The sequence below is a fragment of the Cervus elaphus genome, chromosome 7 (assembly GCF_910594005.1).
Source record: "Cervus elaphus chromosome 7, mCerEla1.1, whole genome shotgun sequence".
NCBI classification, from domain to species: domain Eukaryota; kingdom Metazoa; phylum Chordata; class Mammalia; order Artiodactyla; family Cervidae; genus Cervus; species Cervus elaphus.
In genome coordinates this window covers 35,430,280-35,502,368 of record NC_057821.1, presented here as the reverse complement: position 1 = coordinate 35,502,368, position 72,089 = coordinate 35,430,280, and the positions used below count along the sequence as shown (strand labels likewise).

At 39.4% G+C, this 72,089-nt stretch overlaps 1 protein-coding gene, 2 non-coding genes and 1 pseudogene across 3 annotated transcripts; 2 read left to right on the top strand and 2 right to left on the bottom strand.

Annotated features, from left to right (window-relative positions):
* Window positions 1–8,573: 8,573 nt before the first annotated feature.
* On the top strand, window positions 8,574–19,517 carry LOC122697833 (placental prolactin-related protein 3-like). The gene is made up of 5 exons (XM_043908829.1): window positions 8,574–8,628; window positions 14,302–14,483; window positions 16,646–16,753; window positions 18,518–18,697; window positions 19,326–19,517. Exons 1-5 carry the CDS (start codon window positions 8,574–8,576, stop codon window positions 19,515–19,517), a joined length of 717 nt encoding a protein of 238 aa, XP_043764764.1.
* LOC122697862 lies at window positions 12,061–12,169 on the bottom strand. Its single transcript, XR_006342195.1, has one exon. It is a non-coding gene; the product is annotated as a U6 spliceosomal RNA (small nuclear RNA).
* An 18,112-nt stretch (window positions 19,518–37,629) lies between the features above and the next one.
* Window positions 37,630–50,314, top strand: LOC122697832 (annotated as a pseudogene).
* On the bottom strand, window positions 42,756–42,857 carry LOC122697869. The gene has a single exon (XR_006342201.1). It is a non-coding gene; the product is annotated as a U6 spliceosomal RNA (small nuclear RNA).
* Window positions 50,315–72,089: the final 21,775 nt, after the last annotated feature.

The window sequence follows — 72,089 nt, the reverse complement described above, 5'->3', positions numbered from 1 at the left end:
CACGATGGAGCAACTACACACAGCAAACTTCTCAAGTTGACATAGCGACATTTAGAAACAGTTTCTCTCACTAGTGTGCTTAACTACAACTCCTGATTTTCAATGGAAGATCAAAGATAAAAGTAATATTTCATAACAGTCAAGTAATTATTTCTATCAATGATTTGTTCTTAAAGGTAAGCTAGAGAAATACATTGTGAGATAGAACGGATAATGAGAAGTATAAGAGATCCAAACAGGGAAGTTGCTAAACCAATAGATAATTTTCTTTTAGGAAAGAAGAACAAACCTCAGTTTGGAATCATGTTTTATACAAAGATTTGCATAATCTTTGGAAATGTAAAGGATTTTCTACTCTAATTTTCCTTTTCCAGTTGAGAAAACCAAGCCTTAGGGAAGTGAATATATTTTTTCCAAGTCAAAGAGCAGTTATACTAGGAATCTGATGACAGCCCGGTGACAGGCCTTAGGGTCCAGTTGCTTCATCTTTAGGCTGACAGGCTGGAGATTGGGGTACCAGTAATGATGCCGTCTTCAGGTTGAATTGCTTTTATTTTGAGAAACTTACTTCTCTGCTCTTAAAGCCCTCAACTGATCACATACAATCCACAATCGATAGGTTTAAATGTTAATTACCTCTGAGAAAATATGTTCCCAGGTGAGCATGTCAAAGAGCTACAATTTTTATTTGTTTATTTATTTTTTATTTTTTCCATTTATTTTTATTATTTGGAGGCTAATTACTTTACAATATTGTAGTGGTTTTTGCCATACATTGACATGAATCAGCCAAAAAAGCTACAATTTTAAAGAAATGTGCAGTTCTATGGAATATGTTACCATGTGCCACTTTATTTGGAACTGATTATCTATGCTACCTGTTCCACATTCATGACCTTGGGAGGGATAAACAAGATTGACATTTTTTTTCCCATTTAATCATGTCCAGTGTTTTAGTGCATGGAGTCTGCTGTTAAAAAATACCAGAGGCTGGGTGGTTTATAAACCACGTTATTTATCACTGTTCTGGAGGCTAGAACATCAAGATGAGGGTGCCAGCATGACTGAGTGAGTGAGGGCCTCTTTCAGGATATATCCCTAAATAGAAGGGATGAGCAAGTATTTCAGGCCTCTTTCACAAGAGCCCTGATCCCATTCATGTGGGCTCTGCCCTCATGACCTAATCATTTTCCAATGGTCCCACCTCCTATAATCATCACTTTGGGGATTAGGTTTTCAACATATGAATTTTGTAAGAACACAAGCATTTAGACCATGGCACCCAACGAGGAGACTGACTTGTCTAAGGTAACCCAGTGCCTCATGTGTACTGAATGCTCTGTGGTGCTGATAGGAAGCCAAGGACTAAGGAAGTTGAATAAGGACCAGCAGCCCCAGGTGGAGGGTCTGAGATGGCAAACTCCTTGATGGACTTCACAATGATATGTGAGTGTCTCCAGTGTCTTCCTTGGTTATCAGTCATTGAGGAATCTCCCCCTCCTATACATGTTCCTATTTGAAATATGAGTTAATTACTGAGTTCCTAGAGAAAGTACCATTTGACCAACATGATAATATGATGACTATGCATATGAAGAAAAGGGCCTTTGACAGATACAAATTTCAGAGTGGAAAGTCCTGAAGACTTTATTCACTTCAGATAGCGATTACAAGTTTGGGGATCTCCCAAGACCTTTCTTGGGTTCCATAATCAGCTAGGAGTCTAAGAGCTCACTGAAAGCTGTTATAGATGTGGTTATGGTTTATTTCAGGTCTTTGATTTATTTTTAATTCATTTTTTATTTTTAGTGAAGTATAATTGATTTACAATGCTATAACTTGTGTATATATATACATATATCACTCTTGTTTAGATTGTTTTCTCCTGGAGCGACAGGTTCCAAAAAGGAAAAAGAGTATGTCTAGGTTGTATATTGTCACCCTGCTTATTTAACTTATATACAGAGTACATCATGAGAAATGCTGGGCTGGATGAAGCACAAGATGGAATCAAGATTGTCGGGAGAAATATCAATAACCTCAGATATGCAGATGACATCACCATTATGGCAGAAAGTGAAGAAGAACTAAAGAGCCTCTTGATGAAAGTGAAACAGGAGAGCAAAAAACTTGGCTTAAAGCTCAACATTCAGAAAAGAAGGATCATGGCATCCCGTCCCATCACTTCGTGGCAAGTAGATGGAGAAACTGAACAGTGGCTGACTTTATTTTTTGGGTCAAAATCACTGCAGATGGTGATTGCAGGCATGACATTAAAAGATGCTTACTTATTGGAAGGAAAGTTATGAACAACTTAGACAGCATATTAAGAAGCAGAGACATTACTTTGTCAACAAAGATCCGTTTAGTCAAGGCTATGTTTTTTACAGTAGTCATGTGTGGATATGACAGTTGGCCTATAAAGAAAGCTGAGCTCGAAGAACTGATGCTTTTGAACTGTGGTGTTGGACTGTTGGACTGCAAGGAGATGCAACCAGTCCGTCCTAAAGGAGATCAGTCCTGGGTGTTCATTGGAAGGGCTGATGTTGAAGCTGAAACTCCAATATTTTGGCCACCTGATGAGAAGAGCTGACTCATTTGAACAGACCCTGATGTTGGGAAAGATTGAAGGCAGGAGAAGAAAGGGATGACAGAGGGTGAAATGGTTAGGTGGCATCACCGACTCAATGGACATGAGTTTGGGCAGACTCTGGGAGTTGGTGATGGACAGGGAGGCCTGGCGTGCTGCGGTTCATGGGGTCGCAAAGAGTCAGACTCGACTGAGCAACTGAACTGAATTGAACGCAAGTAGGTGTTTACAGACAGTTGAGTAGAGTTTCCTATTCTATAGAGTAAGTTCTTATTAGTTATCTATCTTATATATATTAGTGTGTACATGTCAATCCCAATGTCACAATTCATCCCTCCCTTCTTCCCCCTGGAACCATAAGATAATTTTCTACATTGTGACTCTCTTCCTATTTGTAAATAAGTTCATTTGTATCATTTTTTAATATTCCACGTATCAGTGATATCATATGCATTTGTCTTTCTCTGTCTGACTTACTTCACTTGGTATGACAATATCAAGGTCCATCCATATTGCTTCTGATAGCATTATTTTGTTCCTTCTTATGGCTGAGTAACATTACATTCTATATCTGCACTACATCTTCTTTGCCCATTTCTCTGTTGATGGACATTTAGGTTGCTTCCATGTTCTGGCTATTGTAAACGGTGATGCAATGAACACCGCTATGCTTAGTAACTTAATCATGCCCGACACTTTGCGACCCCATGGATTATAGCCTGCCAGGCACCTCTGTCCATGGGGGTAGTCCCGGTGGACAATAATAGGCAGGAAGATTGGAGTGGATTGCCATCCCCTCCTCCAGGGGATCTTCCCCACCCAGGAATTGAACCCAGGTCTCCCGCACTGCAGGCAGATTCTTTACTATCTGAGCCACCAGGGAAGCCCTGATGAAGCAAGGAACACTGAGGTGCATGTATGTTTACAACGTATGATTCTCTCTTGGTATACATCCAGGGGAATGCAGCTTTTTAAAAGATACAGATAAAAAACTGCCCAGGAAATGGCATATAGGACAGAGTCAACGGAAATTTGAAACATGGAACTTTGGTTTCTTCTTCCCAGGGTGTCATGGGCAGCTTTGTGTTTCCATCACCTATATGCCAGCAGTGAGCACTTGCAGTGACGGGAGCTCACTCCAGGATCCGTGTCCAGAGTTTTACTGGGGCTCCATTGCCAAGGAATGACTGAGGGTCCATATAGCTGATCTCAGGCTCAAACCTCTCTAGAGGTGCAGCTGATATTGCATGACTAAAACCCTCTTCATGATTCACATCATTCTTGTGGCCCAAAGTTTCTACTCTACATCACACTGTTGACATCTTATCAGGCTGGCCCAAGACCCTCACATAAACAATAGCATTTTTCTCAGTGTCAGCCTTTGACACTTTTAATCACTCTTTATCAGATGAATCAACCTAAGGGTTTAGAGAGGAGCTCCCGGGAAACAAGGGCAAAGCCCAGAGTTCCTTTTGGATGAGGATGAATCCTTCACTATACGGCCCAGTGGCTGGTTTTGCTTGACAAGGCTCCCTTGTTGTAACTTCACAATAAGAAAATGTGAAGTGACAAACATTGGTCAAGCATTTATCTTCTTCTCATCTTTCTCTGAAAAAAAATTTTTTTTTGCATTATCTTCATTAATTCTTATGCAACACCAGGAGGTAGACACTAGTTTGAATGGCATTACGGAGAGAAGTGAAATAAGGCTTGCCTAAAGGTTCAGGGCTAGTGATGGTAGAGTGGGAGTATGTAAAAGGGCTACATGACTCCAAGGTTCATACTTAAGCCACTTGTTTGAAACATACCAATAATTCTTTTCTAAGCCTTTTTATTTTTTTGGTTGCGTTGCTGATGGGATATTTTTTAGCAATTGATTTTTTTGGTTGCGAGGCTGAACGTCTATTTGTCCACTGATAACTACTTAATTATAAATCCTTTTGCTTAAGTGATATTTAAGCATCAAAAAAGTCTCCATTTTGCCTTTCTCAGTAGACACTTCAAAGTTTGTTTTTTTTTTTCCTATGTAGACACCAACATATATAAATCAAATGTCATGCATAGTGACTAGCAAGCAGTATTGTTTGAGACAGAATTGGCAAATAAAACTGTAAGATATTTAAAGTATATAACATGAGAATTTGATAGATGTATATATTATTTTTTAAATTTACTTTTAATTTCTTTAAAATGTGTTGTACAATGATGTGAGTCAGCCATAAGTGTGCATATACCCCCTCCCTCTTGAGTCCCCCACTTGCACCCGTCCCACTTCTCCAGGTGGTCACGCAGCACGGGGTGAGCTTCCTGTGTCATACAGCATCTTTCCACCAGCTATCTGTTAACATTTTACAGATGGTAATGTACTGTGTTTCAATGCGACATTCTCAACTCAACTTACCCTCTCCTCCCATGTTGTGTCCACAAACATGTTCTCTGTCTGTGTCTCTCTTCCTGCCCTGAAATAGGTTAACCAGTGCCATTTTCCTGGATTCCATATATACATTAACATACAATATTTAGTTTTCTCTTTGTGACTTACTTCACTCTACATAACAGGCTGTAGATTCATCCACCTCAGCTCAAGTGACCCAAATTCGCTTCTATTCCCATGTATAGATGTACCACAACTTTATCCATTCCTCTCTCAATGCACATCTAGATTGCTTCCATGTCCTGGCTATAGTAAACACTATTGCAATGAATTTTGGGGTACACGTGTCTGTTTGAATTATGATTTTCTCAGGGTGTATGCCCAATAGTAGAATTTCTAAATCATATGGTAGTTTTGTTAGGACTTCCCTGATGGCTCAGCAGCTAAAGAATCTACCTGCAATGCAGGAGACACAGGAGATGGTTCAATCCCTGGTTCAGGAAGTGTCTCTGGAGGAGAAAATGGCAACCCACTACAGTATACTTGCCATTTCCACCTACCCCTCTGCCATAGTGCTGACCCTCATTTACACATATATTAGAAAAGACTTTCCCTTTCTATTAACTTAAGTACCATAGCTATCATCTGACATGTTTACCTTTTATTTTTTGAAGGAACACAGGTAAGTTCCACTCTCTTAGACAGCACCAATTATACAACACAATTTTATCAGTTATTGTCATCATGCTACACATTAGATCCTCAGACCTTATAATTTTTGTATGTTAAAATGTATAACTTTTTACAAACCCGTTCCTATTTCCTCCACTCTAAAGCCCTGGTAATCACTTTCCTTCGCCATTTTAATTTCCACGTTTTTTTTTTGTTGTTGTTGTTGTTTTTTAAGATTTATTCCTATTGAGATCATACAGTATCTGTCTTTCTCTAACTTATTTCACTTAGCATAAGGCCCTCCAATTTCATCCATGCTACCACATATGGAAGAATTTCTTTCTTTTTTAATGGCTAAATAAAATTCATAGATATATAAATAAACATCACATTGTTTTAATCTCTTCACCTTCTGAGAGATACTTAGATTGTTCCTATAATACATTGTTTCTAGGCTACTGTGATGGAGAAGGAAATGGCAACCCACTCCAGTACTCTTGCCTGGAAAATACATGGACGGAGGAGCCTGGTAGGCTGAAGTTCATGGGGTCATTAAAAGTCGGACATGACATCACTTCACTTTTCACTTTCATGCATCAGAGAAGGAAATGGCAATCCACTCTAGTGTTCTTGCCTGAAGAATCCCAGGGACTGGGGAGCTTTGTGGTCTGCCGTCTATGGGGTTGCACAGAGTCGGACACGACTGAAGCGACTTAGCAAGAGCAGCAGGCTACTGTCAATATTGATGCAGTGATTATGGGAGTACACATTTCTCTTTGAGATAATTATTTCATTTCCTTTGAATATATATTCAGAAATGAATATATATCCAGAAGTGTGAAATTTCATGAGAAACTTCCTGAAGGTATTCCATGGGAGTTGCACCAATATACATTCCTACCAATAACCATTAAGATATCCATTTTCTACACATCCTCATCACACTTATTTCTTACATTTTGGTAAAAGCCATTTAAACAGGAGTGAGATGGTATGTGTTATACTTTTGATTTGCACTTCCCTGATAGTGATGTTGAGCATCTTGTCATATACTTCTTGGGCATTTCGTATGTCTTATTTGGGGGGAAAATTGTCTATTCTCTAAAAAATAGCATGCATTTTGTATACTGTATTTGAATATATAAAACTCAGGTACATACCCATACACCAAAAGAAATTATAGAAATAAGAATAATTCCATTTATAACTGCATCAAAAAATTAAAATACTTAGAAATAAATTTAAGCAAGGTGTTGAAAGATCTATGTATGAAAATATCCAAGACACTCATGAAAGAAATGTTTAAAAGACACAAAAGAAAACATGTTTCATATTTATTGACTGGCACGAAAACAGACACATGGATCAACAGGGCAGAACGACAAAGCCAGAAAGAAACACACATCCATATATTGTTGGTTAGCTTATGACAAAGGAGCGAAGAATATCCAGTGGGGAAAGGAAAAGCTTTTCAAAAATGGCACTGGGCAAACTGGATAGTGCTATGAAAAATTGAAGCTGTGCCCCTGTCTTTTAGCATACACAGAAATCAACTGAAAAGGGATTAAAAAGATGATCATAAGACTTGAAGAGATTAAACTGCTAGAAGAAAACATTGAGGTAATCTTCTTGCCATCAACTTTTGCAATGAGTTTTTGGGTTTCACACTAAAAGAAAAGCAACAACTGCAGAAACAAACATGTGGGCCCACAACAAACTCCAAAGATAGGAACATCAACAAAATCAAATGGCAATGTACACATTGACAGAAAATATTTCCAAACCATATATTTCATAGGGCTTAATATCCAAAAATACATGAGACATACAACTCGAGGGCAAAAACACCAAATAATCCAAATTTTTAATGGAGCATAAGAAAAGTAAGAGTTTCAATAAATCTGAAGATTAGACTGTAGATGAGAGACACAAGGTTTTCCTGCTAGAACAACAAAAGCCTGTGCCTTCCTAACATTACTTTCTTCATCTCCACTCACTTGTTTGACAATTATAGTTCACACTGTACTTTCTTCAGTCAATAGAAATCACCCCACAGTGAGTTATAATATGTACTAAGAACAGACTCACAGGGGGAAAAACAACAAAACAAAACTAATATTTGCATACTTACTAATGAGGCATATCAAACGGAAGGTAAATTCCAGAGTTTACCCCTCTATTGTTTTCTATATTTCAATCAAAATTGAGCCACCTAGTAAGGATATTGAGTTAAGAGACCCCACTAATTTATCGATAGGAAATCGGTTTCACATGGGAGCATTAATGGATTAAAATTTGGGGGTAATTTATTACTAGTGTTGAAACTGGAGTCCTTTTGATTCTCTACTGCATCGGGTTAATAATTTATTATAAATATTAATACCAACATAGGGACACAGAGTACTAAAGTTATAGTGAATTCAGAAAGACATAGAATATAGTAGGCAAGAAGTGAAAGTATGGGAAGTCAGCAATGGTGGTAAAGTAAAGGGCAGTATTGCCTTGAGAGGAAGGAAGGTTCTCAAGGTTTCTTGAAATACCAAGAACGAGCCAGATGTGAAGAATTAGCTTAATTTGTAAACCAGAAACTCTACCAGAAGAAATTTAAGTTCATAAAAATATTATGATTCTAAAACCCACAATTTAGACAGAGAATAGGGTAGGGTAGGGCATATAGACATTCAAAACTCCCCATTGCTTAGTGCATCAGGCACTCAAGGACCACCCTCACTGATGTCTTTCTCTATTGCTCAACCTACAGGTACCACCATGCAGAAAGAGATAGCTCTACCCCACAGGCAATTGAACCCTACTTTTATGGCCTCGTGGCTTTCCTTAAGAGGCATTCGATGCAGCAGATTTCCTCCATCCCATCCCATCCGGCTGACTCCCCACAGTAAACAGGAGTCCTTACCCTGGGATCATTCTGCAGTCCCCATGGCTCCAGCTCCCAGCTTCCGTGGACACCAGTGGATTTACAACCCTGTCCTAGGTATGAAAGGCAGCAGCATGGCTTGTCTATGTGGTTCTCACTCCATTCAGACGGTCACAGGTTAGTTCGTTCACTCCCCAACAGCGTCAAATGACTCCCCAATTCCAGTGGACGGCCATAGAGACAAGGATCTCTTCCCTGCACTTCAGCTCCCTCAGCCCCAGGTGCAGGTTGGTCCCACGTGCTCTCCTCCTTCTTGTCCCTTCTTTCCTTTCTCCAACCGAGTTCTGTGTGGATCTGGATATTCCTTCTCAGTAGTCATGGAGTCCTGCCAGTATTCACCTGGTCTTCTGTGAGAACTGCTGTGTCTTTAGATGTTCTTGATGCATCGGTGGAGAGAGGTGTACCCCACTTCCAACTACCCCTCCGCCATCTTGTCTACCCCCATTTGTGTATGTATTAGAAATGAGTTTCCCTTTCTATTAAGTAACATTGCCATCACCACACCTGTTTAACTTTTGCTTCTTGAGGAGAACACCGGTAAGTTCCACTCTCTTCACTTGAGTCGATCATTCTGTCGTGTGCGACTGTTTGTGACCCCATGGACTGTGGCACACCAGGTTTCCCTGTCCATTTGAGACACCCAGAGCTTACTCAAACTCATGTCCGTTGAGTTGGTATGCCAGTCAATGATGTCCACTCTCTCAGAGATTATTTTTTTGAGATTCCTTATAATTGAGATCATATTGTGTTATTCTTTCTCTGACTTAGTTCATGTAATGTAATTCCCTCCAGCTTCTTCCATGTTGCAATAATTGGAAGGATTTCTTTCTTTCACTAATGGCTATATAATATTTACCTATATATGTCACATCACATTGTTTTAATCCATTCACCTGGTGAAAGATACCTAGGTTGTTCCTATACCAAGGCTACTGTGAATAATGCTGCAATGAACATGGGAATACAGATCTCTCGAGACAATGATTTCATTTCCTTTGACTATATATCCAGAAGGGGGATAATGGATCACATAACAGGTCTCTTTTAAATTTCTTGAGGAACCTCCACTGTATTTTTCCATGGAAGTTGTACCGCTATACATCCCTAGCGACAGTGCATAAGCACTCCTTTTTCTCCACATCCTCAAGATTTGTCATTTGTTACATTTTTGGTACTAGCCATTCAAATAGGTATGAGCTGATATCTTTGTACTTTTGATCTGCATTACCTTTGATTATTAGTGATGCTGAGCATCTTGTCACATACCTCTTGACCATCTATATGTCTTATTTGTGGGGAAATGTCTATTCTTTAAAGATGTAGCATACATTAAGTTTACTATATTCCAATATACAAAACTTTGTTGTCTACCTATATATCCACAAGGAACTATCAGAAATTTGAATAAAGAAAACAAGCCCATTTCTATTGCATCACAAAAAGAAAACACTTAGAAATAAACTTAAGCAAGGTGTTAAAAGATTTTACAGAAAACCTTTAAGACATTGATCTGGTGAAGGAATTGGCAAGTCACTCCAGTATTCTTGCCTAGAAAATCCCATGGACGGAGGAGGCTAGTGTCCATGGTCACAAAGAGTCACAAAGATCACAAAGAGTCGGGCATGACTGCGCAACTTCCCTTCCCTAAGACACTGGTAAGAGTAATTTAAAAAGAGCTAAAGATATGTAAAATTAGGTTGTCTATTCAATGTGTTTCTTGAAGTAGGATTTGTATTACTATAAACTTCCCTCTTAGAACTGCTCTTGTTGCATAATATAGGTTTTAGATCATCATGTTTTCATTGTTCTCTGTTTCTAGGAATGTTTTGATTTCCCTTATTTCTTTGGTAATCTGTTTATTATTTAGAAATGTGCTGCTGAATCTCCTTGTGTTTTTGTTCTTTAAAGTTGTTTTTTTTCCTGTAATCTATATCTAGTCTCCTAGTGTTGTGGTCAGAGAAAATGCTTGATATAATTTCAATTTCCTTAAATTTACTGTGGTTTGATTTGCACCCAAGAAGAGGAAAATGTTGCATGTGCACTTGAGAAGAAAGTGTACTCTGCATTTGGATGGAATGTGGTGAAAATATCAATTAGGTCTGCTTGCTCTAATATTTCCTTTTAGGCTTATGTTCCTTATTAATTTTCTGTTTTATTGATCTGCCCATTGGTACAGGTGCGGTGTTAACATGCCCTACCTTTATTGTGTTATTGGCGAGGGTGGGCTGACTTGGGAGAATGGCATTGAAAGATGTATATTATCACATGTGACACAAATCGCCAGTCCAGGTTCGATGAATGATCCAGGGTGCTCGGGGCTGGTGCACTGGGATGATCCAGAAGTATGGGATGGGGAGAGAGGTGGGAAGACGTTTCAGGATCAGGAACACATGTATACCCATGGCAGATTCCTATCAATGTATGGCAAAATCAAAACAATATTGTAAAGTAATTAGCCTCCAATTAAAATTAACAAAATAAAATAAAATAGTAATACCAACATAGAAACGCATAGCACTCAAGTTACAGTAGATTGAGAAAGAGAAAACTTATGAGGCAGGAAGTGAAACAACAGAAAATTAGCAATAGTATCAAATGAAGGGGCAGTATTGAAAAGAAGCGGCAGAAAGAAAGCATAGTTCTGTAATTTTTTGGAGACACGCGAAAAAGCCAGATGGGAGCCAACCAGCTTAAGCTGTATTCTAGAAACCTCACCAGAAGGAAAATGAAGTTCATAAAAATATGCTGATGCTCAACGCCAAAATCAAGACAGTAAGTGAATAGGGTAAGGTATATGTAGATACTGAGAACTACTCAGATTTAGACATGGAAGTAAATACACTAATGAGCATCAGAAAAATGAAAGCACAAAAGGGTCTAAAAAGTACATCGTAAAGAGACTTGGTAGTCTGATCAAAAGAATAAGAGAATCAAATTAAAAAACCAAAATAGAAAGACTTGTGCACATGATAGAACCAGAGAATGCTCAGGAGAGAACGTTTCGGACCTAGTGGACCAGCGCACAGAAGCCTCCAGCATCAGGAACAGAAACCCTGGGCAGGACTCATGACTGTGTGCTCTGGGAACGGCCTCAGTTTCAGAGTTTGGGCGCTATACCGCCTAAAGGCGAACGCAGACAAGGACTATAGCTTGCTGTGACGCTGAGTCACAGACAATAGTGTTTGTTAGCTTACTTTTCTCATTCAACTATAGAGTTAATGAATCACTAACCAATGATAATTGACACCATCAGCTTGCAGTCAGATCCCCTTTAGTCATAGAATGGACATCTGAACCTGTTATATGATCCCCAGTAACAGTTTTAATCATTAAATTTATTGATGTTTAATTGAAGGTTAATTGCTTTAAAATACTATACTGCTTTCGGCCAAACATCAGCATGAATCAAACATAGTTTTACCTATGTCCCATCTCTCTTGAACCTCCTTCCCACCTTCCTTCCCATCGCACCCCTTGAAGCTGTTAGAGAAAAATATGGAAGGCTTGACAAATTTGTGTGTCATCCTTGGGCAGGGGCCATGCTAATCTTCTCAGTATTATTCCAATTTTTTAACATATGTGCTACCAAAGCAAACACATAAATAACACTTTAACAGAAAAAAAATCATATAGTTAGTCATCTATCAACAAATGATCAATTACATTAGGAATTAGGGTATTCTATTTACTGCCACTTATAAAATTGAACTGTATAAGGTCCAAAGTTCCATGTAGGAATTAAGCATATATTTATTCATAACATATGTATACATGCACAGAATATATACACACAAATACGTCTATGTTATACAAGCTATTATTCTCCTTGCCTGTCACAATAAGCTCTTTAGTTGATGAGGGAGACAGTCCCAAATTTCTCCAACTTATATGTCTTCTTTTTGAGAACCACTTTGATTTTCATCACCTAAATTTAAATAACCATTTTATTCTTAGATACCATGCCCCTTTAAAGTAACTAAGAGCAGAGAAAACCTAGTAAATGCTGATATCTTATCCTTCATTAAATTACCACTCTTCTGGTAAACTGGAAAAATTATTATGTTCAGATCTCATTGCTGCTTAGTCACTTCAGTTGTGTCCGACTCTGTGCGACCCCATCCCTGAGATTCTCCAGGCACGAACACTGGAGTGGGTTGCCATTTCCTTCAGATCTCATTAGGAGGATAAAATTCCTGTTTTATCAGTTCTCCTTCAGCTCTCATTAGGAGGATAAAATTCCTGTTTTATCAGTTCTCTTGTCAAAACTCAATTCTTGCTAACTTCAGTCTTAAATTCTGCTTACTTACAAAGGATGGACAGGAAAAAAAAATATTAAAATCACACTTGCAAGAATCTATAATTTTATGCTTCCATTGGCTAAAAGTAGGGCCAGGAATAATTTCTGAAATATTGCAATACATCATGGAAGCCTGAAGGTCTAGTTCTCCTATCAAAGAGGAGATGTTTGGAGATGGTTCAAAAACTAAGCCCCATGGGTTGTCAGGATGTGCTCCCAACCAGACAGATGAATTTTCTCGTTAAAACGTCAAAGCCAGGAAAGGCAGACCTTGTTCGCAGAGCCAGTGACGGGGTCCTGGGTGCTGACCAGGTAATATTCTTGGATTACCATCTGGAGATTTACCTGCCATTGTCTCAAAGAAACAAATGCAATGAGAAGATTAAAGATGCATAAAGGTAGAAGAGCTGTCAAGGTGCCTAGAATCAAGGATAGCCAGGAAAACCACACCCCATACTGATAATTGTCAGACTTTAACGGTGAGTGTTTTATAGACAGAGCAGAACAAGTGGATAAAACCAGTGTTCTAGGGTCACACCTGCTTTGCAGTCAAAGACAAAATATTTTTCGCTTTAGGCAGAATCATCACAGCTCCTGATATGGTCCTGGTTACACACACACAGACCGAGAGCCCACAGGCATGTGTGATGTGACATCAGGAAGTGAACAGATGACTGCATTGGTGCCCAGTCACCTCCATCTGCTAATAACGGGACCAGGGAAAATTATTTGCCCTCTCCAAGTCATTGCATCTTCATTAACATAACTTGATGATCATAGTGAAGATGAAGGCTATCTCACCAGGTTACTGTGAAACACAAATTTTAAGATGTTTTAGAGCTTTGGGGAAAGTATCAAAGACATGCATGGGGTTCCGAAGCTGAGTTAGCAGATCCAAGGTACAGTACCTTTTTCTCTTAGTATTCTCTCTGTACTCAATAGTAGTGATCAGTCAGTCATGTGTTTACTCTTACCCCAGCGTGATGGTAAACCACACAGATCAACTGTACACTTCTTGTCATTTCAGTGTCTAAAATTCAAGCACTAGTCAGTGTAGAGTGAAAAAATTACAAACTCCTAGATGGCCTCGCTGCTCAGAGTTGTAGAGTCCCAACATTACTGTTTTAAAAGAATGGCCTACACACTCTGACTCAGAATTAAGTTCCAAATGTTTGCAGAGCACAGAAGTACTTCAGGGAGCAATACACAAATGTAGGGAGTAACCTACTTCTCCAACTATCTATCTGTGCAAATATCATCATCCATCTAAATTCACACAGAAGGCGCTCCTTCTTCCCCAGCCCAGCACTACAGCTCCAATTCCTGCTCAGAGCAACAGGGAAAGAAAAGGCTTCCCTCCACAGGATGGATTTGATAACCTCAGGTGGCTAGATCTAGCCATCTCAGAATGGCTCATGTTTTTATTTTAGCAGGGTCTTGCCTGCTCCTGCTGCTGGTCATGTCAAATCTGCTCCTGTGCCAAGGCAATGTATGCCCATCCTGCGGTCCTGATGTGTTTGGCGTCCCCCTGAAGTTCCTTAGAAAAACGTTTAGCCGTACCTCCAGGCTGTCCCACGACATGCATAACCTTTCCACAATAATGTTCAATGAGTTTGTAAGTACTGTGGTTGTGGTGGTTCAGTTGCTAAGTCGTGTCCGACTCTTGCGACCCCATGGACTGTAGCCCGCCAGGCTCCCAGAAGGGACCTTCGTGTAAGTGACTGGGCCATACCATCCTTTAAACAAGAGAGCTGCACCAGCCAAAGTTCAAATAACACACTCTCTAGGTTAAAGATGCTGACAGCTCATAAGATGTAGAAATCGAAGAAAGGACCATGTTGTGAAATCTGAAAGATTCCTAAGAAGTGCAATAACTTTTTCAATTTCCTTTCATTCATTTTTTTTCTTTAAATTTCAAAAATAAATGATTTTGTATTTGTCAGCTAGGAATGCCATAAAAGAATACAATAGACTCAGTGGAATAAACATGAGAAATTTATTTCATCCTAGTTCTGGGAGCTAGAAGTCCTAGATCAGGGCATCAGAAGGTGAGGCTCTGCTGAGAACTCTTTCTTCCCAGGATGGCTTCTCCTTGCGTCCTCACACAGGGTGGGGAGTGGGGTAGACAGACAGAGGAAAGGACACGCAGACACAAAGACAGAAGAGAAAATTCTCTGGTGTTTTGCTTCATGGAGACACTAAACCTATTGGATGAGTGTTGCACCCTAAGAGCTCATTTAACCTTAAAGGGCTTTGCTGGTGGCTCAGGTGGTAAAAAGACATGGGTTCTATCCCTGGCTCTGTAAGATTCCCTGGAGAAGGGAACAGCAAGCCACTCCAGTATTCTTGCCTGAGAAATCCCATGGACAGAGGAGTCTGGTGGGCTATAGACCATGGCGTGACAAAAAGTCGGAACCCTTTTCAAAACACAGTACTTTAGCAGTTTGGGCTCTAAGACATGAATTTGAAGAACACACATTCAGTCCATAATACTACCTGACATAAAGTAGTTTTAGATGGGACTGGGGAAAAGGAGCATGTTGACTTTCTGGTCCTTTAGTGTCTCTCTGGGTTTTCTTCTCCAGGCTCAGAATAAATAGCCAATAAGTGAGAACTGCTCTGCAGTGAACTGGGTGGTTCGAAGATGTTAAACAAAGCTGAATCCCAGTCACAAAAACGAATACTGGTAGTTTTTTTAATGCTACATATTATTGTTTTAAGATTTGCAGTGAATAGGTTTCGAGCTACAATAGAAGGGGAGTTTACAATTGGAAACAATTATTCTCTTTCTGATGAAGGTATTTGAAAGTTGTATGTTAATTCTTTTAGGTCAATCAAGGAGCACACAGTAGAGCAGACAGCTAATAAAAGGCGATGCTAAAGGTTTCTATTAAATTCATTTAGTTCTTTTTAAACAATAGTTTTGGTTTTATCCTCCATTTTTGACTATCCATTCTTTTCCAACTCTTCCTAGTAATCTTTTTAAATGTTCATAACTTCCGCTAAATATTAGTTTTTCTCTATCAATAGGCTAGCTAGATTTCTCTACTCTTATTATTTTCAGTCCATTGCTTAGTATTTCCTATAACTTTATGCTATATTTTTCTGATGTACAACTTTGTCACCATAAACAACATTGTATTCTGTACCTGGGATGAACACTAAGCTTTTTGGTGAGCGGGTTCAGAGATAAGTCAGAGTCATTACTGTATTACTCCTTATAAGGGAATATATTGGCTCCTACCCACTGTAAACTTGAGATTAAATATAGGTGCATGCATGCATTCTAAGTCACATCTAAGAGTTGGACGCAACCCTACTGACTGTAGCCCAACAGGCTCCTCTGTCCATTGGATTTGCCAGGTGAGAGTCCAGGAGTGTGGTGCTGTACCCTCTTGCAAGGGATGCTCCTCACCTAGGAATCAAACCTGAGTCTTCTTATATCTCCTGCATTGGCAGGAATGTTCTTTACCACTACTGTCACCTGCGAAGCACCAAGTATTGGTACAAAAGTACTACATTTGGTTCAATTACTAAAAAATTTTTTAAAAAAGATAGTGATCAAATACAGAAGGGAAAAGTTTGGACTTAGAAAAGTTAGATGTAAAATCATCTTTATAGAGACAATATATAGAAAACGTAGGAAAAGAATGACTTTCAAATTTTTTGATGCCCCCCGTTAAAAAATTACACAAATAAGAAGCATGTTAATGTTCTGGTAATGGGTTCATCTACTGAATGCCCAACAACCCTAACTAACTGCCTGATCACTTTCAGGATGAAAAGTATTCCCAGAGTAAACCTGAGTATATCAATGCCACCAATGACTGCCACACCAATCCCCTCCATGCTCCTGAAGAAAGAGAAAAAGCCCAACAGATGAACGTGAGTCTTTCACCTGGGTTTTTCACCAGATCAAGTGAGACAGTGTGTAGCTTAACAGGCTTCAGATTATTAGAGGTAATGGAAAGTGTACATGCAGAAAATGGTGGAGGAATTGTAAGCAGTTGAAGAGGCATTATATTATGCAGTTGATGAAACATGAGCAAAATCAAAGGATGACTAAAGAGCTGTAGTAGCAAAACAAACAACAAATTTACAAATTGTCCATGTAGACATGTTTAGTTCAAGCAATGCATTAGACACAGGATTACAGCTGTTATTCTGTACAAAAACAAGAAATGAATGGGAACTTCCAGGTTTAAAACATAAGATTGCAAGATTCATGAATGTGTAAGAAACACACTCCAGGTTTGAGTACTCCCTGTTACTAGTGACTTGTACGTGGGAGTCCTATACTGCACCCCCAAGCCAGTGCAACTGCCTTTCAATGCTCTCCTGATTCTGCTTCTACTTCTCTGACACCTCCTTCATTCGTCATTCTCAATGACTCCTCTGTCACCTTTTTTTTTTTTTTTAGTTTGTAAGTTTCCCCCACAATGGTCTATATAACATTGCTTTGCTTCTCATGGCCACAACAATTGGCTCTGTTCTGAGGACAACACAGTTTATATATCAAGCCTCAATCATTTATGGCAGCTCCAAAATTTCACCGTTATAATCTCTCCTTTCTGATTTCCTGCATTGTCCTTCATCCTAACATTATTTAAAATATTTTGACATGCATCCCGCCTTAAAATTCTATCTTTTCTCTCTACAACTTTCTTAATGATATCAGCATTCTTTTCCTCTGTTAAGCTCATTAATAATGAGGATGATCAAGTAAAGGAAAAGGTCAAAGAGCAGGAGGAGGAGGGATTTTTCAATAAGCTTGAATTTAAAGTTCATTGAGAGTTACTACATGGCCATATATTTTACTAAGCACTTTATGTGCATTACTATATTTAATCCTACTCAGTTCTCTGTTCTTTTCCACTAAAACAGTTCATGGTTGTAAACAAATCAAGCATGTTAACTAGAGATCTTCAGCCCCCAGGATTTTCATGCTGAATTCTAATACTAGTAGTGAACCTGGGGGGAAAACCCTCCATTTTGAATCCCACTGATGCTGTTACTAAAGACAACGCTGTGCCATTTTCTGCCTGGACACGTGTCAGCAAGACAGACTCTTCAGATACCAGCATGGGGGCTGGTGTTGGGATCAACTTAGGAAAGAAAGCCTGTTTAGGAATGTCATGTCTTCTTCATTGTCTCTTTGTTGTAATATCATAAAACAAATTACCAATAGAAAATCAATATGAATGACTCATCTGATTCATTAATATGAAAGAATCACTGAGTGACAATGATGTGGGCATAGGTAGAATGCCTCTTTCCTGGGTCAGGTACTGCAGGCATATACTGACTTGTCATAAAACACTTAGATTTCTCTCACACAAATATAAATCATCAAAGAAGTCACTGAGTGGTTGGTAGAATTTCAGAGGAAAAAGAAAATTCATGTTATAAATTAGAATTCATCCGAAGAATTAATTCCTAAAATAACCCAGATTTTTAATAATTCAGTGAAGTGTGAACTAAGAGCTTACCTTTTATAATTTTGCAACTTTTACTACCTTCCAAAATCTGTGCATACACATAGGAATAACCAAACGTCTTTTCGGTCATCTGCTCTGAGCAAAGATCACATGTTACCCAAACCACTGAATTATGATTATTTTTATGTGACTGTTTCTTATGTTTGCTTAGAATGAAGACCTTACTAAGTGGATACTCATGTTACAATACCTCTGGATTGCTCCTTTGTTTGATCTAGCCTATGAGCTGCAGATTGAGGAAGACCTCACAGATACTATCATATCAAGTGCCTTAGAGAATACTAAAAAATCATACCAACTTCAAGCAATCTTAGAGAGGCGATTCAGACAGGTGAGCATCCTGCAGAGGGCTTTCTTGCTTTGTTCATGAATGAAAGAGTTGACCTCTGTAATGCATAAGGAGTTTTGAAATATTTCATTTTGTAAGAAAAAGATTCATGAACTCTATATGCTAGACTGCTACTACATAAAGCAGGAGCCTAGTCATTCATAGTGATAGATTCTATTGTAAAGGATTCAGAATTTCACTGCAATTATTGACATGTGCAGCCTTTCCTGTATTGCACACGATTCCACCAAAAGCTTGCCTCTTCCTGGGCACAGATGGTTGAAATATTTTCAAGAGTAAGAGAACTAGAGAACAGAAATTCGAAGCTCAGCATTTTCCTCAAAGTATCCCAGGACATCTGCTTGAAGTTCCACTTGTCTTCTTTCTCTGTTCTTCTCAAATCAAAGGATGAGAGTGGGAAGGAAGAAAAGAGAAAGTTAAAACTAAACTTGAGTTATGTTTCTACTTTTTAGATTCCTAATTGTTTTCTCATAGGCTGGCTCCAAAATGCATATCTAGAGAGTTTTATATTCGTATGTCTTCCCCAAATCTTAATTTGAGAATTACAAGGGACAAAGATAAGGAAATTCTAATAAAACGCGTAAGAAATCATTATCTTTTGGGTATTCAGATGATTCTTCCAATCTGGCGGAACTTTTCTGCGGATCGCATGTACTGGTCAGGATACCAATCCCTGTTGTCCAGCGATGAAGATGTACGTCATTCTACACTTTATAACCTGTTCATATGCCGGAGAAGGGATTCACGTAAGGTTGACATGTACAGCAAGATCCTGGCGTGCCGAATCAGCGACGAGTGCTAAATCACATCCATCCCATCCAGCTCTGAGATGTTCCTAATGATCTATACCTTAGCAAGCTTCTTTGAAATTTACAGCTTTTTCATGCATGCTCTGTGAAATGGGTCTCCTCTTAGGAAAATAAACATATTCTCTGTAGAGATGTCAAAATCTAAGAGGGTAGTTTGTTAAAGTTTCTATTTTCATTTAATCAAAAATCTAAAGAAAATCCACCCGTACATTTTAGAGAATGAAGCTCCTTTTAAAATTAGTCACAAATAGCAGAAGCTGGCATTACAAAGACCATTAAGAGATAACGTAAGAATCACAGAAAATTATTCTGGGTCAAGTTATTATTATCAAAGTATTAGACAATTGTTCATGATTCTGGTCATGCTACCAAGAAGACTGAATCCTCAGGATTCTTTATGAAAGCCAGCCACAAACGGTCAGCCCACTGTCACAGTGTTACACCAGACAGGATCACTGCTTCGAACCTTTGTACAAATAGCATGAGGTTTACGGAACTGTCTGAAGATTGTTAGGATGCTGTCTTAGCCCTTCTGCATTGCTATAAAAATACCACAGAATTATAAAACAGTGGAAATGGATTTCTACAGTGGTCATGCGGGGTCCTCTCTGGTCACACACTTCTTACTGTATCCTCACATGGGGGAAGGGCTCAGGAGCTCTGTGTGTCTCTTATACATAAAAGAACTCATCTCATTGAAGTGGCTCCATACTTATAACTCCATCACCTCACAAAGGCACCCTTTATGGATACCATAACCATGGGAATCAGGATTTCATCATGTGAAATTTCTGGGGACACAAAGTTGAGACCATAGGGATACAAACGTGAACCGGTTCCATCCTCCTCCAGTGACTGTCTTCACCCACACTCCACTGCATCCTCATTTCCTGCATCACCTTGCAACCATTCCATACATTCTGTCACTCTGGGTTTCACAAGGCCAGGTCAGTCAAGTGTCAACTCCATCTCATATTCAGCCTATTCAATGTTTCCTCTCCCCTGCTGAGGCCCAGGAGACCTACCAGGAAGCTTCGATGTGTCCATTTCTGCAAGGTTCCTTCTCTCTCCCTCTCGGGATCTTCATTATTTGGGCCATGTTGGAAGAGGGTAGATGGTAACGAGGTGGGAAAGTTCTGACATCACTGGCTTACATGGTGCTCTTGTACCCTTCTCTTGGGCCAGATGGACTGATCTGAAATTCCCCCTGACTGACAAGTGTTTCTCTTGTGGGGGATCCTTGTTATTATCCCGGACTTTCACAAGTTGGGGATCCCCAATGCCATAGTTTCCTTTTTAATCAGGGGAAATGTTCTGGTCCCCACAGCTCACCACCCGCAGTCATCAGCACAGCCTCTCTGTCTCCCTCACTCTGCAAGCACCATCTGGAGAAGATTCAGTAGCCCACAGTCAGCTGCCTACTAGCTGACCCACGGGAAACCCATGTATCATAAACACTCTGAACAATTGAATGCAGAAATACTGGTGTGCATCTGTCCCCACCTGGGGCCTCAGGAAAAATGTCCAACTGGTCATATAGATACCGAGTAGGTCAGAAAGCTGGATTTAAAAACATATATCTGAGAAGTGAGATACCATTCTCTCTTCCTTTTAGAGTAACAATCCTAGGCAGTAATTATTTGGCCTTACAAACATGCCCTAGTAGGTCCCTGAATTATAAAATCCTCCAAATAGACTGAGTCTCTACTGAGACTGGAGCAGTGTGACTGGATTAGGGTTGCTCAGCTTGTTCCATAGCCTCCAGACAACCTGGGATGAGGGCCGATCTCTTGACCGGCTCTCCTAAGAAGTCAGTGATGTTGCTGGGCTGGTTGTGCAGCATCTTTAGGGCTTTATGAGTAATTTCTATTAAACTGAAAGTGGGAAATCAACAGGTAGATGGGAAAGGGAGATAAATAAGAGAGAAGGAAGAGAAAGACAGAAGGATGGAAGAGCAGCAAAAGGAAAGTGAGTCAAGGACTTGGATAGTGAAGGATGAAAAGATGTTAGAACACTGCATTTTTAAGGACCCAAATACATACATACACACACACACACACACACACACACACACACAGACAGACATATATATATATATATAGTAAGAGCAAATATCTCATATTTCTTTTTATTTCCATTTTCTCTTCTCTCCTCTTTTTCCTGAAATTGTCCTTTATATTAGGAGAATTCTTTTGTTGTTACTAAAGGTCATAGTTCTGTAAATGAACAAAGCCTGGCAAATCTTCAGGGCAGAATCCAGCCAAATTATGTTCTTTCAGGCAAAGACACATTTCACTCGCATACAGGAACACTGTCCAGCAAAACCAACCTCTTCCCTCATAGCCAGGGTTATTCTTGCCTGAGTTCTGCCCCTGTGTCTACCTGGGATGAACCAAAACTTCCAGAACATGACAGAATACTCTGCCCCAAAGGAATGTATCAAACCTTCCTTTGGGAGAATATATATGCCAATTTTCATTAGGGAGAATCATATATGCCAATTTGGGTAGTTTGTCTTTATTCTACAAACAATAGGAAACCAAGAACATTTAGTCCAAGAGAGCAGAATGTCCAGAATTAGAAAAGAGAAACTTTAATGTGCATTGAGGAGTTGTGGCTGTTAGGACTCGTAGAGAATAAGAAAGAGACCAGAAAGCGCTGGGAATATTATGACAATAAAAATCAAAGAGGGTTCTGCCAAGTCAAAAGAAACAAAGGATGTCAGAGATAGAGGAAAGGAAATAGAGCTTGACTACATGCAAGGAATGAGGCAGACATATGAGTCAGAAAAGGCATCCATCAATATGGGACGAGTTTAGTCAGTCAGTGAAAAGTAAGAGAGAAGGGAGGAGATAAATTAAGGTTTTATCCAAAAGCAGCTGAGCTCTATTTTCCTGTTATTTCATCAACTTAGTACCAGAAATCACCAAAAAAGTAAGGTTCTGCAGCAAAAGATAGAAATAAATACTATACAGAGCCTCTGCTAGACCCTCTGGAATACCAGAAGCAAAGCACGACTACCCAGTGATAACAAGCAGTAAGTCTCTAGTCACTTTTAACACTTCAGTAAGACATACATTGTAAAGCATAGAGGATGGATGGAAATAAAATGGAAACAACCCATACCTTTATAGCGCCAGCCTGAACAAAACCTAAAACCAAACCAAAATAGAGGTAATGGTCCTGTTAATCATGTGTCCACTTTCTCCAAGAGTTCCTCATTCCTTTTGCCTGAATCCTCCCTTGTTTGCTAACCCTTCATTGCCTTATTCTCAGCAGACTGTCATGTAATTTCTAATTAAATAAATAATTAAACTGTGTTTACTCCTGAAATATATTTGTATGGATGGACTCTTCAAACTGAAAAGGTTTCTAATCCCCTGAAAGTAAAACTCTAATACTGGAAGGACTCCTTCCCAGCCTCTTTCCAAAATGCCCAGTGGGCAGCAGCTGCGAGTGTAGCTACTTAGACATATTCTGCCATAATTATAACCTGTTTGGATAGAGAAGACAGGAGATGGATGAAGCACTGAAAGATGTCGAGAAAGAATTGCATGAACAAGTGGAAAAAATAGCAGAAGCCTTAAACACCGATCTATGCCTGGACACCATATCATGAGTGATGGGAGCCAGGTAGGCCTAATCAGGGATGGATTTTTCAAGAAAGTTCTATGTGAGTTGGCACTGAGAAGTTTGATTCAACTCAACTGTTTCAACATGATTCTTTGATTCTAAGACTCAAAGCCACTTGTCTCATTTAACTGCACTAAGTCAAATCTGGAATATACTTATTGCCTATTCGAACACTGCTAAGAGATCTTGGAAGTTCTCATCGCAAGAAGAAAATTATAACTATATCGAGTGACAGATGTTCACCAGACTTATTGCTGCAATATATATCAAATATTTACACTGTACACCTTAAACCAAAATAACATTATATGTCAAAATTATCTATGTATAATGATACCTGAAACTAAAATAGCATTATTTGTCATTCTGGCATATGTATAATGATCATGTAATCATTATGTTATATACATAGCACATATGCATACCTTCAGTTAAGTTCTGTCACTCAGTCATACCCAACTCTTTGATAACCCATGACCTATAGCACATCAGGCTCCCCTGTCCTCCACCATCTCCTGAAGCTTGCTCATACTCATGTCCGTTGTGTCAGTGATGCCATTCAACCATCTCATCCTCTGCCATCTCCTTCTCCTCCTGCCATTCATTTTTCCCAGCATCAGGGTCTTTTCCAATGAGTCAGTTCTTTGCTTCAGATGGAAAAATATTTGGAGCCTCAGCTTCAGTATCAGTCCTTTCAATGAATATTCAGGGCTGATTTCCTTTAGTATTGACCCATTTGATCTCCTTGCAGTCCAGGGGACTCTCAAGAGTCTTCTCCAACACTGCTGTTCAAAAGTATCAATACCTTGATGCTCAGTTTCCTTATGGTCCAGTTCTCACATCCATCCTGACTACTGGAAAAACCATAGCTTTGACTAGATGGAATTGTATTTATATATATAAACATATATGGACACACACCTATGTAAGGAAAAGTTTTGAAAAGGAATATAATTCTATTTTGGATAAAGAAATCAAATCAACTGGTATATATAGTTTTTTCAAATGTGCATTTTAGCTATCATTGGGTCTAAAGCCTTTTCTTCATACATAGTTTATGTTCATGATGATAAAAGAAACAGAAACGTGTCTTAACCTTGTAACATAAACTGCAAAACACTTTATTTACAATAGCTAATCGAAAACACAAAATTTTGAAACCTATAGGTTTGCCCAGTACTCTGCTATTGGTCATTAACCAATGATCATTGACTTTATTCCTCCTTGACTCAGAAACTCTTATAGGTGCTTAGTTTACATCAATAAACAAAGCAGGCAGACATTTGCCCTCATGAAACAGATAGTCCAGCTGGGGGAAGACAGATAATCTGCCATAAACATGAATCCAGGTACATTATATGGTATGTTAACAGGTGATCTGTACTGTGGGAAAAGAAATAGTAAAGCAGAGGATGAGGTTTAGGGAATGAATGTGAAAAAAGCGAGGTGATTTAAAGAAAAACAACTTAGATCACATTGAGGGGAGCAAACATGCTTTCTTTCATTCAAGATTCCAGATTTCCACTGTCCAGTCAGGTCTCTTGGTCTTCTACCCAACTTCAAAATGTTTCCGTCTCTGAGGCTCTATGCAAGCTCATGCAAACATGGTTGTCCTGAATATTCTGCCTCTCTTCAGTTGAACTGGTTTCATAAACAAATTTTTGGTAAACTGCCCCAAATTAAGTAACATTTTATGTAGCAAATTTTGATAATTTTCTCTTTCCTGAAGAACTAATCACCAATTATTTTCCATTTTACAACACACTCTCAGTGACTTATTATATTATGTAAAAAATTATATATGCAATACTATTCTAATATATTGTGACATTTAAAAAATATGCACAAAATATAACCATTTTTATGGCCACTGGACTAATGGATTCTAATGTACATGCATAATTATACCAGTTGTTTAAATATAATAATAAAGGAATTTCTTTTATGTTTAGCTTCAATCAAAGTTCTCAGAACACCACAAGGGGGTCAAGAATATAATTATATGTGAATACCTCTCTTCATAGTCAAATATAAAATTTTGAGCTCAATTAAGTAATCATCTTTAGTTCTTTTGTTATTCCATCAACTTATCTACTGGTTAGTAATCCAAACTCTACAATAGATATCTTTTTTTCAGGGTTTAACTCTCAAATCATAATAAAAGCAGAGCCACGGGCTTGAAAAAAATGGCCTAGTGATAAAGTTGGGTTAAAGCTCAACATTCAGAAAACTAAAATCACATCATCCAGTCGTATTACCTCATGGCGAATAGATGGGGAAACAGTGGAAACAGTTGCTGAGTTTATTTTTCTGGTCTCCAAATTACTGCAGATGGTAATTGAAGCCAAAAATTAAAAGACGCTTACTCCTTGGAAGGAAAGTTATGACTAACCTAGATAGCATGTTAAAAAGCAGAGACAATACTTTGTGAAAAAAAGGTCTCTGTAGTCAAGGCTATGGTTTTTCCAGTGGTTATGTATGGATATGAGAGTTGGACTATAAAGAAAACTAAGCCCAAAGAATTGATCGTTTTGAACTCTGGTGTTGGAGCAGATTCTTGAGAGTCCCTTGGACTGCAAGGAGATCCAACCAATCCATCCTAAAGGAGATCAGTCCTGGGAACTCTTGTTGAAGCTGAAACTCCAATATTTTGGCAACGTGATGCAAAGAACTGACTCATTTGAAAAGACCCTGATGCTGGAAAAGTTTGAAGGAAGGAGGAGAGGTGGACAACAGAGGATGAGATGGTTGGATGACATCACCGACTCAATGGACATGGGTTTTGGTGGCCTCCGAGAGTTGGTGATGGACAGGGAGGCCTGGTGTGCTGCAGTCATGGGGTCGCAAAGAGTCAGACATGACTGAGCAACTGAACCAAACTGAACTGAAATGGCCTAGAAGAATAAATTAAATATCCTATGGAGATATATATGTATATATACACACACACATATATATATAAATGTGTATATATATATATATATATATATATATACACATTTGTAAAGAAAATTAATGAAAAAATACAGAAGACTTACAGTTCACTGAAACAGAAAGTGTACTCACTCAGAGCTGAATATACATATAATCTAGAAAAAATACTTCCTCAGTTACTGATGACTTCTGAAGAAAGGGATTACATGACATTCATCTCTGGTCTACTGTGGACTCCTTTCCACTTCCCTCCTCAACTTCCCTCCATGAAATCTCCTCCCTAGATTGTAAAACACACTTTGGGCTTCTGGTTCAGACACGATGACCTTGATCTCTTTGTGCCCACTCCTCTCTTTATTTTGAAAATAAGAAGAGACCACCAAAGGGACCTTTTATAGTTGTCAAGAAGAAGGGGAACAGTTTAGGGCCTGACGAGTGGAAGAGAAACAGAGCAACGCGTAACAGAAGACAACCCAGGCCCAGCTTTCCTGACCTCCAACCTAGCATCAGAAGGCAGCCTGAGTGGGGCTGTTCCTCCCAAGGAATAAATGTGAAGGAACACCAGGTTGTGGTTTAGTTGCTAAGTTGTGTCTGATTCATTGTGACCCCATGGACTGTAGCCCACCAGGTTCCTCTGTCCATGGAATTCTCCAGGCAAGAATACAGATTCCCATGTCCTCCTCCAGGGGATCTTCCCATCCCAGGGACTGAAGCCAGGTCTTCACACGGCAAGTGGATTCCTTACTGTCTGAGACACCAGGAAAGCACCAGAAATTTAATAATGGCATGGATATTTGGAAATTAAAAGGATAAAAACATATGTGAATATTAGATAAAGTAAACTTTAGAGCGAAAAAATATCTAAGGACAATGGAATACAAGACATTACATATGGAAGAAAAAGATTCAATCCAGCAGGAACACATATTAGTCCTAAATATATATACATCAAACAATATAATCTCAAACTATTGAAGCAAAATTAGATACATCATATGAATATTCCTATACCCTTTACTGAGATTGAAACTGTGACATGAAACTTTTGAAAAAGAAATCATCAGTCCAAGATAATTTGACTAGAGATTTATAACAAATATTTTAAAAGGTAAGATCAATTTGACATAATCTCTTCAAGAAAAAGAAAGAGTAAGAACCATTTTCAACTAATTAGATGCGGCCAGTATTGCTCTATATCAAACTCACACAAAGGCAGTACAAAAATGAAATTTCAGACTAACGTCTCTGACAAATTTGGAGTTAAAAGTTTTCACTCTCACACATACAAATCAACCAAATGAATTCAACAATGGATAAAAACATCTCTTGATAGTTTCTGGTCCCTGCCTAAATCTGGTCACATTACCTACCTCTTCAAAGGGTTTAAGTGAATCAAGTGTACAGACAGTTCAGTTCAGTTCAGTTCAGTCAATCAGTCGTGTCTGACCCTTTGCGACCCCATGAATCGCAGCACGCCAGGCCTCCTTGTCTTTCACAAAGTCCCGGAGTTTACTCAAACTCACGTTCATCTAGCGGGTGATGCCATCCAGCCATCTCATCCTCTGTCGTCCCCTTCTCCTCCTGCCCCCAACCCCTCCCAGCATCACAGTTAGGGTCCCAGTAAGAATATTATCATACCAGAAATACAGTGACAAATCCTCGAGTCTAGGTCAAATCAGAAACTGACTTCTCTCATTCAAGTTAATCCTACCCAGTCATTTTCAGTGTGTAGCAAAAATCACTGCAACTAGATTCATAAGATAAAGAAAACATATCTACTACATAGAAATGGTGGGTGTGTTTGATATTCTTTATTTGCACCTGAGGAGCCCTCTTGAATATTTTCTATTATGTTATGAACTTTGGAGGCTGAGAAGACCAGACTTTATCCCTCTAGCTCTCCTGGCCTCTGACTTCTACTTGACTTTGGCCAGTGGTGGACAAAAGAAATTGGTGAGTCAGTGGAGAAAGAGATTCGTGGACTGATTCTTTCCACTGACACCTTTCTTGCTGGGAAGTGGCCAGATCTCTCCACTGAAGCCCGGAGTTCTGATCAGAGGCGCTTGCTTTTAGCTGCAGCTATGTACAAGACTCTTTAGAGACTGCAATATGCATTCTCCTCTTTTTCCCGTGGCCCTAAAATTGTTCATGCACCCCTGTTCTTGCATGTCTCAAAGAGGTTTGCTTTTCCTTTTAAGCTTTTCTTAGCTCTGCTACAGCTTCCAAATTCTTAAATCCATCCTGTGTTAGTCGCTCAGACATGTCTGATATTTTGTGATCCCAATGGAATGTAGCTTACAAGGCTTCTCTGTCCAAAAGATTCTTCAGACAAGAACAGTGGAGTGGGTAACCGTTCCCTTCTGAATAGATCTTCCCTTACCCCTGGGAGCAACCCAGGTCTCCCACATTGCAGGCAGATTCTCTATCATCTGCGCCACCAGGGAAGCCAGTGTTCTTTGTTTTCTTATCAGTGTAAACCATCTTGATTTCTGACAATGCAGAGGTGGCTATGGAGCTGCTAGATAAAGATGGTCCCTCAAAGATCTAATGCTAAGCTGTTACAAGAGGAGGGGGACATCTTTTTTCCTGACTCCAAAATCATAAATACAAGAAGGTATCTCAAGTCGTATAAAAATAAGTGCTGAGAAATCAATGATTTAAGAATTAATTTGGTAAAAGTGCACAAACTTTAAGCTGTAAGATGATGAATAAGATCTGAAGATCTAATGTGTAACATGGTGACTATGGATTGTAATGTGTTATTGACATTTGTGGGGTTTCCCAGGTGATGTTAGTGGTAAAGAACCTTCCTGAGAGTGCAGGATGCATAAGAGACGTGGGGTGAATCCCTGGGTCAGGAAGATCCCCTGGAGGAGGGCATGGCAACCCACTCTAGTATTCTTTCTTGGGGAATCCCCATGGACATAGGACCATGGTAGGCTATAATGTCCATGGGATGACAAAGAGTTGGACATGACTGAAGTCACTTAGCACACATGTAAGAGAGGAAAACTTAAAAGTTCTCAGCAAAAAGATCTTTAAGGTAAATATGTGAGGTGATATCAATATATGTGTTAATTAAATCAATGAAGGAATCCATTAATCATGTATACCTATTTAAATTGTCATGTATAATTTAAATATCTTGCCATTTTATCTGGAAATTATATTTTAAAATACTGAAAAAAGAAAAAAAAACAAGAAAGTCGATGCTTTTAAAATATCATTGTAGGTATTTCAGCCATTACTCTTGGTATGTAAAAGGGTTTTCTTTATTCCAGATAATAACCTGTGTGATTTCTGGATATTCAGAAACGGAAGAAACGTTGGAAATTGTCTAGACAATCCTCTTATATTAAGGATTTATAAGTGAATCCAAGAATGATTAAGTCACTTATCTAAACTTATAAACCTCAATGCAAAGGTAGCAATAAGGAACCATGATTCCTAGGTTTAGGGGAATATTTGCCAAATTACCCGGCAAAGGGAAATATCTCCTATGTTCTGCAAAATTTGATTCTTATCTCTTTCACAGAAGTGATCATATTCTGCCTTGTATTCATCGTCCAGTTAGCATAAGTTTTACCAAGTAAAATAAATTTCTTGAAGGTTCAATCCTGGCACGTCTGGTCATCTCACTCTATATTCTCACTCATGGCTAAAACTCTTTATTAATGCCATTTCTTCTCCCTGGAAGACCCTTGCTTTTTTACCTCATGACTTCCCTGACATCTTTCAGATCTCAGTAAAAACCACTCCATAAAGCAGCCTTTCGTGATTCTGAGACAGCTCATGTCTCCTTGTTATGTGGACATATGGCATTCTGTGCTTTTCCCTCTTGACACATGTCCCAATTATGGTGCAACATTTAACTTTGAAATTCACCTCATTTCCATTTTTCTATTAAAACTTAAGTCCAAAAAAAAAAAAATTAAATCCTAATTTACAAAGTCCACATGTGTGATATTCACTACTGTCCATTCTTTGCATCTAGCAGGCCTCCGTTAGGTATTTGTTTAATGAAACACTTTTATTCGTGCAGAATTAAATTCCAAAGAATTTTTGATGCTGCTCTCACAGCATACAGTGAACTAAAATCATTGAGTTCTTTTCTTCCCACCTAAACCTTCATACCCTAAATATTTGGACATAACTACAGAACTAGAACTGTGGGGGCTTCCCTTGTTGCTCAGCTGGAAAATATCTGCCTGCAATGTGGGAGATATGGGTTTGATCCCTGGGTTGGGAAGATTCCCTGGAGAAGGGAAAGGCTACCCACTCCAGTATCCTGGCCTGGAGAATTCCATGAACTGTATAGTCCGTAGGTCACAAGTCGGACATGACTGAGCGACTTTCTTTCAAAGAACTGTGGATGCATTTGCATTTAGTTGTTGCCCTACTAGATGGAAAGCACTCGATGTTTGGTCTTTCATTCCACATACAATAGCCCTCATAGCTTCCTGTTCTATGATAATGTGATAATTGAGTCACTGACTAAAAGGCTGAATAGGACAGAACTAGAGAGAGTGCTCTGAACCTGCCCTTGAGTCTTCTTTTTACCATAGGATTTTTCACTTCACTAGAGGAGCTCACTTTCTTAGTTGTACTCTCTGATTATGACAGATAAAAATACTTTAAAGGGAACCTACAAACAAAATATTCTTACATTGTACAAAAACTCCTAATCCTTCTTCGAAGGTACAAAAGAAATTCACCTCCTTGATGAATTGTTATCTACTTTTCCTAGATGAAGTACCATCATCCTCCTTATGGCTTCCTAATTTCATTCTCACCATTTTTATCTCCCTGACCACACTCTGACTTATATTATAGTTAATTATCTGAACAACACCAATCCCCACTTCTTTATTTCAGTTCCCCTTAGGCTACATGGGTACACCAACTGCTCTGCAGTTACTTTTTATTGAGTATCAAATATGGCAGAAACTGTCCAGCCATTTGTTCTTTCTGAGGTAAATATTAAAATTAAAAAGAAATAGCCAGCCTCTTGTATTTTGAATAAAATGACAACTGGACAAAATCATAACTGCTATTCCAGATAAAAGTTCCCTTTGGTTTATGTCTTTGTTTTAGAGAGGACTTGCATTCTAGATAGTGTTCAGGTAAATAGAGACAGGACTTATATGTTAGCTGGAAAAAAATCCACTGTTGCAGGAAACAAAAGTAGACAAGTCATTCATCTTCTGTATACTTCAAGACCCATTTTATTAGGAGCTGGCAGCTCAGACAGTAAAGTGTCGGCGTACAGTACAGGAGATCTGGGCTCCATCCATGGTCAGGAAGATCCCTGGAAGAGGGCATGTCAAACCACTCCAGTAATCTTGCTTAGAGAATCCCCATGGACAGAGGAGCCTGACTGGCTGCAATCCATGGGGTCGTCAGTCCGTGGGGTCGTAAAGTGTTGGACACGATGGAGAAACTACACACAGCAAATTTCTGAAGTTGACATACTGACATTTAGAAACAGTTCCTCTCACTAGTGTGCTTAACTACAACTCCTGATTTTCAATGGAAGATCAAAGATAAAAGTAATATTCCATAATAGTCAAGTAATTATTTCTATCCATGATTTGTTCTTAAAGCTAAGCTAGAGATATACCTTGTGACATAGAGCAGATAATGAGAAGTATAAGAGAACCAAACAGGGAAGCTGGTCCACCAATCGATAAATTTCCTTTTCGGGATAAAAGAATAAACCCGTTTGGAATCATGTTTTATACAGAGATTTGCATAATCTTTGGAAAGTTAAAGGACTTTCTACTCTAATTTTCCTTTTCCAGTTGAGAAAACCAAGCCCTAGGGAAGTGAAGATAGGTTTTCCAAGTCAAAGAGTAGTTATGTTAGGATTCAGATGAGAGCCCGGTGACAGGCCTTAGGGTCCAATTGCTTCATCTTTAGGCTGACAGACTGGAGATTGGGATACCAGTAATGGTGCCGTCTTCAGGCCGAATTGCTTTTATTTTGAGAAAATTCTTTCTTTGCTCTTAGGCCCTCAACTGATCACACAAAATCCACAATATATAGGTTTAAATATTAATTACCTCTAAGAAAATATGTTCCCAGGTGAGCAGGTCAAAAAACTACAATTTGAAAGAAATTTGCAATTCTATGGCATATGTTACCATGTGTCACATTATTTGGAATTGAACAGCTATGCTGCCTGTTCCAGATTCATGACCTTGGAAGGGAAATCAAGATTGACAACTTTTTTTTTTTTCCCCCATTTAATCATGTCCAGTGTTTTAGTGCATGCAGGCTGCTGTTACAAAATGCCAGGGGCTGGGTGGTTTATAAACCATGTTATTTATCACTGTTCTGGAGGCTAGGACTCCAAGATTAGGGTGCCAACATGGTTGAGTGAGTGAGGGCCTCTTCCAGGATATATCCCTAAATAGAAGGGATGAGCAAGTATTTCAGGCCTCTTTCACAAGAGCCCTAATACCATTCATGTGGGCTTTGTCCTCATGGCCTCACCATTTTCCAATGGTCCCACCTACTAAAATCATCACTTTGGGGATTAGGTTTTCAACATATGAATTTTGGAAGAACACAAGCATTTAGACCATGGCACCCAACGAGGAGACTGACTTGTCTAAGGTAACCCAGTGCCTCATGTGTACTGAATGCTCTGTGGTGCTGATAGGAAGCCAAGGACTAAGGAAGTTGAATAAGGACCAGCAGCCCCAGGTGGAGGGTCTGAGATGGCAAACTCCTTGATGGACTTCACAACAATATACGAGTATCTCCAGCGTCTTCCTTGATTATCAGTCATTGAGCAATCCCCGCTCCTATACATGTTTCTATTTGAAATATGAATTAACTACTGAGTTCTTAGACAAAATACCAGTTGACTAACATGAAAATATCACGTCTATGCATATGAAGAAAAGGGCCTTTGACAGATACAAATTTCAGAGTGGAAAGTCCTCAAGACTTTATCCACTTTAGATAGCAATTACAAGTTTGGGGATCTCCCAAGAACATTCTTGGGTTCCATAATAAGCTAGGACTCTAAAAGCCCACTGAAAGCTGTTATAGAAGTGGTTATGTTTTATTCCAGATCTTTGATTTATTTTTAATTCATTTTTTTTTTATTTTTAGGGACATATAATTGATTTACAGTGTTATAAATATCAGTTTTTGTTGAACAGTGAATAACTTGTATATATATATATGTATATCCACTCTTGTTTACTTGTTTAGATTGTTTTCTCTTGGAGCAATACACAGGTTCCAAAAAGGAAAAGGAGTATGTCAAGTTTGTATATGGTCGCCCTGCTTAATTAGCTTATATACAGAGTACATCATGAGAAACGCTGGGCTGGATGAAGCACAATCTGGATCAAAATTGCTGGGAGAAATATTAAAACCTCAGATATGCAGACAACACCACCCTTATGGCAGAAAGTGAAGAAGAACTAAAGAGCCTGTTGATGAAAGTGAAAGAAGAGAGCAAAAAACTTGGCTTAAAGCTCAACACTCAGAAATCTAAGGTCGTGGCATCCCATCCCATCACTTCATGGCAAGTAGATGGGGAAAATGGACAGTGGCTGACTTTATTGGTTTGGGCTCCAAAATCACTGCAGATGGTGATTGCAGCCATGAAATTAAAGACGCTTACTCCTTGGAAGGAAAGTTATGACCAAACTAGACAGCATAGTAAGAAGCAGAAGCATTACTTTGTCAACAAAGATCCGTCTAGTCAAGGCTATGTTTTTTCCAGTAGTCATGTGTGGTGTGACAGTTGGACTATAAAGAAAGGTGAGCGCCGAAGAATTGATGCTTTTGGACTGTGGCATTGGACCAGACTCTTGACTCCCTTGGACTGCAAGGAGATGCAACCAGTCCATCCTAAAGGAGATCAGTTTGGGTGTTCATTGGAAGGACTGATGTTGAAGCTGAAACTCCAATATTTTGGCCACCGTATTCGAAGAGCTGACTCATTTGAAAAGACCCTGATGTTGCGAAAGATTGAAGGCAGGAGAAGGGGATGACAGAGGGTGAAATGGTTAGGTGGCATCACCAACTCAATGGACATGAATTTGGATAGACTCGGGGATTTGGTGATGGACGGGGAAGCCTGGCGAGCTGCGGTTCATGGGGTCAAAAATAGTCAGACACGACTGAGTGACTGAATTGAACTGAACTCAAATAGGTCATCAGAGAGTTGAGTAGAATTTCTTCTTCTATACAATCGGTCCTTAGTAGTTATCTATCTTATATATATTAGTGTGTACACGTCAATCCCAGTGTCACAATTCATCCGTCCCTTCTACCCCCTGGAACCATAAGATAATTTTCTACGTTGTGACTCTTGTCCTGTTTGTAAATAAGTTCATGTGTACTATTTTTTGATATTCCATATATCTGTGATATCATATGATTTTGTCTTTCCCTGTCTGATGTACTTCGCTTGGTATGACAACATCCAGGTCCATCCACATTGCTTCTGATAGCATTATTTTGTTCCTTCTTATGGGTGAGTAAGATTACATTTTGTATCTGCACTACATCTTCTTTGCCCATTTCTCTGTTGATGGACATTTAGGTTACTTCCACATTGTAAACGGCTATTGTAAACGGTGCTGCAATGAACACTGCTATGCTTAGTTGCTTAATCCTGCCTGACTCTGCGACCACATGGATTGTAGCCTGCCAGGCACCTCTGTCCATGGGGGTAGACCCCGTGGATAATAATAAGCAAGAAGATTGGAGTGGATTGCCATTCCCTCCTCCAGGAGATCTTCCCAATGCAGGGATCGAACCCAGGTCTCCCGCACTGCAGGAGGATTCTTTACCATCTGAGCCACCAGGGAAGCCCTGATGAAGCAAGGAACACTGAGGTGCCTGTATCTTTACAAAATATGATTTTCTCTTGTATATATCCAGGGGATTGCAGCTTTTTAAAAGATACAGATAAAAAACTGCCCAGGAAAAGGCATATAGGACAGAGTCAAAGGAAATGTGAGACATGGAACTTTGGTTTCATCTTCCCAGGGTGTCATGGGCAGCTCTGTGTTCCCAGCACCTATGTGCCAGCAGTGAGCACTTGCAGACATGGGAGCTCACTCCAGGCTCCGTGTCCAGAGTTTTTACTGGGGCTCCATCGCCAAGGAATGACTGAGGGTCCATACAGCTGAACTCAGGCTCAAACCTCTCTAGAGGTGCAGCTGATACTGCATGACTAAAACCCCCATCCTGAATCACATCATTCTTGTGACTCAAAGTTGTTACTCCAAGTCTCACTGTTGACATCCCTGTCAGGCTGGCCCAAGACCCTCACAAAAACAAAAGCACTTTCCTCAGTATTAACCTTTGACACCTTTAATCAAGCTTTCTCAGAGGAAACAGCCTATATGTTTAGAGAGGAGCTCCCAGGAAACAAGGGCAAAGTCCAGACTTCCCTTTGAATGAGGCTGAGCCCTTCACTACACAGCCTGGTGGCTGGTTTTCCTTGACCAGGCTCCCTCGTTGTAACTTCACAATAAGAAAATGTGAAGTGACAAACATTTGTAAAGCATTTATCTTCTTCTGTCTCTCTCTGAATTTTTTTTTTCTTTTTTGCATTATCTTCATTAATTCTAATGCAACTCCATGAGGTAGACACAAGTTTGAATGACATTATGGAGAGAAGTGAAATAAGGCTTGCCTAAAGATTACTACCTCACGATTGCATTCATCTCACAGGGTAGTAAAGTAATTCTCAAAATTCTCTAACCAAGGCTTCAGCAATATGTGAACTGTGAAATTCCAGATGTTCAAGCTTGTTTTAAAAATGCAGAGGGACCAGAGATCAAATTCCCAAAATCCACTGGATCTTCGAAAAAGCAAGAGAGTTCCAAGAAAAATATATTTCTGCTTCATTGACTATGCCAAAGCCTTCGACTGTGTGGATCACAATAAACTGAGGAAAATTCTGAAAGAGATGGGAATAACAGTCCACCTGACCTGCCTCTTGAGAAACCTGTATGCAGGCCAGGAAGCAACAGTTAGAACTGGACAGGGAACAACAGACTGGTTCCAAATAAGAAAAGGAGTACGTCAAGTCTGTATATTGTCACCCTGCTTATTTATCTTAGATGCAGAGTACATCATGAGAAACGCTGGGCTAAAAGAAACACAAGTTGGAATCAAGATTGCCGGGAGAAAGATCAATAATCATAGATTTGCAGATGACACCACTCTTACGGCAGAAAGTGAAGAGAAACTAAAAAGTCTCTTGATGAAAGTGAAAGAGGAGAGTGAAAAAGTTGGCTTGAAGCTCAAGATTCAGAAAACTAAGATCATGGCATGTGGTCCCATCACCTCATGGAAAAGAGATGGGGAAACAGTGAAAACAGTGTCAGATTTTATTTTTTAGGGCTCCAGAATCACTGTGGATGGTGACTCCAGCCATGAAATTAAAAGACGCTTACTGCTTGGAAGGAAAGTTATGACCACCATAGATAGCATATTAAAAAGCAGAGACATTATTTTGCCAACAAAAGTCCATCTGGTCAAGGCAATGGTATTTCCAGTGGTCATGTATGGATGTGAGAGCTGGACTGTGAAGAAAGCTGAGCACCGAAAAATCGATGCTTTTGAACTGTGGTGTTGGAGATGACTCTTGAGAGTCCCTTGGACTACAAGGAGATCCAACCAGTCCATCCTAAAGGAGATCAGTGCTGGGTGTTCATTGGAAGGACTGATGCTGAAGCTGAGATTCCAGTCCTTTGGCCACGTCATGCGAAGAGTTGACTCACTGAAAATGACCCTGATGCTGGGAGGGAATGGGGGCAGGAGTAGAAGGGGACAACAAGAGGATGAGATGGCTGGATGGCATCACCAACTTGATGTGCATGAATTTGAGTAAACTCCGGGAGTTGGTGATGGACAAGGAGGCCTGGTGTGCTGCAATTCATGGGATCTCAAAGGTTGGACATTACTGAGTGACTGAACTGAACTGAACTGACTGATAAATATTAATAGCAACATAGGGACACATACTACTAAAGTTATAGTGAATAGAGAAAGACATAGAATATAGTAGGAAGAAGTGAAAGCATGGGAAGTCAGCAATGGTAGTAAAGTAAAGGGCAGTATTGCCTTGTGAGGAAGCAAGGTTCTCAAAGTTTCTTGTAATACCAAGAAGGAGCCAGATGTGAGGAATTAGCTTAATTTGTATACCAGAGACTACCAGAAAATTTAAGTTCCTAAAAATATTATGATGCTAAAACCCACAATTTAGACAGAGAATAGGGTGGGGTAGGGCATATAGACATTCAAAACTCATCATTGTTTAGTGCATCAGTCACTCAAGGACCACCCTCACTGAAGTCTTTCTCTATTGCTCAACCTACAGGTACCAGCATGGAGAAAGAGATAGCTCTACCCCACAGGCAGTTGAACCCTACTTTTATGGCCTCGTGGCTTTCCTTAAGAAGCATTTGATGCAGCAGATTTCCTCCATCCCACCCCATCCGGCTGACTCCCCACAGTAAACAGGAGTCCTCACCCTGGGATCATTCTGCAGTCCCCATGGCTCCAGCTCTCAGCTTCCGTGGACACCAGTGGACTTACAACCCTGTCCGAGGTATGGAAAGGCAGCAGCATGGCTTGTCTCTGTGGTTCTCACTCCGTTCAGACGGTCACAGGTTAGTTAGTTCACTCCCCAAGTGCTTCAAATGACTCCCCCATTCCAGTGGACGGCCATGTACGTGGGGATCTCTCCCCTGTGCATCAGCTCCCTCACCCCCAGGTGCAGGCTGGTCCCACATGCTTTCCTTCTTCTTTCCCCTTCCTCCTTGTCCCTTCTTTCCTTTCTCCTACTGAGTTTTGTGTGGATCCAGATATTCCACCTCAGTAGTCAGGGCATCCTGCCAGTATTCACCTGGTCTTCTGTGAGAACTGCTGCGTCTTTAGAAGTTCTGATGAAAAAAAAAAAAGAAAGACGTTCTTGATGCATTGGTGGAGAGAGGTGTACCCACTTCCACCTACCCCTCTGTCATCTTGTCCACCCCCTTTTGTGGATGTATTAGAAACCAGTTTCCCTTTCTATTAAGTAACATTGTCATCAACACACATGTTTAACTTGTGCTTTTTGAGGAGAACACAGGTAAGTTCCTTTCACTTCAGTTGAGTCAGTCATTCAGTCATGTCCGAATCTTTGTGACCCCATGGAGTGCGCCACGCTAGGCTTCCCTGTACATCGCCGACACCCAGAGTTTACTCAAACTCATGTCCGTGAGTCGGTATGCCACTCGAAGATGTCCAGTCTCTCAGAGATTTTTTTTTTTTTTGAGATTTCTTATAATTGAGATCGTATTGTATTTTTCTTTGTCTGACTTAGTTTATGTAGTTTAGTGCCCTCTAGTTTCATCCATGTTACAATAATTGGAAGGATTTCTTCCTTTATCTAATGGCTAAATCATATTTACCTATATATGTCATATCACATTGTTTTAATCCATTCACCTATTGAAAGATACTCAGGTTCTTCCTATACCAAGTCTACTGTGAATGATGCTGCAATGAACATGGGAATACAGATCTCTCTTTGAGACAATGATTTCATTTCCTTTGACTATATATCCAGAGGTGGGATAATGGATCACATAACAGTTCTCTTTAAATTTCTTGAGGAACCTCCACAGTATTTTACCCTGGGAGTTGCACCAATGTGCGTCCCTACCAACAGTTCATAAGCACTCTTTTTTCTCCACATCCTCAACAAGATTTGTCATTTCTTACATTATTGGTACTAGCCATTCAAATATGGAAGAGGTGATATCTCTTGTGCTTTTGATCTGCATTCCCTTTGATTATTAGCAATGCTGAGCATCTTGTCATATACCTCTTGACCATCTATATGTCTTATTAATGGGAAAATGTCTATTCTTTAAAGTTGTAACATACAAATGTTTAGTATATTCCAATATACAAAACTCTGTTGCCTACTTATATATCAACAGTGAACTATCAGAAAGTTGAATAAAGAAAACAAGCCCAATTACTATTGCATCACAAAAAGATAAAACACTTCAAAATAAACTTAAGAAATGTGTTGAAAGATTTTACACAAAACTTTAAGATATTGATCTTGAGAAGGAAACGGCAACCCTCCCCAATATTCTTGCCTAGAAAATCCCATGGACAGAGGAGCTTGGTGCAGGCTACTGTCCATGGGGTCGCAAAGAGTTGGGCATGACTGAGCCACTTCTGTTCCCTAACACATTGATAAGAGAAATTTTAAAAGAGCTAGAGATATGTAAAGTTAGGTTGTCTCTTCAATGTGTTTCTTGAGGTAGGATTTGTATTACTATAACCTTCCCTCTTAGAACTGCTCTTGTTGCATCCTATAGGTTTTAGATCATCATGTTTCCATTTTAATCTGTTTCTAGGAATGTTTAGATTTCCCTTATTTCTTCGGTAACCTGTTTACTATGTAGAAATGTGTTGCTGAACCTCCATGTGTTTGTGTTTTTTAAAGTTTTTTTTTTTTTTTCCTATAATCTATATCTAGTCCCCTAGTGTTGTGGTCAGAGAAAATGCTTGATATAATTTCAATTTCGTTAAATTTACTGAGGTTTGATTTATGACCCAAAATGAGGAAAATGTTTCATGTGCACTTGAGAAGAAAGTGTATTCTGCATTTGATGGAATGTTCTGAAGATATCAGTTAGGTCTGTTTGCTCTAATATTTCCTTATAGGCTTATTTTCCTTATTAATTTTCTGTTTTGTTGATCTGCCCATTGGTATAGGTGCAGTGTTGACATGCCCTAATATTTGTGTGTTACTGTCAATTTCCCCTTTTGTGTCAGTTAGTGTTTTCCTCATGTATTGAGGTGCTCCTATGTTGGCTACATAAATATTTAAAATTGTTTTGCCTTTTTCTTGGACTGACCCTTGATCAGTTGGTAGTGTCCTTCTTTCTCTCTTATAATAGTTCTTATTTTAAGATCTATTTTTTCTAATACGAGAATTGCCAATCCAGCTTTCTTTTGATTTCCATTTGCATGGAATATCTTTTTCCATCCTCTCACTTTCAGTCTGTATATGTCTCTAGGACTGAAGTCAGTCTCTTGTAGACAGCATATATATGAGTCTTGTTTTTGTATCCATTCATCCAGTCTGTGTCTTCTGGTAAGAATGGGAGAAGATAATAGCAAGTAAAACAGCTGATAAAGGATCACTTTCCAAAATACAAGCAGCTCAACAAGTCAGTCATCAAAAGCAAAGGCAAGAGCTGCAAAAATAAACTAGTGAGACCACATCAAACTCAAAACCTTCTGCATAGTAAAAGAAGCCATCAGTAAAATTAAATGGCAACCTATAGAATGAAAAAAAAATATTTGCAAATCAGATATTTGGTAAGGACTTCATATCAAGTTTATATAAGAGACTCATGCAACTCAGTAGGAAAAAAATCAAACAACTCAAATTATTGAATGAGCAAAGGAAGAGTAAGTGTTTTGAAAAATCTGAAAATTAGATAGTAGATGGGAGACACTAAGTTTTTCCTTCCAGAACAAAAATCTACGTCTTCCTGGCAGTGCTTTCTTTATTTCCAATCACCTGTTTGGTGATTGAAGTTCACAGTATACATCCTTCACTCAATACCAATCACTGTACACTGAGCTATGTGTGCTAAGAATAGCCCTACTAACTATAAAAAACTAATCATTGCTTACTTAATCTGAGGCATCTAAAATCCAAGGTGATTTTCAGAATTTTCCACTCCATTGTTTTCTACATTCTATTTAAAAATTGAAACACCTAGTAAGGAGTGAGTAGGGGCAGGGGACCTCAATAATACATGGGTAGGAAGTCATTTAAAACTGGGAACATTACTGGATTACAATTTGCGGGACTGTATTTTTACTAATCCTATTGTAATTTTGTTCCCTTTAATTATCTGATATACTAGGTTGATATTTATTTAAAATAGTAATACAGCCACTATGGAGAATAGGGTGAAGATTCCTTAAAAAACTAGAAATATAACTGCCATATGACCGAGCAATCCCACTGCTGGGCATACACACTGAGGAAACCTGAATTGAAAGAGACACGTGTACTCCAATGTTCATCGCTGCACAGTTTATAATAGCCAGGACATGGAAGCAACCCAGATGCCCATCAGCAGACGAATGATGAGAAAGCTGTGGAACATATACACAATGGCTTATTACTCAGCCTGTGAAAAGAATATATTTAAATCAGTTCTAAAGAGGAAGATGAAACTGGAGCCTATTATACAGAGTGAATTAAGCCAGGAAGAACACCACCAATACAGTATACTAACATATATATATATGGACTTTAGAAAGATGTTAATGATAAGCCTGTATGTGAGACAGCAAAAGACACAAAGATGTATAGAAGAGTCTTTTGGATTTGTGGGCGAGGCGAGGGTGGGCTGACTTGGGAGAATGGCATTGAACCATGTATATTATCACATGTGACACGAATCGCCAGTCCAGGTTCGATGCACGATCCAGGGTGCTTGGGGCTGGTGCACTGGGATAACCCAGAAGGATGGGATGAGGAGGGAGGTGGGAGTGGAGTTCAGGTTGGGGAGCACATGTACACCCATGGTTTACTCCTGCCAATGTATGGCAAAACCAATACAATATTATAAAGTAATTAGCCTCCAATTAAAATAACAAAACAAAATAAAATAGTAATACCAACATAGAGACACATAGCACTCAAGTCAGAGTAGATTGAGAAAGACAAAGCTTATGAGGCAGGAGGTGAAATCACAGAAAATTAGCAATGGTATCAAATGAAGGGGCAGTATTGCCTAGAAAGAAAGCAGAGTTCTCTAATTTTTTGGAGACAACACAAACAAGCCAGTTGGGAGCCAACCAGCTTAAGCTCTATACCAGAAACTTCACCAGAAGGAAAATGAAGTTCATAAAAGTATGCTGATGCGGAACACCAAAATCCAGACAGTAAGCGAATAGTAGATACTGAAAACTACTCAGAGATTTAGACATGGAAGCAAATACGCTAATGAGCATCAGAAAAGTCAAAGCACAAAAGGGTCTGAAAAGTAAATCGTAAAGAGACTCGGTAGTCTGATCAAAAGAATAAGAGAATCAAATTAGACAATCAAAATAGAAAGATTTGTGCACATGATAGAACCAGAGAATGCTCAGGAGAGAAAGTTTCAGACCTAGTGGACCAGTGAACAGAAGCCTCCAGCATCAGGAACAGAAACCCTGAACAGAACTCATGACTGTGTGCTTCTGGGAACAGCCTCAGTTTCAGAGTTTGGGCGTTATGCCGCCTAAAAGTGAACGCAGACAAGGATTATACCTTGCTATGACACTGAGTCACAGACAATAGTGTTTGTTAGCTTACTTTTCTCATTCACCTATAGAGTTAATGAATCACTAACCAAGGATAATTGACACCATGAGCTTGCAGTCAGATCCTCTTTAGTCATAAAATGGACATCTGAACCTGTTATATGATCCCCAATAACAGTTTTAATCATTAAATATATTGATGTTTAATTGAAGGGTAATTGCTTTACAATACTGTATTGCTTTCGGCCAAACATCAACATGAGTCAGCCATAGGTTTACCTATGTTGCCTCAGTCTTGAACCTCCTTCCCATCTTGCTTCCCATCGGACCCCTCGAAGCTGTTACAGAAAAATGTGGAAGGCTTCACAAATTTGAGTGTCATCCTTGGGCCGGGGCCATGCTAATCTTCTCAGTATTATTCCAATTTTTTAACATATATGCTACCAAATAAACACACAAATAACACTTTAACAGAAAAAATAATCATATGGTTAGTCATCTACCAACAAATGATCAATTACATTAAGAATTAGGGTATTCTGTTTTATTTACTGCCACTTATAAAATTGAATTTTATAAGGTCCAAAGTTCCATGTAGGAATTAAGCATATATTTATTTATTACACATGTATATATGCACAGAAATATATGCACACAAACATATCTATGTTATACAACTATTATTCTCCTTGCCTATCACAATAAGATCTTTAGCTGATGAGAGAGACAGTCCCAAATTTCTCCAACTTATATGTCTTCTTTTTGAGAACAACTGCTTTGATTTTCATCACCTAATTTTAAATGACCATTTTATTCTTAGATAACATGCCCCTTTAAAGTAACTAAGAGCAGAGAAAACCTAGTAAATGCTGATATCTTATCCTTCATTAAATTACCACTCTTCTAGTAAACTGGAAAAAGAATCATGTTTAGATCTCATTCACCAGGATAAAATCCGTATTTTATCAGTTCTCTTGTCCAGACTCAATTCTTGTATACCTCAGTCTTAAATTCTGCTTACTTACAAAGGACGGACAGGAAAATTAATATTAAAATCAGGCTTGCAAGAGTCAATGATTTTATGCTTCTGTTTGCCAAAAGTAGGGCCAGGAATAATTTCTGAAATATTACAACACATCATGGAAGCCTGAAGGTCTAGTTCTCCTATCAAAGAGGAGATGTTTGGAGATGGTTCAAAAACTCAGCCACATGGTTGTCAGGATGTGCTCCCGACTGGAGAGATGGATTTTCTCCCTGAAACCTCACAGTCAGGAAAGGCCAGGCATGTCCGCAGAGCCAGTGACAGGGTCCTGGGTGCTGAGAGGTAAGATTCTTGGATGACCATCTGGACATTTACCTGCCATTGTCTCGAAGAAACAAACGTAATGAGAAGATTAAGGATGCATAAAAGTAGAAGAGCTGTCAAGTTCCCTAGAAGAACGTCTAGCCCGGAGAACCAGGCCCCCACACTGATAATTGTCAAAGATGTTAATAGTAAGTGTTTTATAGACAGAGCAGAACAAGTGGATAAAACCAGTGTTCTAAGGTCACTGCTGTTTTGCAGTCAAAAACAAAATTTTTTTCACGTTAAGCTGAGTCATCACAGCTCCTGATGTGGTCCTGGTTACACACATGCAGACGGAGAGCCCACAGGCATGTGTGATGTGACATCAGGAAGTGAACAGATGACTGCTTGGTGCCCAGTCACCTCCATCTGCTAATAATGGGACCAGGGAAAATTATTCATTCTCTCCAAGGCATTGCATCTTCATTAACATAACTTGATGATCATAGTGAAGATGAAAGCTATCTCACAGCATTACTGTGAAAGGCAAATTTTAAGATGTGTTAAAGCTTTTGGGAAAGTATCAAAGACATGCATGGGGTTACGAAGCTGAGTTAGCAGATCCAAGGTTCAGTACCTTTTCTCTTAGTATTCTCTCTGTACTCAATAGTAGCGATCAGTCAGTCATGTGTTTACTCTTACCCCAGCGTGATGGTAAACCACACAGATCAACTGTACACTTCTTGTCATTTCAGTGTCTAAATTCAAGCACTAGTCAGTGTAGAGTGAAAAAATTAGAAACCCCTAGAGGGCCTCTCTGGTCAGAGTCTGCAGAGTCCCAACATTAAACTTTTTTTTTTTTTTTTTTAATGTTTATCAATATTTATTGACATCTTGAGTAGCAAACAAAGCAGTCATGTAAAATTTTGACACTGAATTACAAATGGTTACACAAACAGTGATACTTCCTGATGTGTCACAGTAAGAAGTACAGGTCATCATCTGAAGAGTATTCTCTCTATTAATGTTGGAATGATGCTTCCCTGGGGTCTCAGAGAGTAAAGACTGCCCGCAATGCAGCAAACCTGGGTTCGTTTAAACTGTCTTAAAAGAATGGCCTAAATACTCTGGCTCAGATTAAGTTCCAAACGTTTGCAGACCACAGAAGTACTTCTGGGACAATACAAAAATGCAGGGAGTAACCTACTTCTCCAACTATCTATCTGTGCAGATATCATCATCCATCTAAATTCACACAGAAGGCGCTCCTTCTTCCCCAGCCCAGCTACTACAGCACCAACTCCTACTCAGAGCACAGGGAAAGAGAAGGCTTCCCTCCACAGGATGGAGTTGATAACCTCAGGTGGCTAGATCATCTCAGAATGGCTCATGTTTTTATTTAAGGAGGGTACTGCCTGCTCCTGCTGCTGGTCATGTCAAATCTGCTCCTGTGCCAAGGCAATGTATGCCTGCCTGGGGTCCTGACGTGTTTGGCCTCCCCCTGAAATTCCTTAGAAAAGTGTTTAGCCATGCCTCCAGGCTGTCCCATGACATGCATAACCTTATCACAATAATGTTCAATGAGTTTGTAACTACTGTGGTGGTGGTGGTTTAGTTGCTAAGTTGGTTCCGACTCCTGGGACCCCATGGACTGTAGCCTGCCAGGCTCCCAAAAGTTACCTTCCTGTAAGTGACTGGGCCATGCTATCCTTTAAACAAGAGGGCTGCATCAGCCAAACTTCAAATAACACACTCTCTAGGTTAAAGACGCCGTCAGCTCATAAGATGTGGAAATTGAAGAAAGGACCAGTTTTGAGAAATCTGAAAGATTCCTAAGAAGTGCAACAACTTTTTCAATTTCCTTTCATTCATTTCTCTCTTTAAATTTCTAAAATAAAAGATTTTGTATTTGTCAGCTAGGAATGCCATAAAAGAATACAATAGACTCAGTGGAATAAACACCAGCAATTTATTTCCTCACAGCTCTGGGGGCTAGAAGTCCCAGATCAGGCACCAGCAAGGTGAGGTTCTGGTAAGAACTCTTTCTTCCCAGGATGGCTTCTCCGTGCGTCCTCACACAGGGTGGGGGGTGGGGAAGACAGACAGAGGAAAGGACACACAGACACAGAGACAGAAGAGAAAATTCTCTGGTGTTTCGCTTCATGGAGACACTAAACCTATTGGATGAGTGTTGCACCCTAAGAGCTCATTTAACCTTAATGGGCTTTGCTGGTGGCTCAGATGGTAAAGAATCTGCCTGCAATGGGAGAGACCTGGGTTCTATTCCTGGGTCTGGAAGATTCCCTGGAGAAGGGAACTGCAAGCCCCTCCAGTATTCTTGCCTGAGAAATCCCATGGACAGAGGAGTCTGGAGGGCTATAGACCATGGCGTGCCAAAACGTCGGAATCCTTTTCAAAACAGCGTACTTTGGCAGTTCGGGCTCTAACACATGAATTTAAAGAACACACATTCAGTCCATAATACTACCTGACTAAAGCACTTTTAGGTGGGACTGGGGAAAAGGAAGCATGTGGATTTTCTGGTTCTTCAGTGTGTCTCTGGGTTTTTTCTCCAGGCTCAGAGTAAATAGCCAATAAATGAGAACTGCTCTGCAGTGAACTGGGTGGATGGAACATGTTAAACAAAGCTGAATCCCGGTCACAAAAACGAATACTGGTAGTTTTTTTAATGCTACAAATTATTGTTTAAGATTTGCAGTGAATAGGTTTAGAATTATAGTCGAAGGGGAGTTTACAATTGGAAACAACTATTCTCTTTCTGATGAAGGTATTTGAAAGTTGTATGTTAATTCTTTTAGGCCAATCAAGGAGCACACAGTAAAGCAGATAGATAATAAAAGGCGGTGCTAAAGGTTTCTATTAAATTCTCGAAGTTCTTTTTACTCACTAGTTTTTGTTTCATCCTCCTTTTTTTTGACTGTCCATTTTTTTTCCATCTCTTTCAAGTCATCTCTTCAAATGTTCATAATTTCCGCTAAAGACTAGTTTTTGTCTATCAAAATGTTAGGTAGATTTTTCTATTCATTATTCTCAGTTCATTCCTTAGTATTTCCCATAACTTTATGCCATGTTTTTCTGACGTCCCATTTTGTCACTATAAACAACATTGTATTCTGTACTTGGGATGAACACTAAGCTTTTTGGTGAGCGGGTTCAGAGATAAGTCAGAGTCATAACTGTATTACTCCTTATAAGGGAATATATTGGCTCTAACCCACTGTAAACAAGAGATTAAATGGTTAAATATAGGTGCATGCATGCATTCTAAGTCACTTCAGTTGTGTCCAACGCTTTGCAACCCTACTGACTGTAGCCCAACAGGCTTCTCTGTACATAGGATTTGCCAGGCGAGAGTCCAGGAGTGTGCTGCTGTACCCTCTCACAAGGGGTGCTCCTCACCAAGGGATCAAACCTGAGTCTTCTTATATCTCCTGCTTTGGCAGGAATGTTCTTTACCACTACCGTCACGTGGGAAGCACCAACTATTGGTAAAAAGTACTATATTTGGTTCAAATATTAAAAAAAAAAAGATAATGATAAAATAGAGATGGGAAAAGCTGGAACTTAGAAAAGTTAGATGTAAAATAATTTTTATAGAGAGAATGTATAGAAAAAGTAGTAAAAGAATGACTTTCAAATTTTGTGATGCTCCCCTGTTAAAAAAATTACATATCTATCAAACATGTTAATGTTCTGGTAAGGGATTTATCTACTGAATGCCCAACAATTTTAACTAATTGCCTAATCATTTTCAGAATGAAAAGTATTCCCAGAGTAAACTGGAGTATATCAATGGCACCAGCATCTGCCATACCAATTCCCTCCAAGCTCCTGAAGAAAGCGAAAAAGCCCAACAAATGAACGTGAGTCTTTCACCTGGGTTTTTCACTGGATCAGATGAGACAGTATGTAGCTTACCAAGCTCCAGATGTTTAGACATAATTAATGGTAACTGTACATGCAAATACGGTGGAAGAACTGTTAGCAGTTGAAGAGAAATTATATTATGCAGTTGATGAAGAATGAATGAAATCATGGGATGATCTGTAGTAGCAAAATAAACAACAGATCTATAAATTGTCCATGCAGACAAGTTTAGTTCAACCAATGCATCAGACACAGGATTGCAGCCTTTATACTGTACGAAAACAGGAAATGAATGGGAACGTCCATGTGTAAAATATGAGATTGTAAAATTCATGAATATGTAAGAAACACACCCCAGTTCTGAGTACCCCTGTTACTAGTGACTCGTACGTGGGAGTCCTATACTGCACCACTTGAGCCAGCGTGTCTGCCTTTCAAGGCTCTCCTGATTCTGCTTCTGCTCTCTGACACCTCCTTCATTCATCATTCTCAATGACTCCTCTGTCACCTTATATTTTTAATTTGTAAGTCTCACCCACAATGGCCTATATAACATTGCTTTGCTTCTCATGGCCACAACAATTGTCTCTGTTCTGAGCATAGCACAGTTTACATATCCAGCCTCAATCATTTATGGCAGCTCCAATATTTCAACATTATAATCTCCCTTTGTGAGTTCCTACATTATCCTTTGTCCTAATATTATTTAAAATATTTTCACATCAATCCCCCCTTAAATACTATCTTCTCTCTCTACAATTTTCTTAATGATACCAGCAATCTTTTCCTCTGTTAAGCTCATTAATAATGAGGATGATCAAGTAAAGAAAAAGTTCAAAAACGAGGAGGAGGAGGGATTTTTCAATAAGCTTGAATTTAAAGTTTATTGAGAGTTACTACATGTCCATACGTTTTACTAAGCACTTTATGTGCATTACTATAGTTCATCCTATTCCGTTCTCTATTCTTTACCACTAAAACAGTTCATGGCTGCAAAGAAATCAAGCATATTAACTAGAGATCTTCAGCCCCCTGGCATTTTCATGCTCAATTCTACTAGTAGTAGTGAACTAGGGGGAAAACCCTCCATTGTGAATCCCACCGATGCTGTTACTAAAGACAACACCGTGCCATTTTCTGCCCGGACACATGTCAACAAGACAGACTCTTCTGATACCAGCATGGGGGCTGGTGTTGGGATCAACTGAGGAAAGAAAGCCTGTTTAGGAATGTCATGTCTTCTTCATTGTCTGTTTGTTGTAATATCATAAAACAAATTACCAATCGAAAATCAATACGAATGACTTATCTGATTCATTAATACGAAAGAATCACTGGGTGACAATGATATGGGCACAGGCAGAATGCCTCTTTCCTGGGTCAGGTAGTGCAGACACATACTGACTTGTCATAATATACCTAAATTTCTCTCATGCAAATATAAAAACACCAAAGAACTCACTGAATGGGTGGTAGAATTTCAGAGGAAAAATGAACATTCTTCATGTTATAAATTAGAACTCATCAGAAGAATTAGTTCCTAAAATAATCCAGAATTTTATTAATTCAGCAAAGTGTGAACTAATAGCTTACATTTTATAATTTTGCAACTTTTACTACCTTCAAAATTCTGCATACACATAGGAATAAGCAAAAGTCTTTTAGGTCAGCTGCTTGAGCAAAGATCACATGTTACCAAAAACCACTGAATTATGATTATTTTACTAAGACTGTTTCTTACGTTTGCTTAGAATGAAGACCTATCTAGGTGGATACTCATGTTTCAGTACCTCTGGAATAGTCCTCTGTATTATATAATTGTGGACCAGCAGATTAAGAATTTCATCTCAGATGCTATTCTATCAAATGCAAAAGAGTATATTAGAAAGTCAAACAAAGTTCAAACAATCTTAGAGAGGCGGTTCACCCAGGTGAGCATCCTGCAGAGGGCTTTCTTGCTTTGTTCATGAATGAAAGAGGTGACCTCTGTAATGCATAAGGAGTTTTGAAGTCTTTCATTTTGTAAGAAAAAGATTCATGAATTCTATACGCTAGACTGCTACTACATAAAGCAGGAGCCTAGTCATTCAGAGTGATAGATTCTACTGTAAGGAATCAGAATTTCACTGCAATTTTTGACATGTGCATCCTTCCCTGCATTGCACACAATTCCACCAAAAGTTTGCCTCTTCCTGGGTACAGGTGGTTGAAATATTTTCAAGAGTAAGAGAACTAGAGAACAGAATTTCCAAGCTCAGCATTTTTCTCAAAGTATCCCAGGACATCTGCTATCGAAGTCCACTTGTCTTCTTTCTCTGTTCTCCTCAAATCAAAGGATGAAAGTGGGAAGGAAGAAAAGAGAAAGTGAAAACTAAACTTGAGTTATGTTTCTACTTTTTAGATTCCTAATTGTTTTCTCATAAGGTGGCTCCAAAATCCATATCTAGAGAGTTTTATATTCGTATGTCTTCCCCAAATCTTAATTTGATAATTATAAGAGACAAAGATAAGCAAATACTAATAAAGTGCATAAGAAGTCATTATTTTTTGGGTATTCAGATGGTTCTTCCAGTCAGGCGGTAATTGTCTGAGGATCGCATGTACTGGTCAGGATTCCCAGCAATGGTGTCCAGCAAGGAAGATGTGCATCATTCTACATTTTATAAAGTGTTCAAGTGCCGGAGCAGGGATTCCCGTACAGTTGACATGTACACCAACATCCTGGCATGCTGAATCAGTGACGAGTGCTAAATCCACATCCATTCCATCCAGCTCTGAGATGGTCCTAATGATCTATCCCATAGCAAGCTTCTTTGAAATTTACAGCTTTTTCATGCATGCTCTGTGAAATGGGTCTCCTCTTAAAAAAAATAAACACAGACTCAGCAGAGATGTCAAATCTAAGAGGGTAATTTGTTAACATTTCTTATTTTCATTTAATTGAAAATCAAAAGAAATTCTACCCCTACAATTGAGAGAATGAAATTCCTATTAAAATTTGTCACAAATAGCAGAAGCTGGCATTACAAGAAGACCATTAAGAGATTACATAGAATCACAGATAATTATTTTGAGTCAAGTTATTAGAATAAAAGTATTAGACAATTTTTCATGGTTCTGGTCATGCTACGAAGAAGATTGAATTCTCAGGATTCTTTAAGAAAGCCAGCCGCGAACTGTCAGCCAACTATCACAGTGTTACACCGGACAGGATCAGTGCTTCTAACCTTTGTACAAATAGCATCAGGTTTACTGAACTGTCTAAAGATTGTTAGGATGCTGTCTTAGCCCTTCTGGGTTGCTATAACAAAATATCACAGACTTATAACAATGGAAATGGATTTCCACAGTGTGGTCATGCAGCGTCCTTTCTGGTCACACACTTCTTATTGTATCCTCAAACGGGGGAAGGGCTCGGGAGCTCTGTGTGTCTCTTATACATAAAAGCACTCATCTCATTGAAGAGGCTCAATCCTTAAAACTCCATCACCCGACAAAGGCACCACCTATGGATACCATAACCATGGGAATCAGGATTTCATCATATAAAATTTCTGGGGGACACAAAGGTTGAGATCATAGCAGATAGAAATGTGAACTGGCTCCATCCTCCTCCACTGGCTGTCTTCACCCACACCCCACTGCATCCTCATTTTCTGCATCACCTTGCAACCATTCCATACATTCTATCACTCTGGGTTTCACAAGGCCAGGTCAGTCAAGTGTCAACTCCATTTCATATTCAGCCTATTCAATGTTTCCCTCTCCCCTGCTGAGGCCCAGAGGACCTTCCAGGAAGCATTGATATGTCCATTTCTGCAAGGTTCCTTGTCTCTCCTTCTCTGGATCTTCATTCCTTGGGCCATGTTGGAACACAGTAGATGATAACGAGATGGGAAAGTTCTGACATCACTGACTTACATGGTGCTCTTGTAGCCTTCTCTTGGTCCACACAGACTGGTCAAAATACCCCCTGACTGACAAATGCTTCTCTTGTGTGGGATCCTTGTGATTATCCCGGACATTCAGAAGTTGGGGATCGCCAACGCCAGAGTTTCCTTTTTAATCAGGGGAAATATTCTGGTACCCACAGCTCACCACCTGCAGTAGTCACCATAGCCTCTCTGTTTCCCTCACTCTGCAAGCACCATCTGGAGAAAATTCAGTAGCCCACAGTCAGCTGCCTACTAGCTGACCCACAGGAAACCCATGTATCATAAACACTCTGAACAACTGAATGGTAGAAATATTGGTGTGCATCTGTCCCCTGCCTGGGGATTCTGGACAATTGTCCAACTGGTCACATAGACACCAAGTATATCTGAAATCTGGATTCAAATCACATTTATCTGAGAAATGAGACTATTCTCTCTTTTAGAGTAACTATCCTTGTCATTAATTATTTGGCCTTACAAACATGCCCTAGTAGGTCTCTGAATTATAAAATCCTCCAAATAGACTGAGTCTCAACTGACACTGGAGCAATTAGACTGGATTAGGGTTGCTCAGCTTGTTCCACAGCCTCCAGACAACCTGGAATGAGGGCCTTCTCTTGACTGGCTCTCTTAAGAAGTCAATGATGTTGCTGGGCTGGTTGTGCAGCATCTTTAGGGCTTTGCCAGTAATTCCTAGAAAACAAAAATTGGGAAATCAAAAGATAGAAGGGAAATGGGGATAAATAAGAGAGAAGGAAGAGAAAGAAGGAAGGAAAAGCAGCAAAAGGAATGGGAGAAAAGACTTGGGTAGTGAAGGAGAATAGATGTTAGAACACTTTATTTTTAAGGACCAAAATATATATGTTCTCTTTTTAATATTGTAAGAGCAAATATCCCATATTCCCTTTTATTTCCATTTTCTCTTCCCTCCTCTTTTTTCTGAAAATGTTCTTTGTATTAAGAGTATTCTTTTGTTGTCACTAAAGGCTATAGTTCTAGAGACGAGCAAAGCCTGGCAAGTGTTCAGGGCAGAATCCAGCCAAATTATCTTCTTTTAGGCAAAGACACCCTTCACCCACATACAGGAACCTGTCCAGCAAAACCAACCTCTTCCCTCATAGCCAGGGTTATTCTTGACTGAGTCCTGCTCCTCCCTTTACCTGGGATAACCCAATCCTTTCAGAACATGACAGAATACTCTACCACAAAGGAATCTATCGACTCTCCTTTGGCTCCTTCATGCATATAAAGTGTCAGCTTTCTTCTATTTTCGCTTTCTTCTTCCAAAATGTAAAACACCCTGAAAAAACCCTGCAAGCACTTTCTAAGTCATTTACTGCCCAAAACATCTAATTCTATTGTATTACTTGCTTACTTTCTTTCCTTCAATATCTAGATATTTCCAGCAGGGAGGATGGTATCTCTTAGAGGGAAAATTTGTCAATAAAGAGCCAATGCAATTGGAGGAATCATACACTCATTAATAGACCACACACATCTTCATGTATTTGTCTATTATAAAATTTAGGAATTTACATCAAGAACAGAGGTGATGACATTTGGAATGCTCTCCTTGCTTGACAGTGACATATAACGTGAATACTGTAGATTTCAGACAATATTGAACAGAGCCATTAGATATTCTATAGAGTCAGTCAGGAATAGCCAAAGAGGGGAATTTGCACAGGATTTAACAATCACTCCCTTGCCATCCAGAAAGCATTGATTTTCCCCTCTTTTACAGATTTTCATGTAAGATTACGTTTGAAGAAATGGCCCTGCTATATGAAGAATAGCAGCAGTGGTTACTGAAGGGAAACAAACAAATGAAGACCCTTTGAAGTGCACTGACCTTATAGATTAGTAAGTCACATATCATGGGTACAGTGAGGACTTCAACCGAGGTTTGAAAAAGTCTCTATTTTCCAGAAGCAGGTCCTCAAGTTGTGGCGAAGGAGAGGGTGATATAAACAAATAAACTATTATATTACATGGTAGAGTGAAGAACATTAAGACGTGATGCCAACACGGTGCTACAGTAGATTGAGGTAAAGCTAGGAGCCATCTGAGTATGTCATAGGAGCGATGCAAATGGGATGGTTTTATGATGGACTTTTGAAAGATTGTTGGGATATTGATGTGGAAAAATAGGAAAACAGTATATCTGTCAATTCATTTAGGATCATCTTATGAAGTAAGGATCTCCGACATCCTAGATCAAGGCAACTGAGATATTAATACCTATAGCATTATAAGGTATCAGTGAATAATCAAGTCTGATGAAAACACAAGAAATGTTCATTTTTTACCATTCGTGTTTTATCTCTCCTGATTATGCTCCCATGATATACTGTATATATTATTGTAGGGTTAGAATGGAGAAATACTTGTATGGATTTTTATGCATTTGGGAGAATCATATATGCCAATTTGGAGAGTTTGTCTTTATTCTACAAAACAACAGGAAACCAAGAACATTAGGTTCAAGAGAGAAGAATGTCCAGAATTAGAAAAGAGAAACTTTAGTGTGGATTGAGTTGTTGTGGTTGTTGGTGCTGGTGGAGAATAAGAGAGAAACCAGGAAGAGCTGGGAATATTATGACACTAAAAATCAAAGAGGGCTCTGCCAAGTGAAAAGATGCAAATGATGTGAGAGATACAGGAAATGAAAAGGACCTTGACCACATGCAAGGCATGAGGCAGACGTAAGAGCCAAAAAAGGCATCCAACTATATGAGACTAGTTGAGTCAATCAATGAAACGTCAGAGAGAAGGGTGGAGATAAATAAAGGTTTTATCCAAAAGCATCTGAACTCTATTTTCCTGTATTTCATCAACTTAGTACCAGAAATCACCAAAAAACGTTAAGGTTCTGCAGCAAATGATAGAAATAAGTACTCTACAGAGCCTCTGCTAGACCCTCTGGAATACCAGAAGCAAAGCACGACTACCCAGTGATAACAAGCAGTAAGTCTCTAGTCACTTTCAACACCTAAGTAAGACATACATTGTAAAGAATAGAGGATGAATGGAAATAAAATGGAATCATCCCTTACAAATTTAAGAGCCAGCCTAAAGAAAACCTAAAACCTAAACAAAATAGAAGTAATGTTCTCCTTAGTCATGTGTCTACTTTCTCCAAGAGTTCCTCATTCCTTTTGCTGAATCCTCCCTTGTTTACTAACCCTTCATTGCCTTACTCTTAGCAGATGGTCAGCTAGTCACTAATCAATAAATAATTAAACCTTGTTCACTCCTGAAATATATTTCTATTGATGGACTCTTCAAACTGAAAAGCTTTCTAATCCTCTGAAAGTAAAACTCTAATACTGGAAGGACTCCTTCCAACCTCTTTTCAAAATGCCCAGTGGGCAGCAACTGTGAGTGTAGCTACTTAGACATGTTCTGCCATAATTATAACCTGTTTGGATTGAATACAGGAAATGGATGAAGCACTGAAAGATGTCAAGAAAAAAATGCATGGACAAGTGGAAAAGAGAGCAGAAGCCTTAAACACCGATCAATGCCTGCACACCACACCATGTGTGATGGGAGCCAGGTGGGCCTAATCAGTGATGGATTTTTCAAGAAAGCTCTATATGAGTTGGCACTGAGAAGTTTGTTTCAACTCAACTGTTTCAACCTGATTGTTTGATTCTAAGACTCAAAGCCACTTGTCTCATTTAACTTCACTAAGTCAAAACGGGAATATACTTATTGGCTATTTGAAACTGCCAAGGTAGGAGAAACCCAAGTAAGACGGTAGGTGTTGCGGGAAGGATTCAAAGGGCAGACACACTGAATAATCACAGAAATCACATAATCACAGAAAACTAGCCAATCTGATCACATGGACCACAGTCTTGTCTAACTCAATGAAACCTAGCCCTGCCATGTGGGGCCACCCAAGACAGATGCATCATGGTGGAGAGGTCTGACCGAATGTGGTCCACTGGAGAAGGGAGTGGAAGACCACTTCATTTTTCTTGCCTTGAGAACCCCATGAACAGTATGAGAAGGCAAAATGATAGGATACTGAAAGAGGAACTCCCCAGGTTGGCAGGTGCCCAATATGCTACTTGAGATCAGTGGAGAAATAACTCCAGAAAGAATGAAGGGATGGAGCCAAAGCAAAACAATACCCAGTTGTGGATTTGACTGGTGATAGAAGCAAGGTCTGATGCTGTAAAGAGCAATATTGCATAAGAATCTGGAATGTAAGGTCCCTGAATCAAGGCAAATTGGAAGTGGTCAAACAGGAGATGGTAAAGATGAATGTTGACATTCTAGGAATCAGTGAACTAAAATGGACTGGAATGGGTGAATTGAACTGAGATGACCATTATATCTACTACTGTGTGCAGGAATCCCTTAGAAGAAATGGAGTAGCCATCATGGTCAACAAAAGAATCCATGCAGTACTTGGATGCAATCCCAAAAATGACAGTATGATCTTGGTTTGTTTCCAAGGCAGCCGTTCATTATCACGGTAATCCAAGCCTATGCCCCAACCAGTAATGCTGAAGAAGCTGAAGTTGAAATGTGGAATGTTCTGAGAGAATAGCATTGAAACAAGTATGCAATCAAGGGTGAAACAGATCACCAGCCCAGGTTGGATGCATGAGGCAAGTGCTCAGGGCTGGTGCATGGGGTAGACGCAGAGGGATGGGATGGAGAGGGAGGCGGGAGGGGGGATCGGGATGGGGAACACATGCAAATCCATGGCTAATTCATGTCAATGTATGGCAAAAACCACTACAATATTGTAAAGTGATTAGCCTCCAACTAATAAAAATAAATTAGATATAAAAAGAAAGGTTCTATGAAGACCTGCAAGACCTTCTAGAACTAACACCCAAAAAAGATGTCCTTTCATTCTAGGGGACTGGAATGCAAAAGTAGGAAGTCAAGAAACACCTGGAGTAACAGACAAATATGGCCTTGGAGTACGGAATGAACCATGGCAAAGGTTAATAGAGTTTTGCCCAGAAAACGCACTCGTCATAGCAAACACCCTCTTCCAACAACACAAGAGAGGACTCTACACATGGACATAACCAGATGGTCAACACCGAAATCAGATTGATTACATTCTTTGCAGCCAAAGATGGAGAAGCTCTATACAGTCAGCGAAACCAAGACCAGGAGCTGACTGTGGCTCAGATCATGAAGTCCTTATGGCAAAATTCAGACTTAAATTGAAGAAAGTAGGGAAAACCACTAGACCATTCAGGTATGACCTAAATCAAATCCCTTATGACTATACAGTGGAAGTGAGAAATAGATTTAAGGGACTAGATCTGATAGACAGAGTGTCTGATGAACTATGGACAGAGGTTTGTGACATTGTACAGGAGACAGAGATCAAGACCATCCCCATGTAAATCCATGGCTGATTCATGTCAATGTATGGCAAAAGCCACTACAATATTGTAAAGTAATTAGCCTCCAACTAACAAAAATAAATGAAAAAGAAAAAAAAAGCAATGCAAAAAAGCAAAACGGCTGTCTGAGGAGGCCTTACAAATAGCTGTGAAAAGAAGAGAAGGGAAAAGCAAAGGAGAAAAGCAAAGATATTCCCATTTGAATGCAGAGTTCCAAAGAATAGCCAGGAGAGATAAGAAAGCCTTCCTCAGCGATCAATGCAAGGAAATAGAGGAAAACAACAGAATGGGAAAGACTAGAGATTTCAAGAAAATTAGAGATACCAAGGGAACATTTCATGCAAAGATGTTTTCGATAAAGGACAGAAATTTTATGGACCTAACAGAAGTAAAAGATATTTAGAAGTGGTGGGAAGAATATACAGAAGAACTGTACAAAAAAGATCTTCATGACCCAGATAATCATGATGGTGTGATCACTCACCTAGAGCCAGACATCGTGGAATATGAAGTTAAGTGGGTCTTAGAAAGCATCAGTAGGAAAAATGTTAGTGGAGCTGATGGAATTGCAGTTGGGCTATTTCAAATCCTGAAAGATGATGCTGTGAAAGTGCTGCACTCAGTATGCCAGCAAATTTGGAAAACTCAGCAGTGGCCACAGGACTGGAAAAGGTCGGTTTTCACTCCAATCCCAAAGAAAGGCAATGCCAAAGTATGCTCAAACTATCACACATTTGCACTCATCTCACAGGCTAGTAAAGTAATCCTCAAAATTTTCCAAGCCAGGCTTTAGCAATATGTGAATCCTGAACTTCCAGATGTTCAAGCTGGTTTTAGAAAAGGAAGAGGAACCAGAGATCAATTTGCCAACATCTGCCGGCTCATTGAAAAAGCAAGAGAATTCCAGAAACATCTATTTCTGCTTTATTGACTATGTCAAAGCCTTTGTGTGGATCACAATAAACTGTGGAAAATTCTGAGAGAGATGGTCATACCAGACCACCTGACCTATCTCTTGAGAAACCTATATGCAGGTCAGGAAGCAACAGTTAGAACTGGACATGGACCAACAGACTGATTCCAAATAGGAAAAGGAATACATAAAGGCTGTATATTGCAACCCTGCTTATTTAACTTATATGCAGAGTACATCATGAGAAACACTGGGCTGGAAGAAGCACAAACCATAGCATTGATCAGATGGAATTGTATTTATATATATAAACATATATGTACACACACCTATGTAAGGAAAAGTTTTGAAAAGGAATATAATTCTAATTTGGATGAAGAAAACAAATCAACTATTTTTTTTAATGTGCATTTTAGCTCTCATGTTGGATCTAAAACATTACCTTCAAATGTGGTTTATGTTTATGCTGATAAAAGAAACAAACATGTCTTAATCTTGTAACATCAACTGCAGAAGAGCTTATTTACAATAGCTAATCGAAACCACAAAATTTTGAAACCTATAGGCCTGCCCAGTATCTGGTATTGGTCATTTAACCAATTGATCATTGACTCAATTCCTCCTTGACTCAGAAACTCTTATAGGTGCTTAGTTTACATCAGTAAACAAAGCAGGCAGACACTTGTCCTCATGGAACTGAAATTCGAGCTGGGGTAAGACAGATAAACTGTAATACTCATGAATCCAAGTATATAACATGGTATGTTAACAGGTGATCTGTACTATGGGAAAAGAAATGGTAAAGCAGAGGATGGGGTTTAGGGATTGTATGTGAAGAAAGGGAGGTGATTTAAAGAAAAACAACTTAGACCACACGGATGGGAGCAAACATGCTTGCTTTCATTCAAGATTCAAGTTTTCCCTGTCCAGGCAGGTCTCTTGGTCCTCTACCCAACTTCAAAATGTTTCTGTCTCTGAGGCTCTATGCAAACTCATGCAAACATGGATGTTCTGAACATTCTGCCTCTCTTTAGTTGAACTGGTTTCAGAAAGATATTTTTGATAAACTCCCCATAACATAAAATGTTAAGTAACGTTTTATGAAGCAAAATTTGATAATTTTCTGTTTCCTGAAGAACCAATCTCCAAATTATTTTTCATTTTAAAACACACTGTCAGTGACCTAATAATATGTAAAAATATTATATATGCATTGCTATTCTAATATATTATGACATGTAAAAATATGCCAGGGTCCAGCCTCAGCAGGATCCAGGGGATACCCTCAGGATGAACAGCGTCGGTGAGAGAGGGAGAGAAGACATGTGAAACCAACCTTGATAGGGCCAAGTCTGCGAGAAAGAGAGAGAGAGAGAGAGAGAGAGAGAATGACCAGACGGGGGTGTTTTCAGGGTCTGGCTGGAGAGAGAGAGAGAGAGAGAGAGAATGACCAGACAGGGTGTTTTCAGGCTCTGGCAGAGTCTGGCAATGCTTTATTTTTTACCGTGGCTTTTATACCCTAAATTAGTACATTTCTAAGGGGAAGATAGTTTAACATTACATCAGCTTGTTCTTCACGAAACCAGGGTGTTTTCTGCATACTTCTTTGTTTATGAGGGTCTTGTACATTATCTTCTGGCCTTGGGGCCTATTGACATTTTCTGACCGACGTGAATGCAAAGCTGTTTTCCATAATCTATTCTTTAATGAACACAAAGGTCAGTCCTTTTGCAGAAGTTATCAGTTAAATTTATCTAAAAAGTTTACCACACAAAGACTCTGCAGCTCCAGTGATACAGCCCCTGTTTAGCATTCCTGGTTAAAATTAACAATTTTAAACTCTTATTTTTCTAACTCTTTAACTATAACCCTTTTAGAATAACATTTCTGTGTTCTCTAATAGGGCTTCCTCACCCCCGAAGGGCTCTGTGCCTATTAGGGCCTTTATGTGATCAGGTTCTTTATGCTGTTTAGGGTATTAGGGTATTATAAGCAATCATGCATATTAGTACCAAGGGCATAAACACATTTGCCAAACAAACTAAAATACCAGCAAAGGAGTTTAAATTAAAACACTTCTTTCACCCTGGATGATCTCATAAGATATCACCACCCGGGAAACTTATTGGTTAAAGTTCTAAATTGGTTTTTATTTGGAAAGAGATTGGGGAAGGCCTTCTGCCTGTGTCACAGAAATTAGGGAGTAGTCTATTGAAGCAAGCATCAGAAAGACAGATATCATCTTTAAGGTGAGCGCCGGGGGCAGCTTTTCGGAATTCCTGAAAACCTGAACCGCCTTGCCTGTCAGGTTTTCTCCTCATGACCTTGTCATGGGTGGGATCTCGTGTGCCAGCTCCCGGCATCTCCCCGTTTTTTATTTTTTAAGACAGCCAGATGGATCTCAGTCGCGAGCTTTTGAGTGCTCTGCTGGAGAGTTCTGACAATGCAAGGAAGGATTATAATGAGAAGTAAAATTAGGGCTGCTGCAGCAGCATATTGAAGATAGTTGATAGGATATTTTTTCCAGTAATAAAGTTAGAAAAGGTATGAAAAAATTCATTAGCAGCTCCTGCAGCAGTAAAGTCCAGGCGGGAATGTTCTAAGGTTTTTATCTGACCGTGAAGCTTTCCAAGATCTAAACTAATGCTGGAGCTATTCCATACACCTGAAATATGATTTTTAATCCTTTCCCAATTGTAATCTGTATCATTTACTTTCAGGGGCGTTACACAGATCCATCAATAGTTGGCGTGACAGGCTAACTTTACCCTTAAAGCCTGCAACTCGGTTCCAATATGCATGACTGCTTCTTTTAGGGCATCTATTTTTACTTCTAATTTTCTATCTATAAATTCTTGCATAGCTAGAGCTAAAGAAACATTTTTTGACATATCATTGACATATTGAACAGTATGTACCTGTTGAGTCAATGATATCGCTGCCACAGTGACAGAGGTAATTGCTGTTATCAAAACTGAAATCCCTAAGATAAGTAATCCAACAAACCGTTGGAACGCATTAAATCTTGCAGTTGTTGCAGAACGGCTAAACTGTAATTGTCATGCCAATAGGCATTCACTGTGATGGGCACCATAAGGTAAGGTGGATGTTGCAACACCACAAAAGAACAAATATTATATTGAGGGGTTAAACAGGATGAAAGCATGAATTGTTCACAGTAGACTATATTTGGTTCACCTGAATAATTCATTTGTATATGAAGCCTTTTTGAATCATTAGTAAACAAAAAAACATAAGGGGAGGGTAAACAAGCCAGCACAGAATAGGTGGAATCGTTTTCTGGCCAAGTTAAAGTAACAATGGAGGTGGCAGCAAGGGCTCTCCAAATTTCTGGTTGCCAAAAGGTTTTGCCCTTAGTAGTATAGGACAACATGCGGGGAACAAATTGATTATAATGCCATTGGCTGGGCACCAGTGGCCAAGGGAGGGAATTATTTTTCCAATTGCTAAACCTACTGACATGGTCAGAAACAGCTCCTGGATTCTGACTTGGGTTTGGATTGCTCCAGTCTTGTACCAAATAGTTTCTGCCTCCTGGTATTCTATAATCTATTTTTGAATTATAAGTACAAGATTTCCATACTGGATATCCAAGACGGTTGTCTATAGTTTTCTATATGACATCTGACGGAGCAACATCAATACAATTTGGATATTTTGGTGGAGCATTAAGGAACAAGGTTTAATAGGGGTCAAGGACCCCGGGCATATGGGCCTGTAATATCCAAACCAGCCTATCTCCTGTTTTGTCTGAAAATTTTGATGCTGGAGAATCTGTCAGAATTGCTTTCTTGGAGGCTCCAACACACCCCTCCCTAGAGGGAGTGATAAGATCACTTGTATGACTATGGGGGAAGTTAAAGAAAGGGGAAGGTCATCTGTTAATCCCCTAAAAGTATAGTTAAAATTGATAGTGATCTTTATCATAAGAAGTATAGGATCCTCCCAAGAGATGAGGCTGGTCTGTGTTGACCCGTATAGGGTCATTGTTCCAAGTAACTACTTGGAAGTTCAGGGGATCAGGGAAATATGCCCAGTATTTTTCTGATGTAGAAGAGGTAGCACTTGCCTGGCAAGACAGTAAAGCAAGCATTGCAATAAAAACTTTTTCAGGAGAGGCTGAGGATCCCTGTAGAGAAGCTATTCCCTGCGCTAGGTGGCAAAGTGACTTAATTTGCCCCCATGTGGGTATGGAGGCTTGTTGAGTTGCCCGCGCAGGACGTCCTGGTGGTTTCCATTTGTTCTTCCGGGATCTCCACTGCCGGTTGTTTCAGAGTCTGCTGGACCTTCTAGGTGGGCGGCGGAGGCAGGGGCAGAGGAGTGTCCTTCCTCTTTTGTGGTCGAAGCAATGGGGGAAACGGATGTCTGGGGGACTGAGACATGGCAAATCAGTCTGTCCGGGATCCAAATTGGCTACTCAGCACCCTGGGGGAAAACACAAGCACACCCTCAGCCGCTGGTTAGTAATGGGTCAGGACCCCTCCATTGTTCTGAAAGGAGGTTTTTCCATTTAACCAGAGGTTTTGTACTCTGCTGCTCTGGAATCCAATGTCGGAGCATTGCAGTAACCCCAAATGAATCAGTGTTTAGATTGTATATCACAAAAAGAGCGTGTTGTAGAATCTGGTGAGGGGAACTATACTTAAATTCACCTTTATGTAGTTTTAAAATTTGAGTTTTTAGGATCTGATGTGCTCTTTTTATGATGGCTTGTCCCTGTGGGTTATAAGGAATACCTGTGCTATGTTTTATATGAAACCTTGTACAAAAGTCTTGAAAAGATTTAGAAGTGTAAGCAGGGGCGTTGTCAGTTTTAAGACATTAAGATAGCACAAGTCTAACAGTGAGGGGTTATTTTTGGTAGAAGCAGAATGAGCTTTTATATGTACCATAATCTGAAATAACACTTATTTACTTTACTAAAGTATCAAAAGATTTTAAAAACAAATATAAATCACTTAAAGGCAAAGAAATTAATAATTTGTTATTGAAAGATTCATTCTAAGAAAACTTTGTTCTCTTAACATAGAGAGTAGACTAAATTCCAGTCTGTTACCAATTTACCGGATAGCAAACAAACAAAATTTTTCAGTTAATCTTAGAAAAGTCTTTTTATAAATCTTGAAGAACTAACAGTATTTTTTTTAAAGGCATGAGAGTGAAACCATACAAGGCATGTTTAAAATCTAATTAAATTGTAATTGACAAAGTAGCCTGGTCATTGTTGTGACTTGTAACACTTTAACGTGATAACTAAAATTACAACTGACATTTCACCAGGACACATCAGATTTTCATGAATTTCACATAATTTCTAGGATATCGATATAAGTAACATCGACCATACAATATAACCTGAGAAGATTTATCACTCCTCCAACAATAATTCCCATGCAATTTAACATGTCAAATGAACTCAGGTAGTTTAATAGCTCTTTGGGATGTCTCAGGGGCCCTCTGAAGCATCAGGTCAATGAAGTCTCTTGTTCCTTACCGGTCGGGGCACTCTGGCCAGTTGTCCACGTCAGGAGGAGATCAGGGACAAAAGGGTCCCAGTTGTGGCCGCTGTGTCTGGTCCATTGGCAGGCAAGCTGGCCTCTGAGTACCCCGAGTGGTCAGGATGTCAGTCTCAGCAAAGAAGAGTCCGCACCACAGTCGCCATTTGTTGCAGGAAGGGGGACCCCTTCCAGGGCCCGAAACTGAGCTCTTATAAATGAATTGTCCGAGGAGACACATGTGCTGACAAAGCAAGAGATCTCATTGGAAAGAGCACCGGGGTGGAGGGCAGGAGGCTAAGGGAACCCAGGAGAACTGCTCTCTTCTGGAAAACAAGGACATTGCTCTTGGACAAAGGTAGAAAAGGACTGAACACTGGTCTTTTTAACTTTAATTCCTCTGCGGTTAAGGAGTTGCATTATGATTCCAATAAAAAGCTGTCTTTCTTTTGACTCACTGTTACCCATTTTTGTTACTAATTAGAAGAAGAAAAAAAGAGAAAAAAGGAAGAGGCTTAATTTAGAGAAGAAGGAAAGAACCTGAAACGTACCCACCTTTCTTACCCTACCTTTCTTATGTAGGGGGGCCTGTAGCGCCCTAGTGGGGTTCTAAAACCTAAAGCCTACCCACTGTCCTCACCCTACCTATCTTATGCAGGGGGGCCCGCGCGCCCTAGTGGGGTCCTAGCCGTCCTGAAGACTGAACAATGCGGGGGATTACCTTCGGGTTCCCTGTTCGTGGCGCCACTTGCCAAACAAACTAAAATACCAGCAAAGGAGTTTAAATTAAAACACTCCTTTCACCCTGGATAATCTCATAAAATACCACCACCCGGGAAACTTATTGATTAAAGTTCTAAATTGATTCTTTGGGAAGAGATCGGGGAAGGCCTTCTGCCTGTGTCACAGAAATTAGGGAGTAGTCTATTGAAGCAAGCATCAGAAAGACAGATATCATCTTTAAGGTGAGTGCCAGGGGCAGCTTTTCGGAATCCCTGAAAACCTGATCCGCCTTGCCCGTCAGGTTTTCTCCTCATGACCTTGTCATGGGTGGGATCTCGTGTGCCGGCTCCCAGCACTAATCTCCAAATTATTTTCATTTTAAAACACACTGTCAGTGACCTAATAATATGTAAAAATATTATATATGCATTGCTATTCTAATATATTATGACATTTAAAAATATATACAAAATGTAAATTAAACGACAGTGAGATAAAAATAAATAGAAACGGAAATGCTAACATTTTCTTCCCCAGTGGATGAGGTACTCATTTTCTGGCCACTGGACTAATGGATTCTGAATGTACACACATAATTATACCAGTTGTTTAACTATAATAATAAACTGATTTCTCTTATGTATAGCTTCAATCAAAGTTCACAGAATACCAAAAGGGGGCAAGAATAAAATTGTATATGAATAACTTTCTTCATATACATATATAAAAGTTTGAGCTCAATTAAGTAATCATCTTTAGTTCTTTTGTTATTCCGTCAATTCACCTACTGGTAAATAATACAAACTTTACAATTGATTTTTTTTTTTTTTCATAAAAAAGTAGAGCAATGGCCTTGAAAAAAAATGGCTTAGTGAAAAATTTGGGTTAAAGCTCAACATTCAGAAAACTAAAATCATGGCATCTGGTCCTATTATATCATGGCAAGTAGATGGGGATAGAGTGGAAACAGTGCTGACTTTAATTTTCTGGTCTCCAAAATCACTGCAGATGGTGATTGAAGCCAAAAATTAAAAGATGCTTACTCTTTTGAAGGAAAGTTATGACCAACATAGATAGCATATTAAAAAGCAGAGACATCACTTTGGCAAAAAGTTCCGTCTAGTCAAGGCTATGGTTTTTCCAGTGGTCATGTATGGATGTGAGTGTTGGGCTATAAAGAAGCAGAGCGCTGAAGAATTGATGCTTTTGAACTGGGATATTGGAGCAGACTCTTGAGAGTCCCTTGGACTGCAAGGAGATCCAACCAGTCCATCTTAAAGAAGATCAGTGCTGGGTGTTCATTGGAAGGACTGATGTTGAAGCTGAAACTCCAATACTTTGGCCACGTGATGTGAAGTGCTGACTCATTTGAAAAGACCCTAATGCTGGGAAAGATTAAGGGCAGGAAAAGTGGACAACAGAGGATGAGATGGTTGGATGGCATCACCGGCTCAATGGACATGGGTTTTGGTGCCCTCCAGGAGTTGGTGATGGACAGGGAGGACTGCATGCTGCAGTTCATGGGGTCACAAAGAGTCAGACACGACTGAGCAACTGAACCAAATTAAACTGAAAAAAAATGTTGTATGGGTATCATTATATATATATATATATATATATATGTATATAAAATATACATATATGTATATATATATATGCATTTGTAAAGAAAATTAATGAAAAAATACAGAAGACTTACAGTTTGCTGAAACAGAAAGTGTACTCACTCAGAGCTGAATATAAATGTAATCTAGAAAAAATACTTTCTCAGCTTCTGATGACTTCTCAAGAAAGGCACTCCATGACATTCATCTCTAGCCTACTGTGGACTCCTTTCCACTTCCCTCCTCAACTTCCCTCCAGAAGATCTCTTCCCGAGGTTATAAAACACACTTTGGGCTTCTGGTTCAGACACGATGACCTTGATCTCTTTGTGCCCACTCCTCTGTAATTCTGGAAATAAGAAGAGACCACTAAGGAACTTATTATAGTTGGCAAGAAGAAGGGGAACTAGTTTGGGGCCTGAAGAAAGGAAGAGAAACACAGCAGCACATAACAGAAGACAGCCCAGGCCCAGCATTCCCGACCTCCAACCTAGCATCAGAAGGCAGCCTGAGTGGGGCTGTTCCTCCCAAGGAATAAATGTGAAGGAATACCAGGTGGTGGTTTAGTTGCTAAGTTATGTCTGATTCATTGGGACCCCATGGACTGTAGCCCATTAGGTTCCTCTGTCCATGGAATTCTCCAGGCAAGAATACAGATTCCCATGTCCTTCTCCAGGGGATCTTCCCAACCCAGGGATTGAAGCCAGGTCTTCACAAGGCAAGTGGATTCCTTACAGTCTGAGCCACCAGGAAAGCCTGAGAAATTTAATAATGGCATGGATATTTGGAAATTAAAAGGATAAAAACACATGTGAATATTAGATCAAGTAGACTTTAGAGCAAAGAAAATATCTAAGGACAAAGGAATACAAGGATATTACATAAGGAAAAAAGAGTCAATCGAGCAGGAACACATACTAATCCTAAATATGCATACATCAAACTACATAATCTCAAAATACTTGAAGCAAAATTCGATACATCATATAAATACTCCTATACACTTTACTGAGATTGAAACTGTGACATAAAACTTTTGAAAAAGAAATCATCAATCCAAGATAGATTGACCAGAGAATCCTAACAAATATGTTTAAAATTAAGATCAATTTGATATAATCTCTTCAAGAAAATGAAAGAGTAGGAAACCATTCCCAACTAATTAAATGGGGCCAGTATTACTCTATATCAACTCACACAAAGGCAGTACAAAAAGGAAATTTCAGACTATTGTCTCTCACAAATTTGGAATTAAAAGTTTTCACTCTCACACATACAAATCAACCAAATGATTCAACTATATATAAAGACATCTCTTGATAGTTTCTGATCCCTTCCTAAGTCTGGTCACATTACCTATCTCTTCAAAGTGTTTAAGTGAATCAAGTGTACAGACAGTTCAGTTCAGTTCAGTCGCTCAGTCGTGTCCTACTCTTAGCGACCCCATGAATCGCAGCACACCAGGCCTCCCTGTCCTTCATAAACTCCCGGAGTTTACACAAACTCATGCCCATAGAGCTGGTGATGCCATCCAGCCATCTTATCCTCTGTCGTCCCCTTCTCCTCCTTCCCCCAATCCCTCCCAGCATCACAGTTAGGGTCCCAGTAAGAATATTATCATACCAGAAATACAGTGACAAATCCTCGAGTCTAGGTCAAATCAGAAACTGATGTCTCCCATTTAAGTTAATCCTACCCAGTCATTTTAAATGTCTAGAAAAAATCACTGCAACTAGATTCATAAGATAGAGAAAAAATATCTATTAAATAGAAATGGTGGGTGTGTTTGTTATTCTTTGTTAGCCTCTCTGGAACTGTGTTGATCATTTTCTATTATGTTATGAACCTTTGGAGGATGACAAGACCAGACTTTATCCCTCTAGCTCTCCTGGCCTCTGGCTTCTACTTGAGTTTAGCCAGTGGTTGACAAAAGAAATTGTTGAGTCAGTGGAGAAAGAGATTCGTGGATTGATTCTTTCCTCTGACTCCTTTCTTACTGGGCAGTGGCCAAATCTCTCCACTGAAGCCCAGAGCTCTGGTCAGAGGCCCTCGCTTTTAGCTGCAGCCATGTACAAGACTCTTTAGAGACTGCAATATCCATTCTCTTCTTTGCCCTGTGGCCCTAAATGTGTTCATGCACCCCTGTTCTTGCATGTCTCAAAGAGTTTTGCTTTTCCTTTTAAGCTATCCTTAGCTCTGCTACAGCTTCCAAATTCTTAAAGCCCATTGTGTGTTAGTCGCTCAGGCATGTCTGACATTTTGTGATCCCCATGGACTGTAGCCTACAAGGCTTCTCTGTCCAAAAGATTCTTCAGACAAGAATAGTGGAGTGGGTAACCATTCCCTTCTGGATGGATCTTCCCTGACCCAGGGGAGTAACCCAGGTCTCCCACATTGCAAGGAGATTCTCTGTCATCTGCACCACCATGGAAGCCAGTTTCCTTTATTTTCCTTATCTGTGTAAATTATCTTGATTTCTGACAATGATAGGGGTGGCTATGGAGCTGCTAGATAAAGATGGTCCCTAAAGATCTAAGGCTAAACTGCTCACAACAGGAGGGGGACATCTTTTTTCCTGACTCCAAAATCATAAATACAAGAACATGTCACAGGTCGTGTAAAATTAAGTGCTGAGAAATCAATGATTTAAGAATGAATTTGGTAAAAGTGCACAAACTTTAAGCTGTAAGATGATGAATGAGATCTCAGGATCTAATGTGTAACATGGTGACTAGGGTTTGTAATGTGTCATTGACATTTGTGGGGTTTCCCAGGTGATGTTAGTGATAAAGAACCCTCCTGTGAGTGCAGGATGCATAAGAGACGTGGGGTGAATCCCTGGGTCAGGAAGATCCCCTGGAGGAGGGCATGGCAACCCACTCTAGTATTCTTTCCTGGAGAATCCCCATGGACAGAGGACCCTTGCAGGCTATAAAGTCCATGGGGTCACAAGGAGTTGGACATGACTGAAGTCACTTAGCACACATGTAAGAGAGGAAAACTTAAAAGTTCTCACCAAGAAAATCTTTAAAGGTAAATATGTGAGGTGATATTAATAGATATGTTAATTAAATCAATGAGGGAATCCATTAATCATGTATACCTATTTAAATTGTCATGGGTACTTTAAACATCTTGCCATTTTATCTGGAAATTATATTTTAAAAAACTGAGCAAAGGAAAAAAAACAAGAATTTCAATGCTTTTTATATAATATTGTAGATATTTCAGCCACTACTCTTGGTATGTAAAAGGGTTTTCTTTATTCCAGATAATAACCTGTGGGATACACTGGATATTCAGAAATGGAAGAAACGTTGGAAATTATCTAGACATTCCTCCCATATTAAGGATCTATAAGTGAATCCCAGAATGATTAAGTCACTTATCTAAACTTATAAAATTCGATGCAAAATTAGCAATAGCAACCAGGTTTCCTCGGTTTAGGGGACTCTTTATCGAACTACCTGGCAAATGGAAATATCTCCTATGCTCTGCAAAACTTGATTCTTATCTCTTTCACAGAAGTAATCATATTCTGCTTTGTATTCATTGTCCAGTTAGCATAAGTTTTACCAAGTAAATTAAATTATTTGAAGGTTCAATCCTGGCATGTCTGTTCTTCTCACTCTAAATTCTCACTTATGGCTAAAGCTCTTTATCAATGCCATTTCTTCTCCCTGAAGACCCTCTCTCTTTCACCTCATGCTTCCCCAACATCTTTCAGGTCTCAGTAAAAACTGCTTCCACAAAGCAGCCTTTTGTGATTCTGAGACAGCTCAGGTCTCCTTGTTATGTGGACATATGGCATTCTGTGCTTTTCCCTCTTGACATGTGTCCCAATTATGGTTCAATATTTAACTTTGAATTTTTCTCATTTCTCTTTTTCTATTAAATTTTAAGTCCTACTTTACAAAGTCCACATATGTGCTCTTGACTATTGTCCATTCTTTGCTTCCACCCGGGCTTCATTAGTTGTTTGGTCAATGAAACACTTTTATTCATGCAGAGTTAAATTCCACTGAATTTTCATGCTGCTCTCACAGCATACAGTGAGGGCCATACAATCACTGAGGTCTTTTCCTCCACCGGAACCCTCATACCCTGATTATATGGACATAAATACAGAAGCAGAATTGCGGGGGCTTCCCTTGCGGCTCAGCTGGTAAAATATCTGCCTGCAATGTGGGAGATCTGGGTTTGATCCCTGGGTTGGAAAGATTCCCTGGAGAAAGGAAAGGCTACCCACTCCAGTATTCTGGCCTGGAGAATTCCTTGGACTGCATAGTCCATGGGTCACAAGTCGGACACGACTGAGTGACTTTCTTTCAAAGAACTGTGGATGCACTTGTTTTAGTCTTTGCCCTATTAGATGGAAAGCACTGGATGTTCGGTCTCTTATTCAACATACACTAGCCCTCACAGTTTCCTGTCCAATGATAATATGATAATTGAGTCACTGACTAAAAGGCTGAATAGGACAGAACTATAGACAATGCTCTGAACCTGCCACTTGAGTCTACTTTTTACCATAGGATTCTTAACTTCACTAGAAGAGTTCAGTTTCCTAGCTGTACTCTCTGATCATGACAGATAAAAATACTTTAAGGAGAGCGAACAAATCAAATATTCTTACATTGTACACAAACACCTAATCTCTGTTTGAAGTTACAAATGAAACTCACCTCCTTGATGAATTGTCACCTACTTTTCCTAGATGAATGTACCGTCTTCCTCCTTATGGCTTCCTAATTTCATTCTCACCATTTTTATCTCCCTGACCACATTCTGACTTATATTATAGTTAATTATCTGAACAACACCAATCCCCACTCCTTTAATTCAGTTCCCCTGGATCTACATGGGTACACTAACTGCCCGGCACCCCACTCCAGTACTCCTGCCTGGAAAATCCCATGGACGGAGGACCCTGGTGGGCTGCAGTCCATGGGGTCGCGAAGAGTCAGACACGACCGAGCGACTTCACTTTCACGTTTCATTTTCATGCATTGGAGAAGGAAATGGCAACCCACTCCAGTGTTCTTGCCTGGAGAATCGCAGGGACGGTGGAGCCTGGTGGGCTGCCGTCTATGGGGTCACATAGAGTCAGACATGACTGAAGCGACTTAGCAGCAGCAGCAGCAGCAAACATGGCAGAAACTGGCCAGCCATTTGTTCTTTCTGAGAATATAAATATAATAAATATATATTATATATTATATATATATATAATAAATATATATATATTCTTTCTGAGAATATAAATATAATAAAAAACAAATAGCCAGCCTCTGATATTTTGGATAAACTGACAACTGGACAAAATGTTAACTGCTCTTCCAGATAAAAGTTCCCTTTGTGTTAATGTCTTTCTTTTAGAGAGAACTTCCATTCTACATAGAGTTCAGGTAAATAGAAATGGGACTTATATGTTATCTGGAAAATAAACCCACTGTTGCAGGAAACAAAAGTAGACAAATCACTCATCTTCTGTATACTTCAAGACCCATTTTATTAGGTGCTGGCAGCTCAGACAGTAAAGAGTCCGCCTGCAGTACAGGAGACCTGGGCTCCATCCATGGTTAGGAAGATCCCTGGAAGAAGGCATGTCAAACCACTCCAGTGTTCTTGCTTAGGGAATCCCCATGGACAAAGCCTGGCGGGCTGTAGTACAAGGGGTCGTCAGTCCATGGGGTCGTAAAGTGTTGGACACCGTGGAGCAACTACACACAGCAAACTTCTCAAGTTGACATAGTGACATTTAGAAACAGTTTCGCTCACTAGTGTGCTTAACTACAACTCCTGATTTTCAATGGTAGATCAAAGATAAAAGTAATATTCCATAACTGTCAAGTAATTTTTTCTATCAAATATTTGTTCTTAAAGCTAAACTAGAGAAATACATTGTGAGATAGAGCATATAATGAGAAGTATAAGAGATCCAAACAGGGAAGTTGCTCAACCAATCGATAATTTTCTTTTCAGAAAAAAGAACAAACCTCAGTTTGGAATCATGTTTTATACAGAGATTTGCATAATCTTTGGAAAGGTAAAGGATGTTCTAGTCTAATTTTTCTTTTCCAGTGGAGAAAACCAAGCCCTAGAGAAGTGAAGATAGGTTTTCCAAGTGAAAGAGTAGTTATGTTATGATTCTGATGAGAGCCTGGTGACAGGCCTTAAGGTTCAGTTGCTTCATCTTTAAGCTGACAGGCTGGAGTTGGGCTACCAGTATTGGTCCTGTCTTCAGACTGAATTTCTCTAATTTTTAGAAACTTCTTTCTTTGCTCAACTGATCACATAAAATCGACAATCTATAGGTTTAAATGTTAACTACCTCTAAGAAAATATGCTCCCAGGTGAGCATGTCAAAGAACTACAATTTGAAAGAAATGTACAATTCTATGGAATATGTTACCATGTGCCACTTTATTTG

Coding starts and splice junctions, on each gene's coding strand:
- LOC122697833 (XM_043908829.1), top strand. CDS start 8,574: ATGGCTCCAGCTCCCAGCTTCCGTGGACACCAGTGGATTTACAACCCT. Junction 16,754..18,517: donor AAAAAGCCCAACAGATGAAC/GTGAGTCTTTCA, acceptor ATGTTTGCTTAG/AATGAAGACCTTACTAAGTG. Junction 18,698..19,325: donor TAGAGAGGCGATTCAGACAG/GTGAGCATCCTG, acceptor TTGGGTATTCAG/ATGATTCTTCCAATCTGGCG.